At 36.2% G+C, this 72089-nt stretch overlaps 1 protein-coding gene across 3 annotated transcripts; it reads right to left on the bottom strand.

The window, feature by feature from the left end:
• Window positions 1-14506: 14506 nt before the first annotated feature.
• CCDC50 (coiled-coil domain containing 50) lies at window positions 14507-71832 on the bottom strand. Of its 3 annotated transcripts, none has more exons than XM_038583698.1 (13): window positions 71727-71832; window positions 66025-66061; window positions 59261-59323; window positions 58322-58448; window positions 52996-53086; window positions 44302-44419; window positions 39514-40041; window positions 30732-30856; window positions 30104-30148; window positions 29892-29996; window positions 28024-28103; window positions 22361-22467; window positions 14507-20848 (listed from the first exon to the last, which is right to left on the bottom strand). In XM_038583698.1, the coding sequence occupies exons 2-13, from the start codon at window positions 66047-66049 to the stop codon at window positions 20829-20831; spliced, it is 1434 nt and encodes a 477-aa protein (XP_038439626.1). In that variant the 5' UTR covers window positions 66050-66061; window positions 71727-71832; the 3' UTR covers window positions 14507-20828. The 3 variants fall into 3 exon arrangements, with proteins under 3 accessions (XP_038439626.1, XP_038439625.1, XP_038439627.1); XM_038583697.1 differs by lacking the exon at window positions 71727-71832 and adding an exon at window positions 66196-66246 and having other exon boundaries at window positions 30732-30847; XM_038583699.1 differs by lacking the exons at window positions 39514-40041; window positions 71727-71832 and adding an exon at window positions 66196-66246 and having other exon boundaries at window positions 30732-30847.
• Between the last annotated feature and the right edge of the window lie 257 nt (window positions 71833-72089).

Below are 72089 nucleotides of genomic sequence, written 5' to 3'. Positions count from 1 at the left end.
GTTTTGATTTGTGTTTCCCTGATGGCAAGTGATGCGGAGCATTTTCTCATGTGCTTGTTGGCCATGTCTACGTCTTCCTCTGTGAGATTTCTGCTTGGTCCTCAATCACTTTGCAGTTCGTGCTTCACTTGCATTCCTGTAATAATGACTAGTTCACATGTTACCAATAGGACTCTCCTTGCCTCCAGTTGAGCTGGCATAACAGTTCCAGGCTGTCTGGAACAGCAGCCTTGGGATGCTGGGGTGGGGGGTGGGGGGACTTGGCAGCTGAGCACCTGCCTTGGGCCCAGGGCGTGACCCCAGGGTCTCAGGATCGAAGCCCACATGGAGCCTGCTTCTCCCTCTGCCTGTGCCCCTGCCTCTCTCTCTGTGTCTCTCGGGAATAAATAAATAAAATCTTTAAAAAAACAAAAAACAACAACAAAAAAAAACCCAGCAGCCTTTAGCCACAGGCGACTCCTGAGCACTTCACAGCTCGCTTGAATTGACAGGCATCGTAAGCGTAGAAAACACAACATCGTTCAAGACTTTAAGGGAAGAAAGAATATAAAACATCTATGTTTACAAACTTGCCACTTTTTTTTCCTTGCAATGTTTTTTTGTCAAAGTTTGTGTTTTCTGATATTTATCACAGCTTTTTTTTTTTTTTTTTTTTTTTTTTTTTTTTTTTTTTTGGTTACCGTCTCCATGGAACACTTTTCTCATCCTTCTACTTTCAATCTTTCTGTATCCTAAGTTTCACGTATTTCTCTTTAGAAGCATAAAATGGGGATTTGCCAGTCTGACAATGACAAACTGTGCCATTTAATTGGAGCACTTACCCCCAAACTTCAGTTATACTACTGAAATACCTAAGTTTGAATTTACCTTCCAAATAGTGGTGTCCAGGTGTTCTACTTCTCTATGTTCCTTTCAGATGGATTATACTCTACTATTCCACTTCCCTCACTATTATCCTATTATCTTATTATCTTTGTAGTTTCACATTCTTTTACTACTCTTTTTTTGTGATTGTATTTATTTATGACACACGCAGAGAGAGAGAGAGGCAGAGACACAGGCAGAGGGAGAAGCAGGCTCCATGCAGGGAGCCCAACGTGGGACTCGATCCCGGGTCTCCAGGATCAGGCCCTGGGCTGAAGGTGGCGCTAAACGGCTGAGCCACCTGGAGCTGGCCTCTTTTATGTTCTTAAAATGAAGATTACAGCAAGCATACTTGACATATCAAAGTCTAATAAACGTCTTTTTACCTTTCCCAGGATATTGGAGAAACTTAACTTTGCTACTATGTGTTCTTAGCTATCTGTTCTTAGACCAGCGGCATAAAAATCACCTGGGAGGTTGTCAAACATGACACATTCCTAGCACCACCCCAGACCTTTTGATCAAAATCTACAATTTATCAAGATGATTCATATATTAAAAGTTTGAGGAGTACTGCTTTACAGCATTGCAACTCCACTTGAATTTTCACAATTATTATACCATTTTGTGTATTTTATTTATATTTCAAACCCTTCTTGTTTTGGACAATGTTCATCTATTCATTTATTATTTGCCAATAAAGATATACTTTCCATTTATTCTTGTTTTGTAATTCCTGACCTTTCATCCAAGATAATTTTCCTTTTGCCTGAAGAATACATACATATTTACCTTAAAGTGTGACTTTCAATAGTTTTAGTTTGAGGGTTTATTTTCCAATCATTAAAAAAAAAAAAAAAACTATTATGGACATTTTCAAACATATGTAAGAGTAGAGAGAACAGTATAATGAACCTGATTTATGCGTTCCCAATTATTGATGCATGGCTGATTTTTTCATACCTGTACCTCATTCACTTCCTAACCTCTGATGCCGTATCATTTCATCAGTTATGTTATCGCTAAAACATAGGACTCTTTTCATTTACGATCTGATTCCAACATCATCACACTTTAAAAATTAATGCTAAATCCTCAGTATCATCAAATATCCAGCCAGTGTTCACATCTCCCCCATCACCTTATGAACTCTGTTATCAGTCTATTTCAGTCTATTTACAATCAGTCTATTTCATTTGCATCTTATACTCATTCTCTCCAGTTTCTTCACAGATATATTCCATTTCTGAGAATTTTTGTTATTTTATAAAGTTTCTCACAATCTGATTTTGCAGATTGCTACCTTATTTGCTATTTAAAATGATCTTTAATGCCCTATACTTCCTATGGTTTGGTAGATAAATCTAGAAACCTGGTAATTTTGTTCTATTATATTATTACTTCCATTTAGAGGCATATAATATCCAATTCTCTCTCCTTTTATACCAAATGTTGGTGATCATTACTTAGATCTATTAATTCTTTGAGAGTTGCAAAATGATCATAATCTCATTCTATCACTTTTTGACTGTTAGTTAAAATGTTCTATAAAGGGAAATATATTCTCATCAATTATTCATTTATTCATCAATAAGGTATAGATCTTATTAAAAAAAAACCAGGATAAATGCCCAATTATTCACCTATTCACTAATTTTCAAAAATAATGAGTTGGCCCATAGAATCTGCCATACATAAGCAGTAAGGGTTATTTTAAGAGGATAAAGATGCTTATATAGACATGGACTTAGAGCAGCCTGGGTGGCTCAGTGGTTTAACGCAGCCTTTTACCACGGGTGTGATCCTGGAGATCTGGGATCGAGTCCTGCCTCAGGCTCCCTGCACGGTGCCTGCTTCTCCTTCTGCCTGGGTCTCTGCCTCTTTCTCTGTGTCTCCCAAGAATAAATAAATTTTATTTTAAAGATTTTATTTATTTATTCATGAGAGAGAGACAGAGAGAGAGAAAGAGAGAGGCAGAGACCCAGGCAGAGGGAGAAGCATGATCCTTGCAGGGAGCCCAATGTGGGACTCGATCTCGGGTCTCCAGGATCACACCCTGGGCTGAAGGCGGCACTAAACCACTGAGCCACCGGGGCTGCCCAATAAAATCTTTTTTTAAAAAAAGACATAGATTTAAACATATTTGATATGCTTCTATTCATTTCAGATGTAATCTTTACTGATACACAACCTCCTATCTCTGGCTAGTTGGAGACATTTGACATGATCCTAGTAGCCACTGATAGTTTCTTTGGTAACTGGTAATAAAAATATTCCAGTTTTATCTTGTAAATTTAAATTCATACCTAAAACTAGCCATATCTTTATGAAAGTCTATTTTCTTTCTGTAAGAAATATTATTTTAAGACCCAATTTGAGTATGAAGAATATTCATTGCTACTAGGGTATTCACTGTCTAGGTTTCTTGGACTTTTCAGTGAAAATGGTGAAAAATATTGTTAAAAATATGTATGTGTGTGGGCGCCTAGGTGGCTCAGTCCACTAAGCGTCTGACTCTTGATTTCAGCTTAGGTCATGATCTCAGGGCCACATCAGGCTCTGCACTGGGCATGGAGCCTGCTTAAGAGTCTCTCTCCTTTTCCCTCAGCCCCTCTCCTAAAAAATTGTACGTGTGTATGGAAAAAAAGAGAGATAAATCCATATATAGATAAAATCATTTGAAATAGTTTGCTCCCTGTGATTATGTACCAAAGGATATAGTTAGTTAAGTTCATCTTTTAAAGAAACTTATACTTTGTTTCAAAATTATTTAAAATAAGTATCTGGTTCTAACATCAGATCTACAAAATAAAGCATATACCTCTATGTCTAGCCTCTACATCTCCCCTACACATGTGTTTCTCCTCCATCCTTATAGCTGTCTTCAAAATGTTGACATTCCATTTTACTATAAAAAAAATGCATACACAGTATCATTTCCTGACACCCACCCCTTTTCCAGCTACATGGTAGAAAACTTTAATGCTTTCTCTACCTTACTTTTCTCATTTAAAAATACATCCCGAAGATCAGCCTATGGCTGATATTTCCCTCATTCCTTTCTCAGCTGTCTAGTACTCCATAATTCATTAGTCCCTAGTTATTTATGAAAATGAGATCAATTTTCCAACACTGATCTATAAATGACTGTTTTCCTTTTTAAGAAATGGCCAAGAATGACATCAGCAAAGTGACCAAGTATGTAGCTCCAAGCTCCCATTCTCCCACAGAAATAAAAAAAATAAAATAAAAAAGGCAGAAACTGTCAGAACCAAGATTGTCAGAACTCTGGAAGTTAATCAAAGGCTTATGGTAACCAAGTGAACACAGATTCAAGAAAATTTAATTTTGAAACAGTAGAAAGGCATTCAGTGTTTTATTTGACTTTGCCCCATACCCTCTAGCTGGGCAGCAGTCTTGAAGACAATAGCCTTGCAGATCCCTGGGTGGCTCAGCGGTTTAGCGCCTGCCTTCAGCCCAGGCCATGATCCTGGGATCGAGTTCCACGTCAGGCTCCATGCAGGGAGCCTGTGTCTCTGCCTGTGTCTCTGCCTCTCTCTCTCACTCTGTCTCTCTCATGAATAAATAAAATCTTGAAGAAAAGGAAGAAGAAGAAGAAGAAAGAAGAAGAAGAAGAAGGCGATGGCAACAACAGCAGCCTGCATTCCTAGTGGGGCATTCCATTCCTGGTTCCAGAACAAATAGAATTCTTTGCAAATTGTTGGGTACATCTGTTCTAACCTGACTGAGGGACTAGCTGAAGCAGTGGTGTAAGGCATTGTAAGGTGCTCATCTCTGTTTTCCCTATCTTGGAACTCACTGAGGACAGAAAACCATGGGGTATTATTTGAAAATACTGCAAAAGTGGACAATTTGCAGACAGCTGAGGCAAGACATTACAGTTGAGACATGTAACAGACAAATTAAGTCTTAGGAGGAAAAGTTGGGGTGAGTTTCTTTGTGAAACAGGAGCAATAAAAAAAATACCCATATTTATGGGGGGATTTAGAAAGCCATGCAGAAGCCCAAGGCAAAATGAATTCTCAGAAAAGACCTCAGAAGACCTTAAGCTTTGACTTCGGATGGACCTTATGTTCAGTGGAAATCCAGCTAGGTGTCAAAGGAAGGTTCAGAACAGAGCAAATCTACAAAAACTAAAAGATTTTCTTACCGCTAGTGTTCTAGAAAATCTCCATGAAACAAAAGATGAACAAAAGCTAAGAAACAGAGACTATAGAGACTACAAATGAAAGAAATACAATCTCTGCAAAAAACAACTTAGAAAAGTCATTAGACAAATTAACTACTACAATCTTCAACAATCAAAATGAAAAATAAAAACAAAAACCCTGGGGAAAAGGAAGAATTTGACTTCCAGGGTTACCATATTATAATACTCAAATGTCCAGTTTTCGCAAGACATATAGACTCACATAGAAAATATATGCTATTTACAGGAGACTCAGTGAAAATATAATGAAATGGCATGAATAGGTTGAAAGTGAAAAAATGGGGAAAAAATGAGCTGAGTGGTTATACTAATACCAGAAAAAATAGACTTTCAGTTAAAAACTGCTACAAGATGAATGGATAAAGAAGATGTGGTTTATGTATACAATGGAATATTACTCAGCCATTAGAAACGACAAATACCCACCATTTGCTTCAACATGGATGGAACTGGAGGGTATTATGCTGAGTGAAGTAAGTCAATCGGAGAAGGACAGTGTATGTTCTCATTCATTTGGGGACTATAAATAATAGTGAAAGGGAATATAAGGGAAGGGAGAAGAAATGTGTGGGAAATATCAGAAAGGGAGATAGAGCATAAAGACTCCTAACTCTGGGAAACGAACTAGGGGTGGTGGAAGGGAAGGAGGGTGGGAAGTGGGGGTGAATGGGTGACGGGCACTGAGGGGGGCACTTGACCAGATGAGCACTGGGTGTTATTCTGTATGTTGGTAAATTGAACACCAATAAAAAATAAATTTATTAAAAAAAAAAAACTGCTACAAGAGACAAAGAAGGCCATTATATACAAGGGTCAATTTCATCAAGGAAACATAACAATTATAAACCATGTTCAGTAAATAGCCTCAAAATAAATACAGCCAATATTAACAGAACGGAAGGAGAAATATATAGTTGGAGACTTCAATATACCACTTTTAATAATTAACACAACACCTAGATATAAGATCAATAAGGAAAGAGTGCACTTGGACAACACTGTAAACCAATTAGACCTAACAAATATATAGAACATTCAATCCAACAACTAAATACACATTCTTCTTAATTGCATATGGGATGGCGTCCAAGAGACACTATATGTTAGAACATAGAACAGTCTACATAGGGATGCCTGGGTGGTTCAGTGATTGAGCATCTGATTTCAGCTCAGAGCATGATCCCAGGGTCCTGGGATCAAGTCCTGCATCGGGCTCCCCACAGGGAGACTGCTTCTCCCTCAGCCTATGTCTCTGCCTCTGTGTGTCTTTCATGAATAAGCAAAATAAAAAAAAGGAAGTAAGTTTAAAACAAAAGTCTACATAAATTTTAAAAGATTGAAATCATACCAAGTCTCTTCTCTGCAAAGTAATAAAGCTGGAAATCAAGAGAAGGAAGTGAGATAATTAAAAATATGTGGAAATTAGGCAACACATCTTTAGACAACCAATGGGTCAAAACAAAAATTAGAATATACTTAGGGAGAAAAGAAAAAAAAAAACAGGAAAAAACACAACATATTAAAACTTATGGAATGCAACAAAGGCAATACTCAGAGGGAAATTTATAACTGTAAATACATATATTTAAAAGAAAGATCTTAAATCAGTAACCTAACTCTGCATCTTGTAGAGCTAGAAAAAAAAAATTTACGACATTGAAAATTATTAGAAAGAAAAAAACAGCAAAGATTATAATGAAGATAAATGAAATAGAGAATAGAAAGACAATAGAATCAACAAAACCAAAATTTGTTCTTAGAAAGGATCAACTGACAAACCTTCAGCTAGACTGGCAAAGAATTAAAAAAAAAAAAAAGAAGCAGATAACTAAAATTAGAAATGAGTGTGGGCATTACTACCAACCTTACAGAAATAAAAAAGAGTATTAGAGAATACTATGAACTACATGAAAAAATTAGGTAACCTAAATGAAAAAAAAAAATTCTCAGAAACACACAAATTAGCTAATCATGAAGAAATTGATAATCTCATCAGACCTGTAATGAATAGAGACTGATCAGTAAACAGACTCCCAAAAAGAAAAGCCCAGGACCAGATGGCTTCACTATTGGATTCTACTAAATATTAAAAGAATTAACACTAATCTTGGGGTTCCTGGGTGGCTCAGTCAGTTAAGCATCTGACTCTTGATTTTGGCTTAGGTCATGATTCCAGGGTCGTGAGATCTAGCCCCACATCAGGTTCTATGTTTAGTGGGGAGCTTGCTTGTGGTTCTCTCCCTCTGCCCCCTGGCCCTCCCCATTCACACATGCTCTTTCTCTCTAAAATAAAGAAATAAATCTTGAAAGAAAAATGAAGAATTAACACTAATCTTTCCCTACTTTCCCAAAAAAACGTAAGAGGAAGTAACAAGTTATAATTCATACAAAGCCAGCATTCCTCTGATACCAAAGCTATAAATACCACATGAAAATAAAATTACATATGAATATGCCTTATGAATACAGATGTAGAAATCAACAAATACTAGAAAATGGGATCCAACAGCATGTTAAAAGGATTATACACCATGATCAAGTGGAATTTTTCCTCGAATACAAGGATGGTTCAACTTAAGACAATCATTTAATGTAGTAAGCCACATTAATAGAATGAAGGAAACACATACACACACATACCCATACCCACATTCATCTCAAGTGACACAGGAAGGTATCTGACAAAATTCAACACCCTTTTATAATAAACACTAAAAAATGCAGGAATATAAAGGAACATCCACGACAGGATAAAAGGTATTTATAAAAATGTGACGCTTAACACATACCTAATGATAAAAGACTAAAAGCTTTTCCCCTGAGATAGAAACAAAGCAAGGATGCTCACTTTCACTGCTGTTATTCAACACTGTACTGGAAGTTCCAGACAGAGCAATTAGACATGAAAAGAAGTAAAAAGTATCTGAATCAGGGAAAAAGGAAGTAAAACCCTCTCAGTTTTCTTATGACATAATCCTAGGTATCAAAAATCCCAGAGAGTCCACAAGACAGCTGCTAGAGTTTAAAAAAGAAGTTAACAAAATTACAGGTTACAAGATCAACACATGAAAAGCAACTGATTTTCAGCAAGAATCTGAAAAGGAGGTTAAGAAATTCCATTTACAACTGAGTCTAAAATATTAAGGAATAAAACACTGACAAATAAATTTAACCAAAGAGGTTAAAGACTTACTTGTACATTGAAACCAAAAATAATATCACTGAAAGAAATTAAAGACAAACAAATGGAGAGACATTCCATGTTCATGGATTGGGAAAAAAAATATATTTTTAAGATAGTAATAGTACCCAAAAAGACCTTTAGATCCAGTGGAATTCCTATCAAAGTTACAAGTCTTTTTTAGAAAAGTCAATCTTTACATTTATTTGGAGTTGTAAGAGACTTGAATAGCCAAAACATTTCTGAAAAAAAGAACAAGTTGGAGGATCATGCCTCCTGATTTCAAAACTTACTACAAAGCTACAGTAATCAAAATAGTGTGGTACTGGGATAATATAGGCAAGCAGAAGTAGAATTGAAGGCCAAAAATAAACTCATACACCTATGGCCCACTGATTTTAAACAAAAGTGATGAGGCAATTCAATGAGGAAAGAAGAATATCTTCAACAAATAGTACAAGGACAACTGGATTTCTACATGCAAAATAATGAAGTTGAACCCCTACCTCATACATATTAGGATGGCTATAATAAAAACACTTTTTAAAAAAAAAGTATTGGTAAGGATGTGGAGAAATTAAAACTCTAGTACATTAATGACAGAAATGTAAAAGTGTTCAGCTCTTATGGAAAAGAGTTTACTGGTTCTTCCAGAAGTTAACGAAGAATTCCACATGACCCAGCAATTCCACCCCTATGTACACTGACATAAGATTCAAATATTTGCATAACAATGTTCATTGAAGAATTATTCACAATTAGCAAAAGTTGGAAACAACCCAACAAAATGTGGTATATACATATAATGGAATATTATTTGGCCACAAAAAGGAATGAACTACGATGCATGCAAAACATGAAAACAAATGCTAAGTGAAATAAGCCAGACATAAAAAGAGAACTATTATATGACCACCTACATAACAAGGGCAGGCAAATTGATAAAGATATTAAATGGATTAGAGGTTACCAGAGGTTGGGCTGGGAGCAGAGAGAAATAGGAGAGTTACTGTTTACTGAGTACAGAGTTTCTATGTGTGGTGATGGAAAAGTTTTGGACATAAATAGTGTTGCACTATACTGTTAATATAATTAATGCCATTAAATTGTGCACTTAAAAATGATTAAAATGACATATCTTTTGATATACATTTCACAATAAAAATATACATGGGCAAAACTAAGAAATGATCTTAAAGTTTCTCCTGGACAAAGAGCTAGCCAAAGACATAGACTCTTTTTGAGAGAATAAAATGGGACATGTCTCATCAAATATTAATTTTATGATTTAAAATGTGGTACTAGGGGGGCCTAGGTAGCTCAGTTGGTTAAGCCTCTGCCTTTGGCTCAGGTCATGACCCCAGGGTCTGATAATCGAGTCCCACATCCGGCTCCCTGCTCAAGGAGGAGTCTGCTTCTTCCTCTGTCCCTCCTCCACAGGCATGCATGTACTCATGGGCTCTCACGCTCTCTCACAAAAATAAAAATCTTTAAAAGTAAAAAAATATATAATAATAAAATAAAATGGTACTAGATTAGGAAATAAGAGGTATTTTTTATTTTTTTTAAGATTTTATTTATTTACTCATGAGAGACACACACAGAGAGAGAGAGAGAGAGAGAGAGAGAGAAAGAGGCAGAGACACAGGCAGAGGGAGAAGCAGGCTCCATGCAGGGAGCCCGACGTAGGACTTGATCCCGGGTCTCCAGGATCATGCCCCGGGCTGAAGGCGGTGCTAAACCACTGAGCCACCGGGGCTGCCCTAGAGATAATTTTTTGATGGAGAAATACAGAATTAGAACTCTTAAAATAGCAGAATTCCAAACCCACGAAATGACTGGGTTAATAAATGAAATGACCAACAAACTGTTAATGGTTTACACCAATAAAAAAATATGGCAGAATGAATTTAAAAATATTCAATTATATATTTTGTGCAAGAGATTTGCTTCAAATACAATGGAGTAGGCAAGTTGAAATATAAGATGTAGTGTGAATGTTTATCAAAAGGAGGCATTGTGGCTATATCAACATCAGAGAAAGTATATTTCAAAGCTAAGAAAATTACCAGTGACAGAGAAGAGATTATATAATGATAAAATGGTCATTCCACCAAGACACAGCAACCCTAAATGTTATGCATCAAACAGGACTGCAAAACACACAAAGCAAAAATTAATAGAACTGAAATGAAAAACAGACAAATTACAATTATAGTTGGGGACTTCAACACCTCTCTTTTGATAATTGATAAAACAACTAGACAGAAAATCAGTCTGGATATAGAACTCAACACCATCATCAACCAACAAGATCTAATCAACATTTATAGAACTATCCACCGAAAAACCGAATGCACATTCACGGAACATATACAACAACCAGGGACATAAGACAAACCTCAACAAATTTAACAGAATTGAAATCACGCAGCATGTCCTCTAACCACAACAGGATCACACTAGAAATTAACAACAATGATATAAGGAAAAGCTCCAAAAACATGGAAATGAGACAGAACATTTCTAAATAATGCATAGATCAAAGAACAAGTCTCCAAGAAGATTAAAAAAAATACATTTCACTAAATGAAAATGAAAATGCAACATATTAAAATTTGTGGCACAGCTAAAGCAGTGTAATTTAATTTAATAAAATAGGAAAATCTATAATTGCTATTTTTTTAAGGAATAATGTATTTAGAAATAAAATAGGAGATACTACTACAAATCCAGTAGACACCAATAAGAAGGGAATACAACAAACAATTCTATACACATGAATTTCAATATCTTGGATGAAGTAGTCCAATTCCTTGAAAAACACTAATTTAACAGGAAATACCTACTTTGAATAGCCCTATAACTAAACAAAATTGAATTTTTCATTTAAAAGCTTCCAAAAAGGTTATGACTAGGCACACAGTGTCTTTTCACTGGAGAATTTATATAAAACCTAAAAAAACAAACACACACACACACAAAAAAAAAAAACCGAAAACAACGGACTAGCAATTCTATACAATTTCATTTAGAAAATAGAAAAGACAAAAACCTGTTTTTTTTCCAGCATTGCACTAATGTGAAAGCCAATCAAAGGCAGTAAAATTATAGGTCAATATGCCTCCCAATATAATACAAAAATCCTTTAAAATATTAGTGATTGCAATTCAACAACATATAAAAAGAATTATTCAAAAATCTATGCATCTCCATATATTAGCAAAAAACTGTTGACACAAAATGAAAATATCTATAGTTGCACAAAAATAAAATACCCAGGAGTAAATCTAACAAAAAATGTACAGAGCATACATGCTGAAATGCTGATTAAAGATATCAAATATCTAAATAAAGAAGACATACTTGTAGTCTTTTTTGGGACACTTAATACATTAAGGATGTTATTTGTCCCCAAATTGATGTAGAGGTTTCATGCAATTCCTTTCAATATCTCAGAAATATCTCTTATAGATGTAAGTAGGATTATTCTAAAATGTATATGGTAGGGCAAAAGAACTAGAGTAGCTAAAACAATTTTGAAAAATAAAGTGTAAAGAATCAGGTTATCCAATTTCAAGACTTACTATCTAGCTCCAATAATCCACATTGTGTGGCACTAGCAAGGGAGAGATATAGATCAATGGAACAGAATAGAGAACTCAGAAACAGACCCACACAAAATACACTCAACTCATCTTTGACAAAGGTATAAAAGAAAATCCATGGAGGCCTCTAAAAGATAGTGCTGAAGCAATTGGATATCCAGGCAATCAGTCCATCCAATCAACTTTGACCAAACTTCACACTTTACCTAAAAACCAACTCCAAATGAGTCAAGGACTTAAATGTAAAACTTAAAAGTATAAAGCATAGAAAAAATATATATCAGAAGCAAAGCTTGAGGATGTATGGCGAGGGAAAGAGTTCTAAGGACTTGACACCAAACCATGATTCATAAAAGGCAAAATTGATATACACCACTTGATTCTCACCTCTCCATGCCAGAAAAGTCCAGTCATTTATACATATACCATTAGAGCTATGTCAGCTATAGACATACAGACCTGCAGACACATATACTCACATACACACACATGCCCCCAGTTATGTCCTAGAGCCTGAGGCCAGGTCAAGGGAATGAGGGCACAGATCAGGTATAATGACACCAGATAATTAAGTATGTCAGGTGTAATTAAGGGCATGTCATGATTAACATGACCAAGATGAAATCTGCATAATTAGGTTCAGGAATTGGTAAGAGAAGTGAGATTTGAGAGGATAAAAAGCATGATATGCTAATGGGAGGTACAAAAGTTCCTAAGAACCCAAACCCTATCTAGTAAAGAAAGTTCATGAAGCTTGGGGATAATAAAAATAGAAATAGAATTTGGTTAGAGAAACACACACAATTAATGGCAATTTTCTGGGTGTGGAGCTAGGAGCAGCAGGATAGTACAACCAAGAACACAGGGTCAGCAAAGGGTATAAACTTTCATTTTTAAGTTTGGGGGATCTAATTAATATACAGCCTGGTGCCTACGGTTAACCATAACATCGTATACTTGAAATCTGCTAAGGGTAGATCTCAAGCATTCTCACCAAACACACACAGATCCACAAAAGCTAACTGTGAGGGAGATGATGACTGTGTTAATTAGCTTCACTGTGGTAGTCATTTCACAATGTATACATATATCAAAACATCACATTGTACACATTTTTTGTCAAAAATACAAAAAAAACTTTTTTTTAAAGAACATATGATCAGGAATGAGGCCTCTCGCCAAGTGTCTAAGAAGTCTTTGTGACTTTCCTGGCTCCCAGTACTGTGGGAGGCTACTCTTTTCCTGGGCCATTTTAAAGGAACCTAGTCAGCATTGACTCCTCAGGCATTATAGAATGTTAGGCCTGACTCCTCAGTCAGGAGTCAGGTCTAACATCACCAACTCTCCTGCAATGTGCTTATTACTCTATATAAAAGAACTGAGTTAGAGAGGGTAAGTCGTGTCTCAAGGTCCTGAAGCAAGTTCAAAGCCAGGACTAGCACCCGGGTCTCCTTATTCCTGTTAATGAAGTATTCGGGACACTATTTTGCAGCCTTTGCTTTTTTAACCGTGTAGCCTAGATACATAGGAGGAGCCAATAAACAGTCTTCAAATCTCTACCCCTACCCTGTAAGTAATCCAAAGACTCCTTAAATATTACACCCAATTTCCAAGGTGTAGGAGCTGAATATTTTCTTGCTGCCTTTGTTTTACAAGGGGGCTTTCTAGTGTGCCACAGCTCTCCATACACACCACATGGCCACAGTTTAACGTCATACTCAGCCATGTTACTCAAACTCCACCCAAGAATACCAGGTACCTTCTACCACAGATTTAAGGGAGCTACTTTAATTACATATTTAAGTTTGGTAATTGGCCTGTAGATATGTCAACTTCTTTCATTGTCAACTTTCACCCAGGAAGGTTGAAATCAACATACCAACTTTTTTCAACATCTGCACATCATTGGTGTGCCTTATGCATCTGGTAGTGGTAACAGTATAGATATATTACAGATCATTTAGATTTCCTATTATATTTGCCAGAGAAGAAGCTAAGTCCTAGAGAATATGCTCCAGGGAAACTAGTAACCTCTGAAAATTGTTTAGTAGTCATGAAAAAGAAGATCTTATTTTTAAGATACCTAACATCTGGAGCACAGGTTTCTATATCATGGCTAATCTATCAAAACAAAGAAAAATGAACTTATAAAAAGTTAAATGGTAGTTGTTATTAATATCTATTTTATCAAAATCCATGGAGTATCAGGTATCCTGCAGACTTGAGTTATTGTACTCATGGAGTCTTTAATCACTTGTATTATTCTGTGAACATCCACTTACCTGTTTTTCTCCCAAATACATCAAACTAAGTCACCAACCGCCACAGACCATACAAACCCACTTCTCTAAGCAACTTTAGGTTTGGAAGTATTTATTGAGGACTTCAACATATTAGCTATCAGTATCAGATTTGGGAGTATTTGTTGACAATTTCAATATACTAGATAGCATCATCAGTGCCATACATGGTTACAGAAAGTGGATGGAACTGGAATAAGAGAAAATGCTGTTATTAAACAAATATACATTCGGGTTACTTCATAAAGGAAAAAAAAAATACTCCTTTCCTCTTCCCAGAACTTTTCAAGTCCTTGAATGCAATAAAGAAAACATGAGACCATTGACTTAACAAATGGATGACTTTATTAAGAGAGAAGGACAAGATTGGTGTTTGCCTCAAACCATCCAGGAAAACAAGCACACAAACATATACATACTTTGGTTTAAAAATTATTCATAATATTAATGTTAGACCTGATTATTTAAAGAATCAAATGAGCAAACATGTATAAAACAAACCATGAAAACACAAGCTTGCATAGATGAATTAATGTAGATGTAGAACTGGCATTTAAGGGGGAGGCTTGAGCACTGGAGAGTGCTGAGTGACGTTACCACCTCACCTCCCAAGACACACGGAAGTCACCAGCACCATGTTTCTCATTTTCCTCAATGAGGTTATGAGCAGGAACAGCTTGTGCTGTGTGAAGGTGAACGGAAATGGTTTCCGTCAGCCTAGGCCAGATGGGTGCACACATACCCACCAGTACTCAACACCAGTCACCTTTAAGGCATCCACAGAGTATCCCTCACAGTTTCATCTAATCTCTAAATAGGCATGTGGTATGAGGTGGCCTCTTCGTTTTCTGTCCTCAGACAGACAACTGTATTCCATTAAGGTTCTGTTCAGTTCCATGAAGTAGTTATTTCAAAGCTGCCTTTCCTTCTGGGGCTTGGTTACAAGTTGATGAGCACTTGGATTAATATTTCACTCATTTTTTTAAACATATCCACATTCCAGATCCCAAAGGGCTTCTTACCAAAGAATCTGAAACTGCCTGGGCACTATGCATTATCTCTCTCAGGAAAGTACTTTTCCAAATTGTAAGACAAATGATAGCACCACCTCTAATTTCCTAAGCAACTTGATTTATATGAGCATACTCTTGTATTTTATAATTCAGCACCTTTTCAAAATATAATACTGTGCCGGGATGGATTCTTTTAAAGGAAAACCCCATTATAGAGAATTCTCATTGTGGAACACCATTTTAATATGCTATCTTCCCACTGCATCTCCTCATTATTTATAATACTCCATGAAACAAATATTGGGCTGCCTTTAAGAGGCAGGTGAAAAATATAGCTACTTCTGAAAAAGGGCATTTGGCTTTCAGTTTATAGCAAGAGCTGAAGTTTATAGCCTACGGTGATTTCAGGGGCTAATTCAATCAAATAAAAAAATTCTGACATCAAAAACCCTCTTACTAAATTTAATAGCTAGAAACTATTTTAGCAGTTTATGGTCTGAAATTCAGTGCAACAAAAACATACCCTAAGTATGCAATGTGTAATGGTGTATTTTCTTAACTGTTTTTTTTTTTTTTTACTGCTATTAGTCCTTGCTCTTTTGTGAAGGACATGTCACTCAAAAACCCTGTCTTTCAATTCTCCTGTTCTTTATATGCGAACCTCAACAATGAATGATAGGGCACTAACTAAGATGCACAATTAATCCTGTCCTTATCTGAAATGCTGAAACCAGCACAGTGCTGGCTCCCTATGCTATTAACAGTAACTCAAAAAGAGAAAAGCATCCTCTAGTTTGCTGAGAATGAACAACAGCATATGAAATGCATTCAGAACATGTTTCTAGGCCGTTCACAAATATAAAGGGGAACAAGATGGTTTCCAGCACTAGATAGTTCAACAAATCAACATGATTACTTAGATGATTCTGTCAATTTATGGCATCAAACACGACCTTACAAAAACACTCTGGTGTCTCCCTTACCACAGCAGTTTTCCTGGTTAATATTTTCCTAAAACTAACAAAATAGAAACACTCTTTCCATCAAAGATCTCTCATTTCAAGTAAATGTCTCTGTTTTGTTTGGTTTTCTCCCTTTTTTCTGTCAATGGTATGCATTAAAAACACAAGAGTGTTGTTGAAATTCTCACAAAACAATAATAAGTGACTTCTCTATACAACACAACATTTGGAAGTATCTTCTACATGGTCACTATAGAATAGACAGTCAACTCTCAGTTATTCAGGAAACGATAACCTGAAAAATCTGGCTAGGAAATTCTCACTCTCCCTCTACCAGCCTTTTTTGGTCATGCCACTGCTTATTCAGAGATTGAGAGGCAACTCAATGAAATGATGTATTTATCAGTGTACAGGTCACCCACAGCTCAGCGGGAGGAAATCCAGAGTTCCTGACGGCAAGGATGTTTTGTGATCACCTGTGAATTTTATATCTCAATGGAGAGTTGACATTCACATACAGGAAGTACAGTACACTGACCTCAGTTAGAATCAAACTAATTTAAGGCAACACTGCTCCTCAAGACCTTGCAAGCAAAAAGTACAAGTCTCATCAGAAAAGTGACTCTGTCAGAAGTGAATTTTTCCTAGTTTACCATTTCCTTTTTTACTTCTCTGGAAGTAAATTTCAGGGTTTGTAACAACAATTAAATGGCAGGAGCAACAACAGCCTTGACTCTTTCCTTTAATAACTGTAAGCACCATCAGGGCTGAATGAGATTCTCTGACCAGGAGTTTGGATGACCCTGTGCCCCATTGTGCAGCATTATCAGGACAGTCTTCTAGTTTGCTCCTCCCTGACCACATTACCTGTTCCAAGCTAAAGGCTTTGAAAAATAGGATTCTATCAATAGTAAGGTAAGCAGTTATGGCTTTAAAACTCACAGGTACCACCCAGATAGGAAAAGAAAATGAGACCACTTGATCTAGTCACTTCTTTGACTATGAGCAGTAAGTAAGGGACAAAGTACCTTAAACATCTGTTTTTTCCTTTCAGCTGAAAGAACAGGTTTTGGTTATTTTGATTGTTTCTAAAAATTCGGTGTTATGAGAACATGGCACACTACATATGGTGAAATCTACCTGAACGGTTTTCCTTTCACATTAATGTTCCCTACACAAATACTCTTTTCCCAAAAGGGAAAAAATCCTTTCAGTGCAAGTTCTACTCTGTTCTCAGTCCCTGGGAAAGCTGATTACACGGGGGTCTCACTCCTTTACTTAGAGGGAAGATCTTACATCCAATCACCGTTTATCTTTCAAGAAAATCATCAATGAATAAATGAATAATCCTGATATTCCCCCAGAGTGATTTTTATACAAAGGCAATACCCATTAAAAATCAAGGCCCTAAAATGTTAACCACTGATGTGGTAAACTGAATGCACCATATTATATAGCAGGTGTTTCTAAAGAACAATTTGGCACAAGACAAAAATTAGAGAGTATCTGACAGTATTGAAGAAAAATAATTATCCATTAAAAGTTAATTATATTTATACTGAAAAGTCCTGACATCGATGGAAAGGTGTGGACAAATTCAGCAATGAATTTATTCATCATCCAGTTCGGCTGCAGACCACAGTAGAGAAGAAAAGGGGAAAAGGGGTCCGGTTCACAATTTTCTAGAGTGAGTTCAGTGGAATACAAGGTCCAAGATCATATACCTTGGAATATGTTGATCTAGATCCAAGTGGCCATTGCAAATATGAAAAGGTTTTCCTCCCAGGAAACATCTATCCAGATCTTTCTTTTTAATTTAGGTGTTTCTCTATGATCAAAGACCATAAGTCTTTTTTGCAGTTTACGTTACTCTGTTGCTGGTTGTTGTAAAGTCACTTGAGAAAAAACAATTCAAAGGTATGCAAAGTCACTTTCTAAAAAATCTCAATGTCCTGTTAAAGCATATGTAGCAACTGTCCAGTCTTCCGTAAAATAATTATGTCTAACAATGGCTTCAAACTACATTTTTTTTCCAACTCAGAACATTTAATGTGACCCTTGTCTGACCTTGCTTCTAGGCAACAAGTTACAAAAAGTTAGATTGGGGGCAGAGGCTGTACACATCCAGTAGCCTCATGATAAGGCTCCATAACATACTGTGCTCATTCAGCAATACTAGTGTTAATGGGGCCTCCAGGGAAAAGAAGTACGGAGACAGAAAGAATTTCCAAGGCCAACTTATTAGTTTACATCACAACATTAAAGCATAATACATGGTGGGCCTAAAAATTAAATTGTGTGTGTTCCAGTGGTAGAAAGAGGAATAAAGTATTTCCGCATTTATATAAAAATAACAAAGTGATAAGCAGAGAACACAGTGAAGAATGTTTGGCAGTTCCTTTAAATACAGTTGTTAGTTACTTCTATAGTCTTAAAAATAATAATTATAATATTTGAGTGAGAATAAAAGGATTTAACTAATAAGAAAAGAATTTCTCTGATACTCTTTAAAAAGTGTGTGCTTTACAAAAAAAATAAAATATCTTAAAATTCTAATTTTTAAAAAACCTAAAGAAAAAAAAAGTAACAAATGTTCAATACAGATGTTGAATTGGGTGTCACAGGGAACTATCACCGCTGGCTGCTCACTAAGACAGCTGAAGCGCTAATATCCAAGACTTAACTGTTAAGTGGCCTAACATTTTTTGAATGAAAATACCTCGATAGCATTTTACAATAATAAATATGATTGGATAAAGTACATGAGAAGCAAGACAAATGCAGAATTTTTAAAGTAAATCTGATCATTGTATGAGATAGAAAAATAAACATTCATGAAATAAAAATATGGCAAATGATGTTGCACATTTGCCTATCAAAATAAAGATACATTGTGTTTTCTTTTAAAGTCACCACACAAAAAAAGCTTTTTAAAACATGAAACAAAATCACAGGGCAGACAAAGAAAAATATAGCATTACTAGAAGTCAACAAGGCCTAAGCTTTGGATACTGATAGCACCCTCTAGAATTTGACTAAGGCTAGGACCTCCATCCCTTGTGTCCTTGCCTATTTAATTGATGATTCTGCCTCATTCATTTCATCTGTGTCATTCAAAGTCCTGTTTGTTTTCTCTTTCACCTTTTCTCAAAAATTACTCTTTTAGGGTTTGCTTCTTTCTAGATTATCATTTCCCTAAAACTTGACTCTTAGGCACCTTTTACTCAAGTTCCTGCAATCCAAAAACTTTAGGAACGAAAGCTCTTTCTCAAAATGAAAGGACCCAAAATCCACTCTGAGAAACTATTCTAAATAACTTCCTGAATATTGCCTCAATTGAAAGACTATCTGCAAAGATAAGGCTAAACAATAGTCAGTTCCCAGTGGGAAAAGAATGGATTTACAACCTTTTCTCTAATCACTTATGTATTTCTTTCCTAAACAAACACCATACTGGAATGTCAGAAATGTCAGATTCACACAATAAAAAATAATGGAAAGTCAAGCTGAAGGGAAACTTTTATATAGACAGCATGTTTGCCATTTATGTTAACTAACTAGAATGAGAAGATAAGCATTTCCACAAGGTTAAAAGCTAGACAAAGACTAGATTTCTCAAGGAGGGCTTCAAAGATCCTGTACAAAGGAATCCAATGCCATGTATCACTAATGAATACGTAGAACCAAATACCTGGATAAGGAACCATTTTATCCACTTCAACTTTATGTTGAATCAATCTGATTATTGACAGATAAAATATTTTTTGAGTGGTTGCCAACAAATACTTGCTTTACTTTTTTAAGCAAGAGGAAAACTTCTCAACCTATGTCGAGAGAGAATTGATGGCATCATTACTTACATAAACTTTTTTCTAATTCTACCTCCCTTGGCTCTCCATATAAAAGTAAAATAAGAGAAGGGATACAAAGTTTTTCACTTTTTCACTTTCAGTTGACTGCACAGACTTGAGTTAAAATTTCATAGAATTAAACTTTTGTGAATAAATACTAATAATCTGCCCAATGCCCAGGTACCTCAGAAAGACTTGCTATTAATCAGAAGAAGAGAAAGTGTCAGAGAATGACATCTGGGCCAATTCTCCCACGAAAGCTTATAAGGATATACAAAACCACATGGTTCAATTGTTCCAGGTTTTTTTTTTTAAACACTTTATAGTTGTGATTTTTTAAAAAAAAATTTCTAAGAAATACAGAAAACAGGTTCTTTCTTCAATATGCCATATACTAATGCACAAAGAAAGCTATTTCTTATAGTCTTTTATTCTGTATTGCATCCAAACATTGTTTTACTCTGATCATAATCTCCACAAAATTCTAATTGCTAAATAAAGCCTAGTCTCTAGATACCAGTACTCCATACCTAACAGAAGTGACATTTTACAGAGCTTTTAGATACTATATCCCAGGAAGTGTATGCAGCAGAGAGGAGGCCAATATTCAGAAGCTAGATTTTCTTGTACTGCCCAAGTGATCAAGAATAACCAAAACATTTTAAATGAATTAAAATTATTTATGGTCAGAAGAACTCTTGAAGATAAATCCCAGGAATACAAACACAGGAAAGAAAAAAATGAATGTGGAACGCGTTCTGTATCATCCAGTAATGTTTGCTACAGTGAGTCCGTTCTCAAGGCAGATTCCTAGGGTTTTACTGCTTATGATGGAAACCTTGGAAAGGAGGAAAAAAGAAGAAATACCATTAAAGAAAAACCTCAGAAATGCTGTTTTCTCCCGGCTCGGGCAAATCATTTATCTTTATATCTATGCATGTTTCTTTGTTCTTGATTGTAAAATACTTACACACGGAGTCAATAAGTTATTTTAGGAATATATTTCAAATGTATGTCAAAGGCAAGAAGACCTCTTCTTAAAAGTAGTGGGTGTATACAATTTGAGGGAAAAAAATGAGCTACTTCCAATTAAGTCAGTGTGGTGGAAAGTCCACCAACTGACTGAAATTGTAGTATGTAGGGTTGTTTTGATAATGTCCAACTAATTCCATCTTTTACAATAATATCTTTTATCTGATCAACAATGGACGAATGTCAGAACAGAGACGGTTGGGGTAAGCAGAGTTTTCTAAAAAAAATATAAATGCTTGGCAACCTCTCTCCCCTAAAAATTCTGATTTAATTAGTCTGGAGCAGCACCCACACATTGATATTTTGTAATGACCACTGGAAAAAAAAATTGAAGTTTGAGAAGGCAATCATTAGATTTGGAAAAAGATGATAAAATCATGACCTAAGATATCTTCAAAAGCTGTAACAAATAACAGACATCAAATAACAGGACCTAATATTTGTAAAGTCTATTGCAATCTGCTTTCATATATTTTATTTATATGATCCTGACAACACTGACACTATTATTAAAATCACTTCCATTTTTAGATGAGAAAATTAATATAAGAATTGCCTTTTCATTATTTCATTTTATGAATATCATAAAAATACAAGTGAATGTGTATGCTTGGCCACATGCAACTATTCCTTTCATTTTAAGGATCTGGTCCAAAAATTAATTAATTAATTAATTAATTAATTAAAATTAGGATTTGGTCCAATTTAGACCTCATATTCTTTCATTTTCTTTGCCCTGTTTTTCTTTTGTATGTTAATAGTTTTATGTGAAGTGTATGTGTGTTCTTTATTTTTTTATTTTCTTATTTAAATTCCAGTTATTTAACACAGTGCAATATTAATTTCAGGTGTACAGTATGTAAAGTATAGCAATTCAACACTTCTGTAAGGCACCTGGTGCTCATCACAAGTGCCCTCCTTAATCCCTATCACCTATTTAACTCATCCCTTCTGATAAGCCCCTTCCTTCTGATAATCATCACTTTGTTCTCTATAGTTAAGAGTTTGTTTTATTGCTCTTTTTTTTCATTTTGCTCCTTTGTTTTATTTATAGTCACACACTGATGAAAGCTACAAATTCTTCCTGGAGGAAAATGCACATACACAGACATCTTGCATTCAATTTAAGGTGTTTTGTTTTCTGTTTTACCTTTTTTGTTTTTTAACAAATGAAAAATACTATAATGATCTTCCAAAAGGAAGGATAACTTATTTTGCCACTCCAGTGATCTATAAGACACCATTTGATTTTTCCACCATAACATGAGGATTTAAAAAAAAAAAAAATCCTAAACTTGATCACATATATTTTTCTTACCTTTATGAGAGGATTCCGATTTTGAGAAATGACGTGTGGAATTATGCTGGTTTGTGAAATGAGTGTAATCCAAATCTTCAGCCTCTGTCATGGTAGGTGGTGGTGGCCTGAAGGGAAGTCAAACTTTAAAGAGATATTCTAAGTAGTGGTGACTACAACTCTACCTCTCATTGGAAAATATGGTAAAACCATTTTGGTAGAAATGCAAAGACACAGAACTCTCATTTTAGTTCCCGGCTTGTTGCATAACCTTGAATAAATTATTTTATCTTACTATTCCTTTGTTTTGATGCACATAATTCAATAAAAACAAACATTTTTCTGAGAAATATGTGTGAGGCACTGTGCTATGGACTAGAGAGAAACAAGATTAATGAGATGTGTAACCACTGCCATTAATGAGAAATTTCCTTTGTTTTGGTAGGTTTTATGAAGAAATAGAGGGAAAAAAGGAAAAGATCAAAGGGAAGTAATACAGAAAGTTAAGAAACGAATTAAAAAAGAGGGCAAAATTGGCAGCTAATGGGGGAGGACAGGAAAGAAGGAAAGGGGCGGAAGAGGACATGGGTCATCATATAAAATCTAGAGCAAAGTCTTTCAATCCACTAGGTGGCAAAGCAGAGCTTAGAAAAGGAAAAGACAACTACATTGGCAACTTTTCACATCAAAATAATATAAAATGTAAAAAAGCACTGGGAATTTTTGCTACTCTGAAGTTTTTATTATTTTAAAATTATGTTACATAGATTTTTGTAAACATTTGGCATTGATGAAGATGAAGAACAAAATCTCTCCTTTTTTGGTTTTTGTTTCTCAGAGGTGTACTTAAATGTTGCATTAAAGCATGGAACCAGATGCAGTAACAGAATATGTCAAATACATAACCATGTTGTGGGAGATTTTCTGTAACCATATATGCAATCTGGAAGACATAAATACATTGCAGTTCAGAAAGTTATGCTAAGTTTGGTACAAAGGGCTCTGTCATATAAGAAGACAAGTGATTTCAAATTTCTCACTCTGTCCCTAAGCAGTAGGTCTCTTGCTGGGTATTCGGTTATCTGTAACAGGTCAGCATAGAAAAAAAAAAAAAAAAAAACAAAAAACAAAAAACAACAAAAAACAAACAAACAACAAAAAACAACAGGTCAGCATAGGATGTAAACTTATTTATTGAGGACTGTGCTATGGGTTCTACTCAGATGATCTCAATGAACTTTATTTTTTTTTTTAAAGATTTTATATATTTATTCATGAGAGACATGGAGAGAGAGGTAGAGATATAGGCAGAGGGAGAAGCAGGCTCCCTGTGGGTTGATATCCCACAACCCCAGGATCACGCCCTGGGCTGAATGGCAGACGCTCAACCACTGAGCCACCCAGGGGTCCCCTCAATGAATTTTCAGGACAAGTCTGCATGGTAGCCATCATACACATATTTTAGAGTTAGATTAGGTTAGAGTTCTTTTTTTTTTAATTTTTTATTTGTTTATGATAGTCACACAGAGAGAGAGAGAGAAGCGGAGACATAGGCAGAGGGAGAAGCAGTCTCCATGTACCAGGAGCCCGACGTGGGATTCGATCCCGGGTCTCCAGGATCACACCCTGGGCCAAAGGCAGGCGCTAAACCGCTGCGCCGAGTTAGATTAGGTTAGATGAGGTAAGTGATCGGTCCAAGATCACACAGTTGTTAAATGACAGGGCTGGGACTCAGACTCAACTGTACTTCAAAATCACTGTGCTCTTCACTACCCTATGCTATGCTACATAGTTGTGTATTTTTATCAGCAGCAGTATCTGTATTTGTGTGTGTGTGTGTGTGTGTAAATATACTTTCAAATGGTATTTGGCTTATATTTTCATACTTTTGTATATATACATATAATTAATGTGAGTATAACAAATGATATGGTATTTTCATTTTTCTTGTTTTTCACTTTGAACTACTTGTTTACAAATATTAGAAATTAAATACAGTTTTTTTTTCATTATTGACTAACATTTGTAACATTTACCTTAAAAAAGTAGTATTAGAAGTTGGCAGAAGAGTTGAGACAAAATCTGACTCTAGAATTAAGAAACTCAACTTCAAAAAAATAGGTGGTTAAAGAAGTAACTTGGGTCCAAGAAAATAGGATTGGTAATCAGGACAGCAGAGACTTGTACTCACTCTTTTTTATTAAACTCTTATATTAGGTGATCAAAACCCAGAAACACAAAAGTCAAATGGGACTCTCAAAACAAAACAAAACAAAACAAAACCAAGAACACCAAAACCCAAAAAATCCAAACAAACAAACAAAAACCCAGGATTACTGCCTCACCATCAACTTGTCAAGGAAAAGATGCTGAAGTGTGAAACAACACAAGGAACTTCCACAAATCCACTAGGATCTCCACATAAGGATATACAAAATCAATCTAGAATGCCCTTAGTTCTCTTCATATGCTGTCTAGTTTGTTGTTGTTGTTTTTAAAGATTTGAGAGAGAGAGAGAGAGAGCACATCACACAAGTAGGGGAAGGGCAGAGGGGGAGGGAGGGAGAGAATCTCAGGCTCTCCACTTAGCAAGGAGACAGTGTGGCTCAATCCCAGGTCCCCTGAGATCATGACATGAGCTGAAACCAAGAGTCCAAGGCTTATGTGACTAATAAGACCGAGCCCCCCAGGTGTCCCCTGTCTGCTTAGTTATTGACTACACAGAAAACAAACCTTTGTTTATGGCTTCCAGTGTTCCTATTTCTTTCTTTCTTTTTTTTTTTTTTTTTTACTAGAACTTTTATGTACAGAATTCTCTGTTTTTAATGTTTCCTATTTCAAACTATTTGTTATGCTGGAGATAGCTATTTTAAAGTCAAAGATATTCACATCCAAAATTAGAAAAAGCTTGCTAACCCAATAGTTTGTTTCATAGTTTTAGATGTATTAGGAATACCTGTTTCCTACTGTCCTCATGAAATGATTTACATGTTTAAGTCAGCGATACAGACACATCCCTTTAAGAATTCACTTAAAAGTCATTTCTTGGGATGCCTGGGTAGCTCAGTCAGTTAAGTGTTCAACTCCTGGTTTTGCTTCAGGTTATGATCCCAGGGACCTGGGATGGAGCCCTGCATAGTGGGGAGTCTGCTTCTCCCTCTCTCTCCCCTACTCCACCCCTTGCTCATGTCCTCTCACTCTCTCAAATAAATAAATAAGTCTTTTTTTTTTTTTTAAGAGGCTCTCCTAGATATGCAGACTAGGCTGTCTCCTCATTCTTTATAATATCACGTACTTTTCATCTAAAGCATTTAACATGGTAATAGTTATTTATGCAATTGTTTAGATGATAAATTTCATGAGACTAAGAAACAGTTCTTTCTTGCTAACTGCTGTTTACTCTATGGGCAATTATTAGGACATTCAATAAATATCTGATAAGTGACTGAGTGGAGATAAATATATTTCACATTCATAAGAGTGCTGTAGGAACTAAATGAGATTTTAAAAATGCTTATTTTTTTCTAAGGGAAAAATGCAAATAAAATACCAGGAGTATTATCGCATAATACCCTACAGTTAAAAGACTTTGGAACTTATTTGAAACTTTTCCCAGTTATAAAGCATCATAGTTAATTCAGATCACCAAACTGATTCTGTATTTCTTTAGAGAGAATACAAGATTTTTGTAATGGACAAAGAAACCGATTTTTGACCGTGAATATTACAAGCTCTACACAATAACTTGTTTTCCCTCTACTATTATTAACACTATAATGCAGTAAACTTCTAGATCTGGGAAGCTCCATGATTTTCAATCCTTAAATCCGTCTCTTTCTGTACAAATAGCTAACTAAATCCACCAAAATTAAATGTGAGGGAAGAAAAAGGAAATGTGAAAGAGGAAACCAAAAGCTCTAAGCAGAATGCATAAATTCTAATATTAGTTGTATAAAATCTGTAATAATAGGCTTAACTTTTAACTATGAAATACAATTTCATAAAATTCTCAGTTTTATCACCTATATCTAGATCTGTATCTACACATATCTTTCTGCAACCGATACTTAAAGACAAATAAATATTCCCTTCAAGTCAAAACAAACAAACAAACAAACAAACAAAAACTTCAGTTCTACCAGTCAAAGATCACTTTCACTTATTTACAATAGCTATTTTTAATACAGGATCATTTGATTATTCATTCTACAAAATGCCAAATATTTTTATTATTACTTTTTTTGCCAAATATTTTTTGAAGTATTACATTTTCAGAAACTTGTTTTCAATTTTAATTCATTTTTTAAAATAGACATTCCAGATTGGTCTATCATATCTGAAGTCAAAATTGTTAGTGTTCTAAAGAACCCCAAAATTTGGAAGACTGCAGAAAACCCAAAAGATTATTTTAATTCATTTGACTAAAGAAAACATAATAAACCATACCTATTTACCTACTGAGAACAGATTAGTTACATCTTATTTTACCTGGATATTGCAGGGATGAAAATAAAGTCTACCTTTGGCATGTATTTAATTAAAAGATATAAGAAGAACCAATTTTAAGCAATTGATAAAAATATATTACTCTTGTCCTAAGAGCCTTACAAACTTGATGCAGTTTTCTGAAGGCTATTTATCTTCTGAAAGCCCATGGATTTAAAAATAGAATATGGCTTTTTTTAAGTAGGTGGGCGTGGAGCCACTACTTATGGGACTAATGTCATGACCCTGAGATCAAGACCTGAGCTGAGATCAAGAGTCAGATGTTTCACCGACTGGGCCACCCAGGCATCTCAAAAGAATGTAGATTTTTAAGGACACTAAATATATTCACTTTAAGTCAACAAGTCTAGCAGCTTAAGCATGGGCAAAGAGTGGCAACAACAGTGTATGCTTTCAATGTGATAAAATTTATCTTTAGAGTTAATACATACACTATAATTAGGAACAATATTTGAAGTTCTAATAGAATTTTCAAAATTTTATATTTAGTGTTACTTTCATCTTTCTGTATATAATATTCTTTCTATTCCAATCATGTTTTGTTTTGAAAAGCAACAGAAAGCAATAAAGGACAAAAAAAAAAAAAAAAAAAAAAAAAAAGTTTGCTTCTCCAGAGACTTAAATATTGCCAACTTGAGGTATGAGGTAGAAAGACAGCAACTGCTCCATTAACTATGACCTAAGACTGAGAGAAGTCAGAAAGAAGTACATACACCATAGCCACAGCTATTAGATCTGGTGGGATTTAGAAGTCTGCCGTGTCTCGAAATAAGTATTTGCCTAGACTTTGAAACTCATGCAGAAATGAATTTAAGCATTTGTAAATGTCATGCACACATTAGTGTACCCATGAAACTTGGTAAACCTTAAAACTGGAGATTTTACTGGGAAAATGGTTAATCCCATCCATTCTTAGCTAAGGGAAGTGAATCCAAAGACAAGAACTCGTCCTAACAAAAAACATCATTTTTTATATGCCCTAGCATCTTCCTGATTTGACTTGTTCAACCCAATTTAAGAATGGAAAAAAAGTTTGATAATAATCCTGCAAGACTTGATACCCCCTGACAACTGCCGATTTCTGGATCTCCTCTCCAAAGAACACTCTTCTCAGAATATCCATATCTTCTTACCCCAAAGTCAAGTCCCTCATTCCCCTTTTTTAGGTGTCATCTTACCGTGCTGGCCTGTCATTCTTAGAACGATGAGGGTCATTACTCTCTTTTGACTTTGAGTGTGCCGATTTAGTAGTTTTTGGCTATGGACAGAAAAAGAAAAAGAAAAAACATACAGAAAACAGCAAACAAACGGAAAGATTATTAGGTTTAGAAACTATCCAAATTATGCCAAATTCTAGTAATTTTAATTTACTTACATTCAGTTGAACAAATGAATAAAAAATATATATATATAGTCACAAAAATATGTTGGAAGTGCTCAGTACAGCCAGAGAGTGAGCTAACTACATGTGAACATGTTCCCCAGCAGGGGTGTGCCTGGCTACACATTATTAACATAATAGCTGCACAGCAGCTGACAAGAACTTCCAGAGTCTGTGGAGTGTAGGTCTATGCTCTTAAACTTATTTCTGAACATCTGACTTGAGGATGGTGATTTTCAAGCCAGGAAACTAAGGAAGGTTCAGTCAAACCCTTCCAAGAGACGAACTTACACCAATACCAGCACCCATTACAGAATCTAGAAATTAAAGAAATCCTGATACTTGCTAGAAATGTGGCTTTCCCCTTTTACTTGCCTGATTTGCAATTCTTAAAAATACTTACTTCTTTGTGGTTAACAAAGAATCTGAGTAACTCCTGGGCAATTATTTGTAGCTTAACTTATATAGCAGAATCATTTGGGAGCCTTCTACTTCTACTAAAATGAAATACATTTGTTAAAAAAAATCCTGAATTACTCAGAGGGTAAAAGAAGGAGATTCCTATAAATAATTAACATGGCAGTAATACTTTCATTTGTTTTCAGACTGACAGCTGAATAACTGAGCTATAGGAAATAGTAGAGCAATACTATTATCATCACAGTTTCTATGTCCTCTTTTTCCTCCTAATCAGTGCTGAGACAGAGACAGAACCAGAGACTCAAGGGAGGAATTTTTTTCGAGAGAGAGAATAAAAAAAAGAGAGAAGGAAAGAACAGAGCTGAATATCACTATGTCATGGACACACATTCTAGCTGCATCCTTCCAGGCCTAGTACAAAGTCCCTCTCTGAAGGTCCTGTAGCTTAGGAATTGATCCCTCCATAACTCTGCTATTCTTCTACTATACTTTCTTCAGTCAGTTTGACCTTGTGTTTGTTAGCTATCTATGTTATCCTATTTGTCCTCCTACATTATATAGTATTATGAGGAAAATAGATCTTTGTCCTTCCCTGTTAAGTCCAGAGGGGTGCACTGCACACAGTAACTAATGAGTCAAGTCTGTTAAACTGAACTTGCAACCACCACATACAACAATTACATTACTTTACAGCAGAATAAACTATTTTGTATAATATTTCTGATTAACTAGGGAAAAGACAACAGGTGAAGCTCATGCTATTAGTTCCTATACTTTGACATAAGCAATGATTATTGGCGGCATCTGTCGGTCTGCCATAGATTAAGTTGTCAGAGAAAAGAGAAATAATGGGCACATGATTATGGATGGGCAACACCGAGGACTTAGAGAAGGAAAGAAAAGGCCACTAGGGAGCTATGAAAGCTTGTGAAAATTCTCCTGTAAGGTACAGGTTACATTCTCCTGTAAGGTAAATATTAGTAAAACTAAGATTGCTCCTAACCAGAGGTACCTGCAACTTAACTGGTCTTAAAAGGAATAGAATGAGTTTTTCAATCTTAGCAGTTATTTTTTCATAGTTATTTTTCAAGAATTATGATTTTTTGTAATGAAATAACCTTTACAAATAAGATTCATATATGCAATACAGATAATTTGTATACCCTAAATACATTTGCAGAACTTACCCTAAAAGCAAAATCCCCATTACAAAAATCAAAAAAAAAAACAATAAACAAAACTTACCTTCCAATCAGAGTCATGCTTTCTTTTGTCCAAAGATGATTTCTCCCGCTCCTTGGCTTTCTTGTAAGCTTTCTTTTCTTCAGCCATGAGAAGTCTAGCGATTTCCTAAACAAAATCCAGTCAATATCATTGATTGCAGATTCATGGGAATCCCAGAAAATTACTGGGATATTTCTAAAAAGTCCTGGCTAAACAAACTAACATGGACTCACCTCATCCTGGGCTACTTGAGCTGCTCTCATATCCACCTGGGTAGCCTATGGTATAGAAAATACACAAAAGATTAATTAGAATCTATGTTGTCCATTTAAAAAATATCTGGGCACCAAGGTGGCTCAGTGGTTGAGCATCTTTTGGCTCAGGGCATGATCCCAGGGTCCTGGGCCCGCATCAGGGTCCCTACAGGGAGCCTGCTTCTCCCTCTGCCTATGTCTCTGTCTTTCTGTGTCTCTCATGAATAAATAAAATCTTTTTTTTTAACCTTCCATAAAAATAAATTGGTGTTTCAAACCAATTGTAATTAACATCCCTGAAGTTGAGCTAGTATACTTTCACCAGCCAGAGCAGGGGCTATTTTTATTAAATTCTATAGCAGATTATGAAAGAATTATCAGAATTCAATAACAGAAAGATAGGGATATGGAATTCTGTTGCTAATTCTTACTCAGTAAGTAAAACTGGACAATCTATTCCCATTGTCTTGATTTTTCCACCCATAAAAAAGGTATCAGTTTCTCAACTCATAGAGGCTCATTATGCCTATTATGTAATCTCAAGAATGATTCAATTCAAGAAAATCTAGTGACTATCACCTAAACTTTTGCATGAAAATTTGCTCACCAAAATTTCTTCTTCTTGCAGTTTTCTGGCAATTTCAGCATCATACCATTCCTGATCCCTGTGGGCCACTCGCGACGGAGCAGAGTCAGCTTCTTTCATCATTCTTGGCTTCATTCCTAGAAAAACTCAATGTAATAAGGCAACTACATTTGTTTTCTGAAAAGGTGCAAAACTTAAAGATTTTTTTCTTTAGTATCTAATACTGACAACACTGCTACCACTACTGAACTCCGTGTAGGGTACACCTGAAATAATTTTTTCTCCTAGGTATAGATGTGGCAATGCAGATTATCCACACATTTTTTAAAAAGTTACCCACCCCAAACTGCCAGGCACAAAACTCCCCTTTCACATAGTTTCTTCAACAGCAGAAAATCACGTAATGAACTGTAGGTGAGGCTTTTGCAAAACAGTAAGTGAAATAAAGGCTAAGTCACTGAAACAAACAAAACAGAGAAAAGAAAGTTACAGAGCTGGAGTTTTAAAAAAGCTAAACTTCGAGACTGGAGGAAACAAGAGTCTTCCTTCTGTTTAACTCAGCCTTGCATACTTTACCTCAGAGGGAACAGAAATCGCATCACCCGGGGGTATGTGAGTCAACCAGTGGCTCTACCATAGCTTCTGCTCTAATGGTCAACAAACCCACTTGCTTTAGATCTTTCCTATATCTTTGATCAGTTCATGCTGTTGCTAAATTTTAGGGAAGATATAACATAAAGGAAATACCAGAGAACATAATGAATGATCTTAGATTTCTATTCCTCTGAGAGAAAAGGAATACAGTGGACTGATGGGGAATTTTGGCATTTTACTTTGAAATGTTGTAAGTGGCATATATTCCCTTTCTAACTTTTAATCAAGTGGTAAGTGCTAAGGTTTACTTCAAAATTACAGGCATTTCCCTCTTTGTATCCTGTATAAATTACAATTATTCAACAATGTGAATGTATTGTATTCAGAAGTAATAAAAAATTTTTAATGCCATGAATAAGATTAACCATCTGGAATAGTGACTTCCAGCAAATGGGTTACTGAAGGGAAAAAGAAAGTTTTTACTCCTAATTGACTATATCTTTGCATCAGTGGTTGTCAACCCTAGCTAATATATTAAAATCATCTGGAGTGCTTTAAATAAACATAAAAATCTTTGACACAAATCTCAAGGATTCTAATTTAAGTAGCCTGGATGAGATCTGGCCTTTGGTAGTTTGGTTGATTGCTAACAGTTGATTCTTATAGGAAATTGGCATTGAAACTATTAGTTTATTATATCCATCAAGAGAACCATATATTAAAACAATTTTTATGAATATGCCTCACTACACTTGATTCACTTGCTTTAAACAAAAAAGAGAAAAAGGAAAGAAAAAATACAACTAAATTCTGGGCACATGAAGAAATTTAAATTGTCTGGTAAAGTCTCTCTTTGTAGAGCTTTAAACCTAGCTTTGTGGTAAATCCAAAAGCAATGGAGTCATCTGTCTTTCCTACAAATACAGACTATTAAACCTGGCTTTCTTAGCTTCAGGCCTATTAGCACCTGTTTACTCAGCATACAGAATCCACCTCAATTTCCTATCCTCTCCAGAGCTACTGAATCTTACACTGCTGGGTTGGGCTACGCTGGTTTTAACCCAGATTTCTGAGGGGTCTGGGATAGTCAGGAAACAGAGGGATATTCCCGTAAGTGCACCATATTTAAATGAAATCTAAACCTCTGAGTTATCATTAGTTTGGGCATAACTAGAAAACAACATTTCAGAAAAAATAAATGAAATCAGATAGGGAGGTAGAGTTGGACAAAGTTAGTGGAAAAGAGCTTGTGATACTATTCTACCTAAAGAAAAATGACACTTCTGTAAGCAGCTCAAAACCTCATTGAGTCTCATACGAAAGATCACACTTAGGCCTTGCTCCTTCAATTTTGCCACCACTAAAAGAAATAGAGTGGGATATACTCAGATTTCAACACACTAAACCTTGTATGCCTCCTCTTACTCTACACCACAGAATTCACTGAGAAAATATTTTTAGTTATCTTTCAAAGATACTTTGAAGACATTCAAATGAAACAGTCAAATGAACAGACTTAACTGGTTTAACAGGGTGATAAGACTGTCACCTCCAGGCAGTTTAAAAGAAAATGATACATAGGTCAATGGAACAGAATAGAGAGCCCAGAAACAAATCTCTGTATATATGTTCTATTAATCTATGACAAAGAAGCCAAGAATATACAATGGGGAAAAGACAGTTTCTTCAAAAAATGGTGTCTGGAGAACTGGACAGCTATATGCCAAAGATTGAAACTGGACTTATACTATATAAAAAAAAATTAACTCAAGTGGATTATAGACCTGAACATAAGACCTGAAACCATAAAACGCTTGGAAGAGAACATAAACTCTTAGAGATGATTCTTTTTTTTTTTATTTGACAACAAAAGTTAAGGTGACAAAAGCAAAAAATAAACAAGTGGGATTACATCAAACTAAAACGCTTCTAATAGAAAAGGAAACCATTAACAAAATGAAAAGACAAGCTATGGAATGGGAAAAAAAATATCTGCAAATTTGATATGAGGTTAATATACAAAATATATAAAGAACTCATACAACTCAAGCAAAAAACAATCTGATCTAAAATGGGTAGAGGATCTGAATAAATATTTTTCCAAAGAAGACATACATATGGCCAACATGCTCCACATCTCTAATCATCAGGGAAATCCAAATCAAAACCACAATGAAATAGCACTTCACACCTGTTGGAATGACTATTATCAAAAAGACAAGAAATAACGAGTGTTAATGAGGGTGTGGAGAAAAGGCAGTACCCTTGTGTACTGTTGAAGGCAATGTAAACTGAACAGCCACTATGCAAAAAACAATTTGGAGCTTCCTCAAAAAATTTAAAATAGGACTACCATGTGATCTGGCAATTCTGCTTTTGGGTATTTTTCTGAAATAAACAGAAACATCAACTCAAAAATATATATGCACCCCATGTTCACTTCATATTATATAGAAAAGCTAAGACATGGGAACAACCAAAGTGTCCATCAACATTCAAAGTGGCAAAGAAGAAGTCAAACTCTTCCTCTTAGCCGATGATACTCTACATAGAAAACCCAAAAGCCTCCACCCCAAGATTGCTAGAACTCATACAGCAATTTGGCAGTGTGGCAGGATACAAAATCAATGCCCAGAAGTCAGTGGCATTTCTAGACACTAACAATGAGACTGAAGAAAGAGAAATTAAGGAGTCAATCCCATTTACAATTGCACCCAAAAGCATAAGATACCTAGGAATAAACCTAACCAAAGAGGTAAAGGATCTATACCCTAAAAACTATAGAACACTTATGAAAGAAATTGAGGAAGACACAAAGAGGTGGAAAAATATTCCATGCTCATGGATTGGAAGAATTAATATTGTGAAAATGTCAATGTTACCTAGGGCAATTTACACATTTAACGCAATCCCTATCAAAATACCATGGACTTTCTTCAGAGTTGGAACAGATCATCTTAAGATTTGTGTGGAATCAGAAAAGATCCCGAATAGCCAGGGGAATTTTAAAAAAGAAAACCATAGCTGGGGGCATCACAATGCCAGATTTCAGGTTGTACTACAAAGCTGTGGTCATCAAGACAGTGTGGTACTGGCACAAAAACAGACACATAGATTAACGGAACAGAATAGAGAATCCAGAAGTGGACCCTGAACTTTATGGTCAACTAATATTCGATAAAGGAGGAAAGACTCTCCACTGGAAGAAAGACCATCTCTTCAATAAATGGTGCTGGGAAAATTGGACATCCACATGCAGAAGAATGAAACTAGACCACTCTCTTTCACCATACACAAAGATAAACTAAAAATGGATGAAAGATCTAAATGTGAGACAAGATTCCATCAAAATCCTAGAGGAGAACACAGGCAACACCCTTTTTGAACTCGGCCACAGTAACTTCTTGCAAGATATATCCACGAAGGCAAAATAAACAAAAGCAAAAATGAACTATTGGGACTTCATCAAGATAAGAAGCTTTTGCACAGCAAAGGATACAGTCAACAAAACTAAAAGACAACCTACAGAATGGGAGAAGATATTTGCAAATGACGTATCAGGTAAAGGGCTAGTTTCCGAGATCTATAGAGAACTTATTAAACTCAACACCAAAGAAACAAACAATCCAATCATGAAATGGGCAAAAGACATGAACAGAAATCTCACAGAGGAAGACATAGACATGGCCAACAAGCACATGAGAAAATGATCTGCATCATTTGCCATCAGGGAAATACAAATCAAAACCACAACGAGATCCCACCTCACACCAGTGAGAATGGGGAAAATTAACAAGGCAGGAAACCACAAATGTTGGAGAGGATGTGGAGAAAAGGGAACCCTCTTACACTGTTGGTGGGAATGTGAACTGGTGCAGCCACTCTGGAAAACTGTGTGGAGGTTCCTCAAAGAGTTAAAAATAGACCTGCCCTACGACCCAGCAATTGCACTGTTGGGGATTTACCCCAAAGATACAGATGCAATGAAACGCCGGGACACCTGCACCCCGATGTTTCTAGCAGCAATGTCCACAATAGCCAAACTGTGGAAGAAGCCTCAGTGTCCATTGAAAGATGAATGGATAAAGAAGATGTGGTTTATGTATACAATGGAATATTACTCAGCCATTAGAAATGACAAATACCCACCATTTGCTTCAACGTGGATGGAGCTGGAGGGTATTATCGGAGTGAAGTCAATCAGAGAAGGACAAACATTATATGGTCTCATTCATTTGGGGAATATAAATAATAGTGAAAGGGAATATAAGGGAAGGAAGAAGAAGTGTGTGGGAAATATCAGAATGGGAGACAGAACATGAAGACTCCTAACTCTGGGAAACGAACTAGGGGTGGTAGAAGGGGAGGAGGGCGGGGGGTGGGTGACTGGGTGATGGGCACTGAGGGGGGCACTTGACGGGATGAGCACTGGGTGTTACTCTGTATGTTGGCAAATTGAACACCAATAACAAATTTAGTATAAAAAAACATATAAATGGATAAAGAAAACGTGGTATTTATACAGTAGAATATTATTCAGTTATAAAAAAGGATATCTTGCCATTTGCAACAATAGGGAGGGACCCTGACAGCATTATGCTAAGTGAAATAAGTCAGAGAAAAACAAATACTTTATGATCTCATTTATATAGAGAATCATTAAAAAAAAAAAAAAAAAGGAAAAAAAAAGTGCTCATGGATACAGAGAACAGACTGTTAGTTGCCAGAGGCAGAGGGTAGGGAATGGGCAAAATGGGTGAAGGGGGATAAACGGAACACACTTCCACTTATAAAATAAATAAGCATGGTGACTACAGTTAATAATATTGTACTACATATCTGAAAGTTGCTAAGAGAGTAGATCTTAAAAGTTCTCATCACAAGAAAAAAAATTGTGCCTATATATGGTGATGAATATTAACCAGACTTATTGTGAACATTTTGCAATATACACAAATATCGAATCATTATGTTGTACACCTGAAACAAATATAATGTTATATGTTACCTATACCTCAATATAAATGAGTGAATGAATGAATGATTAATGAGTATTTGAGTTAATATCTCTCTAAATCCCAAATATCTAGTGGGGAAACAGTTTATTTGAACGACTGTATACCACTGGAATTTACATGTCTCACAAGCATAAAATCTCATATCCTAAAGTGTTAGATTTCTGGACTGGCAAAATTGCTCACTAAATGTAGTATGCTCTGTACCAGAGGTAAAAAGAGCTTATTTAAATAAGAGAACTTCACATACTATATTGTAAGGCTGTACATTTCATTATAGAAAACAGAGATGCTTCAAAAATTTAAAAAAGTTAGTTGAAGGAAACTAACGGAATGGCTACTCTCATCTTAATAGCCCAAACAATCCAAAAACTAGCCTTCAAAAGATCAAGTGAGGGGCGCCTGAATGGCTCAGTTGGGTAAGCTCCTGCCTTTGGCTCAGGTCATGAATCCAGGGTCCTGGTATAGAGTCTGGAGTAGGGCTCTCTTCTCAGCAGGGAATCTGCTTCTCTCTCTCCCTCAGAGCCCATCCCCTCACTCTCCCTCAGAGTCCACTTGTGGACTCTCTCTCCCTCTCAAATAGAATCTTAAAAAAAAAAAAAAAAGTGAGCCATATGTAACAGTTGCACATTCAATTATTTTTTCTTTTAGAAAGAAGGCGGGGGGGGGGGGGGTCGAGGGGGGGGGGGAGAAGGCAAGGAGAGGAGGAGACAGAATCCTAAGCAGGCTCCACACTCAGCACAGAGTCTGATGTGGGGCCGGATCTCATGATCCTGAGATCATGACCTCAGCTAGATCAAGAGTTGAACACTTAACCGACTGAGCCACCCAGGCGCCCCTCCACATTCAATTCTGAATCTAATCTTTGCTTATCTTCTTTTGTTCATATTCTCCAGTTTAAGGACACAAGAACTTCCTCCAACAAACATATGCAAACCTTATCTTTAAATTCTCACCAAATAAGCTAAAATTATTAGAAGTACTGATATTTAAGACACACCTATCCCAAGCCCCGGATGAGGTAAAATCATGACTGATAGATTCTTGGATATCACGCAAGAATATTTTTTAATATGCCAGTCTGAAGCTTGGGGAATGTCACAGCAGAAAGATACAAAAGTTTTATGGCCCTAAGAGGTTGGAAGTTAACCTGCAGGAAATAATACGCTGTTATGATTTAATAGCTTATTAGAGAAGTCACCCTCAGAGGAGATAGGGTTTTACTGTTCTTTAGAAAGTTAACCAATCTTATATTTAATTTAGCAACTGTATTTTGCATTCCTCTTTCAACGGACTATGCAAATTCCATTAGAACTAGCTCTTCATCCTGCTGGTTTTTTCATTACTAACTTAAATAAAACTTTGGCCTCTGCTGACAACTTTAAGAACTGTGCCTTTACAAAACAAGAACAGACACCAGTATTTAATAACTGCATTTTAATGTAATCTTCTATTCTAGGGGTCACAGAAGCAAATGCCTAAGGTCTCTAGGAAGGTAACATTTGTAAAGTTGAATACAGAATGATAGATTAGCAGCTATGTTGTAGCCATTTTAGTACTTGCCTAGCCACACTGTTTTTTAAACCACTGGGGGGTGAGGGGGGAGTTTGCCCACAATTCCAGTAGGAGGGTTGTGAATCAGTGTTTGATTTCCTATCAATTTTATCCTTCCTGAGCCTGTGTTGAGACTCACATATAATTAAAAGCCATATAAACCAGCCCTCAGAACACACAAAAAGTCAGAATCACAGAATCAGAAACGTACAGGCAGGTACAATTCTCCCCCATGTTAGGACTCCAACATGTCTTTCTACATTTGGATATGGACAGTATAACTTATTATAGATAGATTATATCACCACCTCCTCTACTCTTTGTTCAAAGTATATCTAATTTCCAATTGTTTGTTTACATTCATTCTACTTTCTGGCTTGACTTAGTAAACCCCCTGAGGCTCAGATTCAAGCATATATCCCTGAACATAAAGCCTGAGGTAGTAATATTTTTGGCAGATACTCAATACCAAATTTTCATTTTATTTATTACCAAGTCTTTTAATAACTTAAATGACTAACATCATAAGAAGAGATAACATGATAGAAGAAACCAACTGTATCAATCTGAATCTGCAACCCAAAAAACAGTTTCCAGACCCAGAAGTAGAGTTTTGCTGGGCAGTAAAAAGGATGGAAATAAGAACAGATACCTCCGTGGTACTGCTCAATAACTCCTGCATCTCTTTAAAACTTCAGGAAAGTAAAATAGAACCAGGGAGGGGAGTATGGTCCCCTAATTATGACTTACAGTGGTAGAGCCACAAGGAAAACAGCACCACAGCAGTTTCCAGATAAAAATGAGAAACAGTACTGTGTCACTGAAGAACATCAGTTAAGCCTCAGAGACCAGAAATTTGAGGCTCAAATCTAACATTCACTTCATTTCAAACAAACGCTAAGAACATACCCAATACTGTCATTTCAGAACATCAATTGCAGCCTTAAAGCCGAACATGGTTAGACCTTAGAAAGGAACTTAAGGCAACAGTCTTCCAACTTCAAGCACAGGTCTAAAACAAGTCCAAATCACCAGGAAAAACTACAGAAATGATCATATATGTGAGATCCAGAAAGTTGCCTCATTTGGAAACAGCCTAGTTGATTCTTACAAAAAAAAAAAAAAAAAAAGCCTAAGGCCCACAATTAGAAATCTGCTGCTATAAGAGAATGCCTGTCCAATCTCTCACTTTACGGATGAGATCAAGAGAAGCTGGTACTTCCAGCCTGGGTGGTTCTCTAGTCAGGCAAATACTATGATGACAGTATCAACATATCTGACTTACAACCAGAAACTCAAGAGCTTTGATTTGGTATCGGAATTTCTGGTATATGGTCTCAGCAAATGAAGAACTGTATCTGGGATGGGCACCTCACTGCACTCTGGGGCTGGAAAACTCTGCAAAGAACTGGTATATTTTCTTAGAAGGCAGTAGGAGAAAGGTACAAATATTTTTTCTTTTTCTTACACGCTTGATACTAAGTAGATACCTTTTATAATGTTTGGCTCCAGGATTTATTTTAAAGCCACCAGTACAGACTAGAGAGAAAGAATAGGTTGCTTAAGATGCTTATCAAATATATTTGCTTGTATGCATATATGTGATACGAGGACTTTTCAAGGCGACTGTCCTTCATTACCTGTGTCATGGAGTTGGAGCTGTTCCTCACTCCCTGGGAAGGGAGGGGTCCTGGGCCTGTGCTTCCTTTCTCTGTGCTCCCCTTGCCCATTGTCCCTCCCATATACAGCTTCCTTGCAATGAAGCCCTGCTTTCTGTGAAGACTTGGGTGAAAGCCGGTCTTGGTGTCTGGATTGTTTTTCCCAATTCCAAGTTCGATGGCTACTGTGAGCCTCCCCGTCATCAAATCCAGTACTCAGAAACACCTCACCACTGATCTTGGGGAGCGGAGGTCTCCGACGTCTCTCATGGTCAGACCGTTTCCTTTCACGCTGCTCAATGTCAATTTGGGGATTGGCCCTCAATGTGCCCAAGCTACGGGATGACAGAAATTTCCCTGATGAACAATGATCTTCTAGTTCTTCCAAGTTCTCCACTGGATGTTTGAGTTTCTTGTTCCTTTGCTTCACAATGTTTCCATCACTTTGGAGTCTACATGACCTTGAGACTCCAGAACCCAATTCCCTTGCCCTCCTTGACTGTGGCTGGTCTGAGTGGAAGTGGAGGGATGTGAAAAATAGAAACGCAGGTTAACTTAATGAGAGTATGAACTCACTATGCAGGAAAGACAGGGCCCAAGCTTAATGTATTTTAAAATGGAGAAGACTACTTTTTCAACTTAACAAAATGAAAAAAAGGGGACAGGCATTTATTGGAATGGTTTGTGCATACATGAAGGATTCTGGGTACACAATCAAAATGTAAAAGACTAAAATTATGTGAAATAAATCTGAAAGGAACTTGATTATGATTAGGAGAGTTAATATAGTACTTTAATATTTGCCAATAACAAAAATCACAGCCATCAAATGTTAAATTCTACTTATAAAACCAATTTAGAGCTACTGTGGGGAGTTCAGGGAGTCATAAAACAGAAAACAACTAAGTTTGGTAATAACTAAGCTTTCTAGAAGAGGCTTTCAAATATTCTTATTGGAAATGACAATAAATCTCTATCAGGATGTGCTAGTATCTGTTTAGTTCAGGTAAACGGCCCAGATTTCCCTACTTTCTCCCAGCCATGCACAGTTCAATGTGGAAGAGAACTGGAGTAGAGAATTTTGAGTAAATGACCCTGTTCTCTGTAGATAAATTCTGATCCCAAACTTCCTTAACTTTGGTAGAGGAAAAAATTAAAATAGGATGCCATAACAGAATATAGAAAAAGGAGTCACTTCCATCCCTACATTCATTTCAAAAAATTTTGATATTATATTCTTTGTATAAAAATACAGATGTGCTAAATATACAAGTCCTAAATGTACACAAATTTCAAAAACAGCACAGAAGGGTGCTTTGGTCAGGTCCCACTGAAGCAAAATATATGATGAAAATGAAGGAAGGATATTACTATGCACTTTGCAAGGCACGTTTATTTTAGCACTTTCTAAGACTCTCAGTATATTCTGTAATAAAAAAAGACATCCTAAATCCATAGAAAACTGCTAAATTAGCTATGTTCCCTGTTGAAATTACACACTTGCTAAATTGCATTTGAACCAGCTACCCCAATTTGATGGGATGTAGAGAACATATGGACTATACATTTTCTTAATTTTTCGGGCTTTTGTTTCTTTTTTTTTTTAATTTGTTGTTAATCTAATAAAGGAAAGAAGGAAAGGGAGATATGTACTAAATGTATCATTGATGCCATAAAGCATCTCAAAAACTTCAAATTGTTTCCACTTGAGCTTTCCAGGAGGAAAGGAAATTTGCTTCAAAGGTGACATCTAAATTAAAATCTGTCATCTCGGAAGTTTACAAAATTATCTGCAGAATTTTTTGTTAAATTTATTTTTTACATAAAAGAAAGAGAAACAGAATAATAATTATTATTAAATAATAACTTATTTTAAGTGTATCTTGACGATTGAGAAAGAAGCAATTGACTACTGCTATGAATTATTAATACAATATTGACTTGCTACTTAAATGATGACCACATCCAGGGAACAATGGTTTAGTGTTAATACCAGTGTTCCCACAGAGAGCTGCATGAATGAAGTCTGCCTTCTAGCCCCCAAAAAACAAGCAGAGCTTTGTTTCTGACATGGATATGTGAAGCTATGATTGTTCTGTTGTTTTTAATCCCTTCTAAAAAGTTAACTGATATTAGTACTTCTATTTTAGGTAATTATGCTCAAGAATTAGAATAGAGCTGTCACTATATTTGTATTAGAGTTGACAGGAAAAAAAAAAAAAAACATTTGTCTAGTTCACTTGTGATTATCTTTAAACCTGGGAAAGGAAAGAGACTGGGGAGGGGGAATCTGTCTTAATCTTTTGAAACTCTGAACTCTGTCCAGTTAAGGACTGAGACTTCTATGTTTCTTGAGGCCAAGTTATTTGGCAAATATAATTAACTTCCTTATAGCCAATACCTACATTTATATACACACATACATATTTATGTACACATTTTATTTGTATGTTTCCATGTCTTTCTTTCAAAATAAGATGATTTTTGTTTAGATATGTAAGATATTGTTATACACACATAATATTGATATATGTATAAACAATAGTACTTGAAGTCCTCGCCAAAATAACATTATTTATGGTGATCTTCTCAACATCCAGATGCAGGATGTATTTTTAAAATATATATTTTACAAATGAGAAAAAGGCTTAGCATGATTATAGTAGATAGCTTCAACACTGCAATTGTTCTAATGAAGGGATGCAACTTGAACCAAGGTCTTATGATTCCAAAGACCATGACTTAAAAAAAATTACTTAATATGCCTATGATACAGGTATGGCTTTGAAAGAAAAACATGGATTCACGAATGAGTAAGACATACCATTTCAACTAATATAAATCTGACAGATGTTTTAGATAATTTCAGATTTGCAGAAAATCAATAAATGATCATTTTTAAGATTAAAGCTTAAGTAAAATAAAAGCTAAAAAGAAGACCACTTCTGTAATGACCTACTGTAATTATTACATAATTAAGGCAAAAATCATAGTATACATATAGAGGGAAATACAATTAAAGAATATCCTTATGTGTTGGGAAAAGACTACTGCAAAGGACACAAGGATTACTTTGTGGGTAAGAGCTGAATTATAATGTGGTTTTTGTGGAACACAACTTTGTCTAACTCAAAGGTAAATGAATGAGGATCACACATGTTCAGCAATCTATAAACTCTGAACAACAACACCTGAAGAGGAATTTTAATATTTACATGAATATGGCTCAGGAGATCATGACATCACGTTTTTGTTTTTGTTTTTACTTTAAGGTATCCTTGAAAAACTACTAAATTCTTAACATAGTCTCCTGTCCTAGAGGGATGACAGCACTCTGGTTAAAACCACCAGATTTCAGTCCCGACTGAAATTAGTCTAAGGTTTTAATAGAGGAAGGCCAAAATTAATACTTTAGTATACTTAATTACTTGCCATCCTAATGTTTTTATAGACTTAATAGTTTTAAATCGTTACTTTTATTTGCAGTGAAAACTATTCCAGAGCAGAAATAAATATAAAAACAAATGGAAAACACCAGAGCACATTTCTAAGCTTTTAATTAAAACTGGAGAATAAACTCTTGACCTTCTGGTCTCTAGCACAGAAATATATGGCAATATTTTTTTTCTTTTTAAATGATGTAATACACAATTTCATTAGAAAAATCAGCATGTAGAAAGTGACTATCAAAAAAGAGCTGAGCATTTTACATATGGAAGAAGAGCACATCAAACCATAGGGAATCAACCCGCTTACTATGCAATAGAAAGGAGCTCCACTGAGAACAATAAATTTAGAGCGTGACTGGGCAAGATTGTACTCAACTGTAGTAATCCTAGCATCTATGTATGCATACCTTGCATTCTGCTCATCAAAGACAAATACCTATTTACCTTTTACTATGAAATTATACAGGAATAATTGATAATTAGCTCACAAGGGCCTTTGGGATCATTGACCTTGATATTATTACTTTCTAGGAACTGCTTTAGGTGTTACTTGTTACCCTAAGCTTGGTCTCCAAGCTGAACTACAATAAATACTGACATTAGAATTATAGGGAATATCTCTCCTTTGACAGATCTTTTAAAAAGGCAGAACAATATTTGCAAATACTCATTTCCCAACACACTTTTAAGATAAAGAATCACCAGTACCACAATTGCCACCACAATACCATTGCTGTCACCACACTGCAAAAGCAAGCACTAGAGTAGAGAAATTCAGAAGGGACTTCTCCCTCAGGAATTTTTCTATATGGCAATCAAATAGCAAGAAAGTATCAAGAGTAAATAATGAATGCAGAATCTTAGAATTTAATTTTGTCGTCAACACACATAGTTATTGGCCTATTTTTGAAATACAAGAGGCATGGGAAAAAGTTTTATTACCCAACTGATGTATGGTGTACCATCTTCATCATTCATGGCACTTTGCTGCTTCGGACATTCTGTCCAGACTCCTTGAGAAAGATCAAGCCCAGAGACACACCCCCACTTTTTACAGCCCAGTTTATGTGTTTAGAATGTAGTACAGCATTCCAAGTGGTTATAGCACAACAGAATGCGTGTCAAATCTTACAAAACCACAATTGTTTTAATAGCCATAAAAATGGCTCTGATTATTCAACTAAGGAACTGATGAATTCAATAGATTCAGAGAGAATTTGGCCACAAATCCTTATGGGCCCTGAGGTCACTTTACAAATTTAAAGGGGTGTCTTATGGTTGAGTCTAAAGACAGAGTAAGTCATAATGTAGCCATTGTTACCTCCATTTTCATAATAGCAACTATCTCCATAAGCACTGGATCCAGAAGACTCTGGAAAGTGTTTCTTTCGCTTTTTCTCTTCCTGTAACTCCTTTTCTTGCAAAAGGCGAGCTATGTCCTGCAAAAACAGACAGAACACTAATCAATATTACCAGAGAATGAAAACTTTTATAATGAAACAGATTCCATCCAGTAGCCCTCTAAGTCAGTGGTCTGACATTCCATTGCCAAGCTTTTGTGGGTTCTGTCCATAGCTTTCCAGACTTCCTGGCATTGAACTCATGCCATTCAAACACCATAGATAACTGCTCAACAGGAGCAGTGTATGATCCAGATGAACAAGAAAGGTTTAAAAAAAAATCAAAATTTATGTCTAACTCAATCTGGAGTCATACAAATCTAGTATTCCTAAAGCTGGTTACACAACAGATTTTTAAAAAATACTTATTTGTGGGCCCTTTTTCCAGATTATGATTCAGTAAGTCTGCATGGAGAAGAGAGCAATAATCTATGAAACTTTATAAATCATATGTATAATTTAATTTTAAAGCTTTATAATTCTTCAGCTGATTCTGATTTAGCTTTTCATTAGAATACCACTGTCTTCACTGAGAAAGAAAAAACAGTATTCTGTCTCCCCTTTGCTTCATTTTCAGGCAAGTTTTTAGCAGTTACTGAGTTCTGATCCTGCCTCCCAAGAGATTACCATCATTGTAAGAAAACAAAGGTATAAGAAATAACTACAATACAATTAAATCACAAATCCCTTAATAAGAGGGTAAAAATGTCAATGTGCGTATAAAAGAGGCAAATCTCATTTCTGCTGAAGTTAATTATGGCAAGTCTTTGCATTTGCATTAGGTTTTGAATAAAGAACTGGATTCCAATAGGCAAAGTAAGGAGGGAGAACAACCTCAGAAAAAATATGAATGTTTTAACTGGGTGACAACCAACAGTCCATTAGAACACAGGAGATATGGTGTTAAAGAGAAAGATGAGGCTGGAAAAACACTCTGACACTGGAACACAGGCAGTCCTTAACACACAATCTCAAGAAGTCTGGAGTCTACAGTTTAAGGGATGAAGGGTTATTAAAGGTTTTGAGCTAGCCAGTGACAGTGTTCTGAAACTGAAGCTCATTTCTATGAAAGCCCCACAAAACAGCACATAAACTTTGTTCCATGTACATTCTTTTGGAAAGAAGGTCCCTAGCTTCACCAGATTCTTAACTATCACACAAATATGCAATAGCATTCACTGGTGAAAAATGATAATAATCATAGGTAGTTTAAGGTGCTTACTTTCTATTTACACTAAGTACTTATATAAGACAAGAAGTGTTTAAATGTTGATATAAATTTTGAAGCAAGAATTCATTACTACTCTCCCTTTTGCAATTTTCCAAATAAGTCAAAATGAAGACGATATGAAGACTAGAAGGCAAACTTCAAAAAAATTCATCTGGATGAATCAATTTCTTTCATGTCAGTGCAGAAACATGAAGGATGCTGCAGCTAGGTAAATCAACAATGATCATCCACACACTTAGCTTTCAATGATCATCAAAATGGCCTTACAAATCTGCCTTTTTATTAAATGAATGCCTAAATTCAAGCTTATGAATATACTAATAACATACTATCTCTAACTGATTTCTATGCTGGAAGTGTCTCATAAAATTTTGTGAAAGGTGTACATACCTTTCTGCTACTTAACTACCCAATGTTCACTCTCTATATATGTATATACACACACATACACATACATACCTATAGATATATATATACATATCTGTATCTACATATTCTATACATACATATATCTATACAGACACATTACTAGTCAATCTTAAAGTCCAATGTCTTAATTTCCTAATGCATCATTTTAATAAATCTGTTACTACATATAACCCCTGTACCAGGTTCATTGTATTTGATATCTTATAAAGTAATATACCAATCAGTTCAAGAGAGACAAGTAGAACAGATAACTGTTCTCCCAAAGCTATTATTATTATAATAAAGTTTCCCAAATCTCTATACTTCTTAGTGCAGGATAGGAAGAAAATGCAAAACTTTCCTGAGCTATCATGTTTACTGAGTACCTAACGCGACAAACGGTTTGCTTTAGAGGAAACAAGAAATTTCCCTTGCTGTAACTGAGTAAAAATAAACAGGAAAATTACCAGGTCCAACTACCAGCATAAATGATTTAACGAAACTATGCTTTAGAGACCTTACAATTGCTTTCCTGCTACTGAACTTCATCCTGATGAATATACAGTAATAAGCTGTGTTCTCAGTGTGAAGAACAAGGAGGAAAGAAACAAGGATGATGCCACTTGTTTACCGTGCATTAGCCAGTCAAAGAAAGTGCTTTTCATCAAAGAGAGAAACAGTTATGCTCCTTAGCACCCAAACCTGTTGCTCTTTTAAGCTCTCAGCTCCTTTTTGAGTAAGCTTCCACTTGGTGAGAGGAAAGGCTGCTGGCTTGAGGAGGGAAAGGATAGACTTCACAGACCAGTGATTGACTTAGAGCTGTGGCTTAGTCCAAGGGCGGGCCCCTCCCTACTTTTCAACATCACTGTGCACTGCCTGCAGGGAGGTGATTTCAGTAGAAAAAACTTCCCCTGAAACAAACTGAAGATTTCAGTTAGTCACAATGCTGCTGCATGCAGCTTAGTCATAAACAAGCTCCTTGGTCCTTAGCTTTCTTCCTGTAAAGGTTAGTCTAGAACAGCATTTCCAAAGCTCTATTCCTGAGAATGCTGGTCTCTAAAGGTTCTCCAAGAAACACAAAGCATTCAATGGAAAGCCTGCATTACATCTAACTCTTTGAAATGCACAATAGATTATTTTAAAACTTTGATAAAAGAAACCTGTCATCTTCCTATAACCTAAAAATATTCAAATTTGTTTTGAGTAAAAAGCTTTTTACATAAAAGGTATAAACCTAATGGAATTACTGTTTCATAAAACATAACTTGAGAAAACAAACCTAAAAGAACTCATAAGCTCTTCTGAAGTCATTTTAAATTATTTTTTTAATTAATCATACTAATCAGGTAGGCTTACTTTGGGCTCATGTGAAAAAAACAAAACAAAACAAAAAACTGTAATTAGAAGACTTTCTAGTAAATACATTTATTGGAATGAAAACTCACTATGGTATCCAAATCTTGAAAATTTTAAACTATGAACATAAGACAGAACACAGTTAAGGATCTCTAGATGATAAAACAAGTCATTTTAATGAAAACATAGTCTTACTAATTGCCTTCAATGGACCAAACATTCTCCTACAGACCTGTAGAGAAAACAGGATATGTGGTCAATATCCTCAAGGTTCTTACCTATTAAGTTTTAGAAGCAAAATGATTAGTATAATTTAAGATATGCAAAAGTGAGTGCTCTAAGAAAGGCATTATCACAAACAAGGCATAGTGGAGCCCAGAAGAGCCTAACACATCATTCCCAAGTAGATGACAAATTACTAAACTATTGAGGCACCTGGGTGGCTCAGTGGGATGATTGTCCAACTCTTGACTTCAGCTGGTCATGATCTCAGGCTTATAGGATTGATCCCTGCATACCAGGCCATATGCTCAGGGGGAGTCTGCTTGGGATTCACTGTCTCTTCCCTCTGCCTCCCCACCCTCACCCCCTGCTGATACTCTGTGTCTGTCTTTCTCTCAAATAAATAAATCTTTAAAAAAAATTACTAAACTATTATGTTGGGTTCCTTAGGCTTTTTTTTTTTTTTTTTTTGGTTTATATGATTTTATATCAGGGTTACTTCTCCCCTGAAAGTTTCTACTTCTATTCCTCAATGGTAGTAGGTTTCAAAATTAGGAAATCTTTGGCATAAAAACAGTCAAGGAAATCTAAAAATGTGATTATTAAATAACTATCAGAAAGAGAAAAGAAGAAACCCATTCCATTAGATTGCTACACTTCTTTATCAACTAGCAAGTAACATCTAATTCAGTAGGGAACTCAGAACAGGTATACTCTCCAGTGGGGTTTAAGACTGGAAAACAACGTAACAATTCTATGGATGTAAAAACATCACTATGACCAAGATAAGAAGAGAGAAGAATCTTCTCAGTCAACAACCTTCTACTCACTCCCCCTTTCTGGCCATATATGCATAATCTTATTTTTAAAGTACCAAAACATAAGGCATTTTTTTTTAGTAGCTAAAATGTACTGCTATTTGAAGTATGCTCTAATTATTACCAACTTACATAAATATTATTTTAGAATATGAAATTCTAATCACTTGAAGAATGTTATGAAAAAATACCATGGTTCACACTAGATTAATTTTTAATGTAAACTCGTTACTAAGTTTATCCCTGAACAGTTCATATTATAAATGGCTTCAAACTGTTGGACTAGTGCCACAGACTTTTCATAATATGGTCATGCTAATGTTTCCTTAAGCAAAAAAAAAAAAAAAAAAAAACTTTTGCCCTAAAATAGTTGCACATTTCACATATATTTGGACGTAGGTTCAAAAGAAACATATATGTATAAAGAAACATATATGTATATCTATAGATATTTAAACACACACACATATGCTTAGGAGTTTTATTTAAAAATTACTTAAATCGACTAAACACATTCCTTAGCTTTATGAAACAACAATGACAAATGCTTATGCTGTGACCAAAGAGAATGATCCCGGTGGAATTAGTCCACTTTTCTTAGTTACAAACACATACAGTCCAGTATTCCCAAAGGCTACAAAACCCTGCTTCCACAGAGGCCTAGAGAGAAATGGAACTACTATAGTCACACGATGTAAAAATGTTTTTTGTTTTTTGTTTTGTTTTTGTTTTTGTTTTTAAAGGAGAAAAGCTGAAAAGAAGGAAGAGAGGGAGGGAGTATGGGAGAAAAAAAAGAAAGAAGAAAGAGAAGGGGGAAAGTAAGGGAGAAGCAGGAAGGGGGAAGCTGCAATGCTGGTAAGAATACTAAAGATCTTTCTTTTTCTTTCTTTCCTTCTTTTCTTCCTTTCTTTTTTTTTTCTTCCTTTCTTTTTTAAAAAAACTTTTCTACATCTGCCTCTCTGCATGGAAATGCTAGTTGCCTTACATCTGTGCTGTGTTAAAAAGCACAATAAAATTATACCATAACAAAGCTAGAAATGCTAATTCACCCACACAGAATTGTATAACTTCTCATGTACAATGCTATGCAGGAAAAATACTCTGTCCCAAGAGAAAAGAGGCCTTGGATTCTACATCTGGTTGTTTGAAGGGTAATAAACTACTAAAGAGAGTTGACCCCAAAAATCTCTGAAAATGAGATCTGGGTGAAAATCCAGAGAGGAATTTTCCACAGCCCTGCTGTTCAGTAAGAACTTACTAGCTAAGCAGACTCCACAAGGAAACAGAAGAGCATAAATGGAGAAAAATTTTAAAAAGAATTAGGGTAGTTCATGAGTAACAGGCAACATTTTTTTCAAGAGCTGGCTGGAAAAACCCCACTATTATCTCATCTCAGTCTCAGTCTCCTCTGCAGGACTAAAATAAATAAATATGCATTATTATACATCCTTCAATGATAAGCTTTACTATTACAAATCTTGTTCATTTAATATAGTAACATACCAGTGGGCTGAGAGTCCTATCTTTTGTTAAGAGAACAACTCAGCATGGTAGGCATCTTCTAATCTAAGGCATCAGCTAGAAAGTCAGAGTCTGAACATAGTTTTTAAGGTTAGTCTCACTAAATCTCCCCTACTGAATTTCTCCTTTAATTCTCTGCACTGCACTGGGGAATGGGGCCATTTCACCAGGTCAAACAGCAGTGGAGGGCAAGTCAGCTGGGAGGCCTATCAAGGCAAGGAAATGCATGAAGACTACTCAGATCACACTAGACTGGAATATACTTAAGCCTGTTTATTTTTTCCCTTTCTAATTTAGCATACATCTCTATGTAAGAGAAATAAGAGCTGTTATAAAGGGCATAAGGATGTGGAAAAAATTGGCAAGAAAGTAAAAAAGAAAGAAATTATTAACTTAATATGTCTCAGAGGCCTTACATACATGATCTCACTCAGCCCTCCAGGGTTTGTACAATTATCACGCTATCTCCAATTTGGAACCTGGGTTCTACAAGGTTAAGTGAGATTCGAAAGTCATAGCCAAAAGTTAAAAAGCTAAGATTCAAACCCAAGGCAGTCTGACTCCAAAGGTTACATGTTGTCTATTGAATCACAGTCATGTGTGTCCGAAGTGGTCAGTCAGAGGACCTGAACTATTGAGACATTTCTCTGGAATCTTATTATAGCTGGGGAACAGACACTGACTTCTTCAAGTTTTAATTTCTTCATCTGAAAAAGAATTAATCACTAAACTGCTTACTTTTATATAGTATTACCATGAGACTATTTAGTATGATCGCTGTTTAGATTCTACATGCCTAAATAAAGTGTTTTGGTTTTTCATTCTCCCCTGTTTTTCCCGAATGGGAGAAAAAAAAAAATCACAGGACACCAGTAGCATTTATAAGAAGCCAAGTTCATTACTCTGTTATTTTTAAAATAAAAGCTTTCCTGTTTAGAAAATATAATCACTCCTTTCAGTTCCAGTTTCATCCCTAAAAGCAAAGTATTAACTACAGAGAGGCAACACATCCTGTAGTAAGAAAGAGTTCCTGTGTTGATAACAGGAAGGATAAAAGGGAATTCTTAATTCTTACTTGCAGTTCTGATTATTACAAAATCAAGGTTTCTTAAAAACAAAAAACAAACAACAACAACAAAAAAAAACAGCTAAATACACAAATACCAGGTGTCTCATGCTCACCTGGCATAGTACTAGGAGTCTTATAGGAACAAGGATGGCTCTGTGGGAGCAGCAGTATATGCAGGCTAGTTTACGGATGGCCCTCATCCCACCTATTTAACAGGATGATCACATGTGCTGGTACTCAGGATAGGCCCAGTTTATGTAATTATTAATAGTGCCCCTTTTAACCCAGAAAAATATTTGAGTATACATACAATAAATCTATGGCAATCCTATTAAAATTATAAATCATCTTCTTCTTTAATATAACCTTAACCTGTGACCAAGAACAGCACAATTGGTTTCAAAGAAGGTAGATGCAGAATCAATACACAATGAAAAGGAATTGTTTGTAAGATATGCTAAAAGTCCAACACAAAGGCAAATTCAAGTTAGTTAACTGCAAATTCAAGTCTTCTTACCAACAAACCACTATTGATACTTTTAGTCATTTTCAGCTTTAAAAACAATACAATTTTAAAATATCCACAGAATCCAAAAGATTAGTTCTTTGAGGCAGAACTCATAGAAGAGTGAAGCCAGAAGCAACGAAGAGTGAGAGCAACAGCAGCTTGTGACCTCCCACAATGACATGTACTGACTCCCGTTCAGCCTACGCTCAGGTCTGTGCTTTCCCTCTCAAGATCACAGGAATACAGCCTGTACTGGGTCAAAGAGTGTCTCCTAAAAATTCATTTCTACCACGAACCCCAGAAAAGGACTTTATTCAAAAATAAGGTCTTCACAGATGTCATTAGTTAAGATCATGCTAGACTACGGTGGGTCCCAGAACCAATCAGTGGTTTCCTTATAAGAAAACAAGAGGACACAAAGATACAGCAAAGAAGGCCATGTGACAATAGAGGCAGAGGCTGTAGGGACGCAGTGACATGCCAAGGAATGCCAGACTGTCAGGAGCCACTAGAAGCTTGGAAGGGGCAAAGCATCATCTTTTCCAGAGGCAGCAAAGCCCCACAAAAACTTTGGTTCAGATTTCTGGCCTCCAGAACTGAGAGAATACATTCCCACTGTCTTTTTTTTTTTTTTTCAGTAGCAATAGCAATTTTTTTTTGAATTTTTATTTTATTTTTTTAATAATAAATTTATTTTTTATTGGTGTTCAATTTGCCAACATACAGAATAACACCCAGTGCTCATCCCGTCAAGTGCCCCCCTCAGTGCCCACCACCCAGTCACCCCCATCCCCCACCCTCCTCCCCTTCCACCACTCCTAGTTCATTTCCCAGAGTTAGGGAGTCTCTCATGTTCTGTCTCCCTTTCTGACATTTTCTACCCATTTCTTCTCCCTTCCCCTCTATTCCCTTTCATTATTATTTATATTCCCCAAATGAATGAGACCATATAATGTTTGTCCTCCAATTGACTTATTTCACTCAGCATAATACCCTCCAGTTCCATCCACCTCGAAGCAAATGGCGGGTATTTGTCGTTTCTAATGGCTGAGGAATATTCCATTGTATACATAGACCACAGCTTCTTTATCCATTCATCTTTCGATGGACACCGAGGCTCCTTCCACAGTTTGGCTATTGTGGACATTGCTGCTAGAAACATCAGGGTGCAGGTGTCCCAGCGTTTCATTGCAACTGTATCTTTGGCATTCCCACTGTCTTAAGCCAACAAGTTTAGGGTCATTTGTTAAAGCAGTCCTAGGAGACTAATTCACATGTTACATTCAATTATCGTTATCTTTTAAGATTTCACTTATTAGGTTATCAAGGGGCAATAAACAGTGGTCTATGGAAGGCAACACTCAGACTACGCACCCCAAAGACAAGAGCTCACCTGCCCACCTGGCAACCCTACCCTGAGCCTATGAATACTGAAAGCAGTCCCTCCTCTGCTAGGGTAGAGGGGCATTATCTAAGTTGTACCTCATCCTTCTTCTCCTGAATGCGTCGTCTTTCTGCTTCAATAGCCAGCTTCTCCTGGATTTCCTGAGCAATTTCACAGTCTTGTTGTTCACTAAAAGAAAGAAAGAAAGAAAGAAAGAAAGAAAGAAAGAAAGAAAGAAAGAAAGAAAGAAAGAAAGAAAGAAAGAAAGACAGACACTATGAATAAAGAAAATAAGAAATGATTTTTCCTAAAAATAACACAATTTACTGAATACTCACTATAAGCCCCTGTACGTTTTTCTATCATTTAATCCTCACAATAGTGATGTAAAGAGTTTGATACTGTTACATCTTACAGAAAAAAAAAAAAAAAAAAAAAAAAAAAAGCTGGGGCTGAGTAGTCAAACCACTTCCCTAAGATCACAGAGAAAATAAGCGCCAGAACCAGATTCTGATCCCCAGACACTACAATGGAAAGTCCCATGCTTTTTCTGCACTCCTGAATCACCTCACCATACTGGGGCCACTCTACAGAGAGGCATGTTTTCTCAAGATTCTGCAGAGGAAACATACACTCTGAGATTAATGTCCACAAATACCCAAATAAAGATAGGGAGTACACAGAAAAAATTGGGGGAGAGCTCACTAAATATCACCGGAATCACTTCGAGGTGGTATGACTTTAAAATGATTGGATGTATTTTTCAGTTTCACTAATACTTAAAATACTCCCCAGCTTCAATTCACAATAGACACCTCCTGGCTGATGCCAGTTTTCTTCATACTCAAGCCCCTAAGAAAACCAAATGTTGTAATACTGTAGCTAGCATAGTTTGTTTGGGCATTCATGCATTCAACAAAGATTTAAATAGCACCTGCTGTGGTCCAGGCACTATGCTCCTCACTGAGGAAGCAAACATGAGTAAATCTTCACTCTGCACTCAGAAGCTCACAATACTTTTTTGGTGAAAAAAACAAGAGAATGATTTTGGTGGGAGAAACAGATCCTTTAAAACAGAACCTCTAAAACAGCAGTTCAAACAAAAAATAGGGTTTGGATCTCTCAGAGATGGTTACAAGTCCATATGTCTTCTGGATTCAGGTTTCAAGAAAAGTCATTGGGAAGCCTAAATCTCCAGAATGTGATAGTTCTGGAGAGCCAATTTTTACACAAAACTGTTAACTAGGAATGAAGACCACAGACAGGTTTAGAGCTTACTATTTAAAAAGATGCTGGAATAAAATCATAATTGTGATTTATAGATGCAGTTTGTTTCCTAAACAAATAAATCCTCTCATTCTCCCCCTGCCAAGTGAACTTTAAATACTCAGTAGGGGCATGTGGGTGGCACGTCAGTTAAGCACTGACTCCTGATCTCAGCTCAGGTCTTGATCTCAAGATCCCAAGTTCAAGCCCTGCATTGGGCTCCATGCTGGGTGTGGAATCCACTTAAAAAAAATACTCAGTGAATCTCAGTCTTGGTTATATGTTCCATATTTAACAAACAGCATTTTGTAATTTAAAAGTGTTGTAGAGAGCAATAATCCTAACTTCAATTGAGGAATTAAAATCCATATATTCTATTCTGACAAAACTGAGAGGAAAGAATTATTTTAATTTGTATGGAAATGGGTCACTTTTAACATGCTTGGAAATAGGTAGGTGTTGGTGGAAGATGTGACACACACACAGGTGTGTACACATGTGTTATGCACACACAAGACAGAAAAGAAGGAAAAGAAAGTAAGACAGCACAGGGAAGGGATGGCAAGATTCCGTTAGAATCAGTAGGAAAACCACTGGAGAAGGTGGCTGCAGATGTGATGTCTGGTTCTGCCACTGACAGCCAGTGAGCTGCATCCTCTTGTGTCAATTTAACAGCTATAAAAGTATTTGCACTTAACGACTTCATTTAATAGGTCTAACATTTTAGGACTCTTATCCACTCAAGCCAAAGTACTGAAAAGAAAAAAATAACTACTCAGAATAGGTTTTATTATATAACCTCTTTTCATTTACTCACTTCTAATAATTAAGAATCATACACAAAATCATGGTCTTAGTTTTCAAGTATGCCTCTATTTGCATCTCCCAAATTCATGTAGAATCTACACAGGACTTAGCAATTGTTAATTAAATGCAGATGATAACAGATGGGAAGAAAGCAGAAGTTCGGTAGAGAAGGCAAATCCAAATGAAATGTTAAAGATCACAACTGACATAGATGTATCTCCTCGTATAGAAAATAGCCAAACCATGGAAAGAGCCTAGATGTCCATCAACAGATGAATGAATAAAGCAGATGTGGTATATATTTATAATGGAATATTACTCAGTCATCAGAAAGAATGAAATCTTGCCATTTGCAACAACTTGGATGGAACTAGAAGATTTTATACTAAGCCAAAGAAGTCAGGGAAAGACAAATACCATATGATTTCACTCACATGCAGAATTTAAGGAACAAAATAGATGAACGTAGGATAAGGAAGGAAAAATAAAACCATAAAAACAGGGAGGGAAACAAACTGTAAGAGATTCTTAACTACAGAGAACAAAATGTGGGTTACAGGGTGGGGGAGGTGGGTGGGAGGGAGCATGGGGGATGGTTGGTGGGCATTAAGGAGTACACTTGATGGAATGGGCACTAGGTATTACATGCAACTAAATGATTCACTAAATTCTACCCCTAAAACTAATAATAATACATTGTATTTTAACTAAAATGAACTTCCATAAAAATGTTTTTAAAAAATAACAAACAAAAAAAAAAGAAAGAAAGAATTGAGGTTTAAGCTAAGCTTAATTACTTCAAATCATATTGCCATGAAGGACCAGATTTAATTCATTCAGCCAATTATACAGAATCCAGAGGAAGCAAAATCAAGTGATAAAGAAGTAGTCAACAACTGGCAAATCTGATGCTGGACAGGGGCCCCAGGATGCAGATTGAGTGGGAGGTTCCAGTTCATTAATATTTACAGCATTTCACCCATCCAGTGATGTGCAACTGTCAAAATTACCAGAGTGTGAAAATCATGAAACTTCCTTATTTCAGTTAGGACTATCTGCCAAACCCTGAAGTCCCAGGCAGAAATATAATACCTGGCTCTCTTCTAATTTAAGACCTATAATCCATCACTCCCTGAATCTTCATTTATATTTAGTGTTTTATTTTTATCTCAAGAATCTCTGAATAATCTCATTATGCTATCATTACCCTAATTCAGGATCTTAAACCTCTACACCAGCCTGAGAACTGCCTTTCATAGCAAAGCACTGTGGATCATATGAAGAATAGTTGAGAACTCTAGAATATTTTTCTAGCTCTGGCTCTGATCTTCACCTGGTTGTGACCCCGAACCTCTCTACACATCTCAAATCTCTTCTGAAAGATTTATTTATTTATTTGAGAGAGAGAGAGAGAGAGAGAGAGCAGGGAGGAGGTACACAGGGAGAAAGAGTCCCAAGCAGACTCTGCCCTAAACACGGAGCCCAGTGCAGGGCTTAATCTCATGACCCTGAGATCATGACCTAAGCTGAAAACAAGAGGTGGTCGCTCAACCAACTGAGCCACCCAGATATCCCTCAAATCTCTCTCTTTAAACTCCATTTCTATTACCCTCAAATCAAACCTTGTCGTCTCTTCATTTGACCATTGCTCAATAGCGGCCTTCACAATCCTCCACCTACCCAGTCCACAAACTAGGCCCCAAAATGAAAACCCCAACAGGTTCTCTGTTGTTTCTAATATAAAATCTGCAAAATCTAAATTCCTAAAAACATAATTTATGTAACGTTTCGGTCCAGGTTTTGACTACTTTTCCAGCCTCATCCCCTACCCATGCCCTTAATCACACCCTGTAGTCCAGCAAGACTGAACATCGTGTAGGTACCATGAGATTCCAAGCTCTTTTACCTCTTACCTTCCCTATTACCTCCTCTGGCGAGAATGGTTTTCCCCAGCTAGGACTACACATTTCTAATTAACCATCAAGGTTCAGATTAACTGTATCTTTGTTGGGATGGTTTTCCCAGTCTCCTCTCTTCATAGGAATGAACTGTATTCTTCAATTTCCTGTGGCTTGTGAGATTATCTGGAGATTTATAATGCTCAGAGCTTTATTCTGAGGCTCTTAAGGGCAATGGCTATATTTTACTCCTATCTCTGGTCTCTAGTGCCTTTCATGGTGACAGGTATAGCAAAAGTCAGTGACAGCGTTTTTTCCAAAATAAGGAAGATGAACAAAATGATAACTAAAGTTCTCTCTATGAATAATAAAACAGAAGGATAAACCCTTCCTCAAAGACAGCACAAATAATAGGTTTTCCTGTTTCTCTGAACAAGAATGACATTAAATTGAGGGGTGCCTTCACTTCTTCCTTTGCCCTTTCCTCCTTAAAACAATACCTTGTGGTAAAATCCATCATTGAGATTTAAGGATGGGGGCCACTCTCAATTAAGAAATGCACCCTGTGAGCTTTTAAAGCATTGGAAAAGAACAAGTCATTGTGCTGGAAGAGACCTTACATGTGATCTTTCCATTTACCTAACTATTAAAGGAGGAGACTAAGAAAGAACTTTTGTCACATGCTGGAGTTATAAAGATAACTGAGGGTGTAATTTAAAGCATTCCAGGGCAGCCCGAGTGGCTCAGTGGTTTAGCACAACCTTCAGCCCACGGTGTGATCCTGGAGACCCAGGATCGAGTCCTGGAGACCCGAGATCAAGTCCCACATCAGGCTCCCTGCATGGAGCCTGCTTCTCCCTCTGCCTGTGTCTCTGCCCCTCTCTCTCTCTCTCTCTCTCTCTCTCTGTGTGTCTCTCATGAATAAATAAATAAAATCTTAAAAAAAAAAAAAAGCATTCCAGAAGATTCTATCTCTCCCTGAAAAGCAAGAGGTTCAAGGAAAATAATAGCAGCAAACACCCCCAGGAAAGAACTGTAGGAAAGAGTACCCCTAGAAAAGAGTAAAGAAATCCAAAACAACTCAGAAAGTTCTTTGATATCCACTATTTCCCTGGATTCCTCCCAAACCACCTACAAGGCAAAGGGACAGAGATTATTTTCCACATGCTACAGGGAAGAAATATAGACTCAGAGAGATGGACCAAATGGCTCACAGTCCTAAAGTTAAAAGTGCTGAGTTCATATTAGAATCCACATGTCCCAAAACCTAGAAAGTGTTCCAACAACAGAGAAAAATTTTCAAATCAAAGAAAACTATAGGATAGCCACTACAGGATTTATAATTGAATAGTGAAAGGCAGGAGAGGGACAGACACGGAGTCTCTTCCCTGCCCTGCTGCTCCACAGAGAAAATCAGTCCCAGCGTGAGTCCCTCCCACCCCCAAATCCTCACAGGTCTTTGTAGCGCTTCTGGAGCTGAGCCTGAGCTTTCAGGTCTTCCTCCTGAAGCTGCTTAGCCACCTGGAGATCATGTTGGACCAAACGGTTCCGTTGAATGTTCGATGCCAAATGATGCTCAACTGGACAGAAATATTGAAGACAGGAATAACAATGTTTCAGTTTTTGGCTTATTAATAGTATGCCTCAGAATAACTTAAGAAGAGCTTTTCCCTTAAAAAGAGCCTCACACCTATGACTTCATTTTATGCTCTCAATAATGCTATATAACAGGCAACTTCTTTGTATCTTTCCATTAAGTAAAATGAGGATCAGAAAGGTTAAGTAATTTGCTCCTGGTCACATGGCAAAATAGTGGTAGTGCCAGGACTTCCACACAAATGCTCTAAGGCCACGGCTCCTCTGCTCCACCAGTTGTCACTCTATTTATAAATTACATTTTTCAATACTTAATGTTTATATTGACATGTGAATTAATGATTCTTAAATTACATATTCACAAATATGTACTTTTATGTAACAAATACAACTTTAGCTGGATTTAGCTTCCATGATTACATATATAAATACTATGAAGACTCCACAATCCAGATACTGCCAATGCCTTGGAAAGATGTTCAAGCCCCTCTTCTAGGGGAAGGGATAGATGCCAGATAGTGTCTCCTTCCTATAACACTAAGGCAAGAGAAAAAGTTCAAGTCCCCCTTCTCCTTCCATACACCCAACAGTCTCCTAATCCCTGGCAGCTGTCATACTTCAAAATACCCAGAATTTCATCCCCCACCCAGGTGACATTTGCCTAGATAAATCCCCCAGGATAGATGGACAGTGTAGGCCTGGTGACTCTGTTCCTGGCTGTCTCACCCTAAGAAACCTGCCTCAAGCTACCACTAAAAAAGAAAACAGAAGAAACATAATGAGGGCCATTACTCACTCTCTTGTTCCTGTAGGCTGTGGGCCAGGGTGTGGTCCTCTAAAACAGCAAAATCTCGGCACACTGCAAAGGATGAGGGAAGAGAAGAAGACAAGAAGGCTCATTGGTAATATTTTATAGTTTTTTAAAAAAGAATTGTGTTTACTTCAAAAATCAATTCTAATATTATAAGATAACATGCAATGTAAAATAGTGACTAGTTAGTATAAAGTCTTCAATCATAAAAATCCACATAGTACGTGCTTAGTGCCAAGCACAGGGTGTCACAAAATAATGGTTAGCTCTTATTCCTGGCCTACCTATACTAACCACAGAATCAGAACTCAGAGGTCCAGAAATTCTAGTCCGCTAAGAGAGAGCAAGTGCTACTGCCATAATACAAGAGACAAGAACATTCTGCATACTGCAGATGAGAGAAAGTGGAGTCCTCGCATATCAGAGGAGTTAAGAGAAATCTATCTAGCCTTTTCCTCAGTTATCTGGGTGGAGGGGATCCTCTCTCAGAGACTGACAGCTATCTTGGTATCTCTAAAGAAAAACATACATTTATTAGTCCCTCAGGTAGGGGCAGATCTCTTTGTCAAGGATAATCACATTCTTTAATGGGTCCACACCCTCAGACATGAGTTAGAACTGGCTCCTTACATGTCCCTAAATGTAGAGCTTCCTAAAATGAATCTGTACACCAAAAGAAAATGGGAACCTTAGAGGATCCAGGAATCCGTCCCTAATGTTGCCTCAATTTGGAGATCGGGGCAGGAGCATTTAGTGGCCTTTTTAGAAGCAAATGGGAAAAGATGGTCTCCAAGGTCTGTTCTACCCTAAACAGCAATTTAAACTCCTGTTTCTTAAAACAAACATATACATAAAATAATACTTATGAAGGATTCTTATTATGACATGTGCTTTTTTACTTGTTTGAAGGACATGTAGTTTAGACGGTAACTTCTTGCTCTATTCCCAACATGTAACTCACATTAAAAAGGAAAAGTCCTCAAAGCCATAAACTAGTACTAGGGATTTATCTAGGATTCCAGAAACTATACCATAGCATTAGCAGAGGTTATAGATTTCTTTCCGCAGCTTTGGATTTGCCTATGAGGACGTTTACCTAAAATGGAATTTAAAAAAACCACACACACATTTTTGCTATTTTTAGCACTTACATATGCTAACATATACACTCATGTAGCCCTGTCCCTGAGAAATAATGCCATAAAAAAAGTAGGTAGATCTTGGACAATAGGTTGCTCCAAAATGGTTTTACAAATCATTTCTGCCTAAGAACCGCTTAAACTATATATGACCTGCTTACCCTTGTTCAAATGCAACTGTGAAACTAGTAATTCCAGTAAAAAGTCCTGTGCTTTGACATCAGATATATTCTCAGCAAGTTGTAACAACTGTGTCCCTGATCCTAGTTACCCTGTATTTCAGAGAATGAAAGTGCTTTCAAAATGACCTGGTGAACCCTTTCAATTAACAGGTGAGGAAAGTGAGGGCTGTAAGGAACAAAGGCTATTATTAAGGCCAAATGGAGTCTGTTGGTGACAAGGCTAGAAGTCAGTGTCCCAGCCAGTAAGGGCTCTTTCCTTCCCTGAAACCATGACAGCCCTCCTGGACTTCAGGCAAACCATGAGGTTGGAACAGACTGAAAGGAGATATTCGATATTGATCAACATGCATTCCCTAAAATGCTTAGCTAATTAATATTAATTGATTAAATGGCTAAAACATGTATGAATTTAGTTCACAGAAAACAAATATTCAGAATGAATTAGCCAAAATGAATATAATCAAATCTTGTTCAAAAGAATGCTATCTTAATATGTTGCCTTATTATTTGAAGTGCTTTTATTTTACTGCAAAAGCTTATGTGTGTATACTAAAGTCAGTATTAAACTTAATTAAGATTAGATTAATTGTTGAGATGATTATTTTTCAAATCATGGATGACAACCTGTTATTAGGTCAAATCAATTTACTAAGACTAGAACAAGTATTTAAAAATTAATAGATTAAAAAAAATGAATAGAAAAAAGTATAGCATACACAGTGGAGGAAATTATGGTATGGAGAAACTTTTTCAGTTTTACACACACACACACACACACACACCTACACACATAAGTATATATGGTATGTAGTAGCTCACAATGTAAAACATACTTCATCCTGTATATTATACTCACAAAAAAAGCCACTTCACTTTATGTTATCAGAGCAAAAAATTATGCCAAACAATATATTTTATATATATTTTAATGTCATGCTGAATAAAATAAAAAATTATAAAATCGTTGCAATTTTCCATGTGCATACCCATGTGAAGAACTTCAATAATTTTTTTTTTGCTTTAGTCAGTGCAACATTAAAAATATTATGTTTATGGACTTAAACACTTGTAATAAAAATATGTTTTTAATACACAGCACTGACACAAACTGAATTAGAATCGTGCTCATCTGTAGAGAGAAGCAAAGGGCAGGAGTGTCTTTGCTATATCAGGTGTTCTCTTGTTTTAGGAACAAAATAGAGAAGACTACTGCAAATAAGGCAAATATTAACATCTATTAAATCTATTAGGTTCTTACATTTTGTATTTCTTCTGCTTTTTGTAATTTTTATATTGCATTTTAAATTCTACAATTAAATACAAACATTTTTAAAATCCACATCTTTAATTCCATCAGTAGCATATATTGCTAAATCATAAACATGAAGACACATTTGACATAACAGGTACATGGAGTTTATGAATCGCTAGTTACCATAACAATGACTCTTCTCAATGATTTCTTACTATTTAAACAAGAACAAAGTACATTCAATTATCATGATTTGATCCTAAATCTTACAGCATATAGGGGTGAGGGCTTGAGCTAGCAGAGAATCTAGAAGCTCTTCAAGGACTAGAAGGAAGTGCACACACTCATACATGGAATTATACTGTCAATACGCTGATTTAGCACTTCAGAGCTTAATAAGAACTTTCAAATAGATAATCTCACTTATACCAAGTATTATGTGTTTAATCCAGTTTCTTCTGCATCCACTCTAGTTCCCTTCAAGATATATCTTTGCATCGTGACTCTACTACTAGCTGGAAAAAAATCACACATTCAGCCACCTTTTAAATCAGTATCCAGGCTGGGAATTACAGAAATACTTCACAGCCAGGCCAAGTTCAGAGCCTAGATAGTTGTTCCTTCCCTAATCTACTCTACTTTGAAGTAAACAGTATAAACACTACTGAGGATAAACAGCATAAACTCATCTCACCATCTTTCCCTGCAAGCACATTTAAGATGTATCATTGGACCTTGAGTTCTTACCTTCCCACGTCTCAAACTTTCTCCCTCCTATGTTCACTTTCACTCATCCGAATTTCAGGCTGATGTTGATATTAAGGCAACACCAACACTCTCCTTCATTCTCATTCAAACTTCAATGGTCCTGTAATCTCCAACCTCAAACATTTTCCCCACAATTAGGGCATGGTAGCTAAGTCTCTTTTGAAAACTAATAACCATGCAACTCTGCCTCATTGCTTTTGAAGAACATCAACAGAAAGAAACACACTTTATCATTCAGCTCAAATACACAGCTGCCTCCCCAACCAGTTGCAAACTCTTCAGGAGAAGGACCCTATTGGACTAATCTCTGCACCTTCCACACAGTTAGCACTGGGCGTAGCATATAGTAAGACTCCAAGAGATATTAATGGAAAAAATGAAGAAACACTGATCAACAAAGTCAAAACACAGTAAAAATTCCATTGACAAGAGAAGAAAACAATTTTATGAACAGAATTGAGCTCTTTTGTTATGACAGCAACACAGAGGCTTACAAAATTTTCAAATATTTAAATAAAAACTAGAAATCTTCCTCATTCCCATTAAATGAAATATAGTTTTAGTGATTCTTTTTAATCCAGATATATACATATAGGGATATAGTGAATTAGTTTGCATTGAGCCAAACAAATTTCAGAAATAAGAAGTGGGATTTATATATACATATAACACACACACACACACACACTCCCCCATCCATTTTCCTTGAAGAAAAAGATGTTTTTAATTCATTTATGGATCTCCCTAAATAAATAAATGACATAGAATATATCTAGAAAGCACAGTCATTCAACAAACATTTGTTGAGCTCTTTTTTAGGATAAATAAGTCATCTCCAAGCCATCAAGAAGATAGAGATGACAGAAAGGTAAGTAAACATAAACACAATATAATTTAATAAATGTTAGAAAGACCTACAGAATATTCTTTGAGGGCATAAATAATGGAGGAGTTATGCTTGGTATGAAGTGGAGGTAAGTATAAGAAATGGGAGTGACTCAGACAAAGGTATCCAGAAACCTTAAAATAGCTAACATACAAAACAAATTTCAAAGGAAGGTTAAAATTCTTAAGGGCAGAAGGGGTAGGCATTCTCAGTGAAGGAGATCAATTAACTCTTACAAACCAGAAGAGTAAAGACAGCATTCCACTTCTGTCCTTCTTTTACCCACATCCCAAAACTTTCTGGAAATAACAATTCCAATGAGTCAATCTTTACAAGCTTCCACTCACATACAAATGCCTGGATTAATAATACACTCACTAGAAACTTTTTCTTTCAACTGCATCTGTATGCCTTTTATATTCTGGTATAGCTTGTAAATTATTCTATTTTTGTGTAAATGCTATTAGCAGCAGATGGGATACCTACTCATCACATTGAGAGCAGGGATAGTACTTGCTTTCCTTTGTTCCATACACATGAAAACAGCCTCTATGAATGAGGATGATATTCCAGACATATATTTTGTCTTAAAAAATTTGGTAATGACACTCGGGCACAGTTGACACTAACATAAAAACTGTTGATGACAGTGCACTTTCATATTTATTTCTCCTAGCCACTTGAAGGTAAAGGCTTTATCAATACTCTCGTTTTATTTATGAGAAAACTATGACTCAGAGAAATAAAGTGACTTGACCAAGATAGCCCAAAAATAAACAAATGAATCAGAACCAAATCAAGCTCTTCTGGCCCCAAAAGTTTCTGTTCAAAGTCTATATTTCATTACATCAGAAAAGAGTGATATCATTAAATAGTAAATAAGATAAATATGCATTTATTGATAAAATTGTGAATACAAGAGAATTTAGGTAAGGGTGATACATATACTTAGAATGTGGATTCCAGGTCTCAAAATAGAGCAATAAAAATGTGACATCACTTATTTTGTCTCACTCTCTCCCCAGAATAAGTCTCTATAGCAATCAGGCTGTGTTTACCTCTGAAAAACAACAGCAATAAAAAGATCTTTTCATCTACAGTGTTTCATGGGCAATCTACAAGAAGATCCCTCAGCTGTGAGTATAGTGGGAAATTCTGAGGAAAATCTCCCTTTGGGATCTAACCACCTCCCCCCTTCTCCTCTACTTTCCATCCAACATCAATGAGTATCCCCCTTTGCAAAGAGCGTATTAATGAATTTCATACTAATGTGTCCAAGTGATACATATGTAAACCCCTATGCTTTTGTTTGTTGCCCTACAAAAGGAAAAGCTCTAATAAAATTGCCTGAGTAAAAGAGAAATGGGATGCAGGAGAAAGTGTAAACAGTTATCCTAATGACAAGTTTTCAACGTTTTCATAATCAACAAAGTATATATATATACACATATATACCAATATCACCAATATCACCACCAATACCAATCCAAAATGAACCTTCATCCCCATCCCCGTAGCTCAGCTATGGACTGTGGACACTCTCTTAACCATCTGCCCCAATAATGAGTCCCAAAATAGCAGATAGCTTTGAGTCACTGGCCACTCTGACAACTGAAACTTCCCTTTCAGGCAGAAGGTTGAAACAATGAGAATAAGATCTCAGTGATGTTTGAGCAGTTAATTTACTAGAGGATAAGGGATAACTGAAGCCCTTGATCCTTCTCTGACTTTTAGTGTCCTAGATGTCCATCCTGTGGAAATTAACAACATCCAAGTACGGTATGACAGAAGTTGGAGAGTAGCACCTAATTTTGGCTGATGAAAAACTGGTCAATGACATAGGTATTCCATCCTCATTTACTTTGTTCCTAGTCAAAGTAGCCAATGATTAGGCCTAGCTTTCTGATCAAGTCTCCAAATCTCCTGTTCTATCCCATATACTATGGTTATTTCATCTGTCTAGAAGATAGATGATCCTTCTGAGAAGAGACCCATAATATAATTAAATCAGATCCACTTTTCTAAAATATTTATCCTTAATGTAATTGCCCCCCTTACTAAATTAATTGCAAAGGGCACACATATTTCTATAATTCCTTTATGAAAGACAGAGACTTTCATCCACGTTTTGTACAAATGACTGAGTCAAGTACTATTAACCAATGTTTCAACTATTTGGGGATTTTTATGGTTACTGGTTTTGGTTTACATTTTAGTTCATTGGTGTGGGTACAGAACACAGAGAATGGGAAGAAAACTTAGTCACCATACTACGGATTGGGTGTGGAGGGCAGAACTCTGTTCTATCTGCCTGAGGCACCTCTCCACTGTCTAAAAAATTCATAATCAACTTTCAAAAGCCTCACTCAAATGTCATTTCTCTATTATCCAATCTTCTTGAATAAAGCCAAAACCATCACAATTGACTGTCACATAACCAACAGATATGCCTATACATTTTTCCCCCAGTGACTTCATAGGATATAGTAAATATAATACTATAGCACTAATCTTATTATTACCTTTACCCATCTGTTTCCCCAGCATACATTCAAGATCCTGTAAGGCAGGAAAAATATTATGGATTATTTTATCTCCAACATTTATCACAGTTCTTGAGATAATGATTTTCAAATAAATAATTGTGGAAATGAGGGCTCCTAGGAAAATGATGACCAATATAAATGAGGTACCATGATATACTGCATTTTTTGCAGGTATGAGCCCATCCTCACCTTCCAGCTAACCTGAAAAAAAAAAAAAAACTGAGGAGCTCCATGTCTGTCCACATTACCTAAAATGACAGTAAAGGGGGGCGCACACCTGGATGACTGAGTCGGTTAAACATCTAACTCTTGATTTCAGCTCAGGTCATAACCTCAGGGTTATGAGGTAGAGCCCGTGTAGGGCTCCCCGCTCAGCACGGAGTCTACTTCTCTCCCTCTCCCTCTGCCCCTTCTCTTGCTCACTTTCTTTCTAAGATAAATAAATCTTAAAAATAAAATATAAAATAAAATGAGAGTAAAGAGTTTCTGGTTCCATCACCCAAATTTCAGATACATTATACATATTATAATGGATAAAAGTTGATAGAATCCTAGAATATCTAGAAAGGTAGTACATTCAGTCAGATGGTCAACTGTTGGTCCCTTTAGACCACAGTTCAAAACGTCATTCAATACATGAAGAAATGATGGCTCTGAGAGCTGGAATAATAATGCCAAGGATCACACAAATAAGTGTCTAAGATTAGACCCCCAGACTACAAAAAGTGTGTGTATACATCAGGATATGTGTTAAGCTAAATAACCCAACAGGATACATAAGATGTGCATGGCATTTTGAAGCAGAGAATGTAACGTGTGCTAAGATACTGACAGGAATTTTCAGAATCTTGGAGTGGTGTCCTGACTCATCTGAGAAAACCTTCTCAGTCTTCAGAAATCTTCTATAGTAGCAGACTGCCAAAGAGTCTTAAAATCAGAAAATGTTAGTAAATTAAGGTAAATGAAAAAAGGGTCAATATCGGAAGAAATAAATAAATTGATTAATTAATTAGTTTGTTTGTTTTTTAAAATATGGGGGGAAGAATCTTGAAGGATCTTTGTAATAGGAAAATATCTTCCAGGTGAATCAATCCTGCCACAAACATTACTGAGAGATAAAAAGCTACCCTTTTCAAAAAAGGTGCTACAAGGAGCAGAATTCTGCAAAGTTCTACCAAATATCTGGTCTGCTAAAGTTATCACTTTGGTGAGAGCACCAAACTGTTTTAGAGTATCAAGAATTCTAACCTCAAGAAAATATAGCTAAGAATAATGAAGGGATCTAGGCCAGGTTCTCTAGTTTCTTCAAATATTTCTAAGCTTCAATCTCTGGTCATAAAAATGTGCTTATTCATCACTTTCTTAAAATTATGGAAACTGATTATCAGAAAAGGTTTTAGTAGTTGTCAAGTCCAATCTTACCCTGTCCAAGTAACCATCCTCTTAAATATTTCATCCCCAGGAAGCCCATTTCCTTTCAACGCAGCACCCCCTGTAAATAAATATAAGTAAGGGGGATCCCTGGGTGGCTCAGTGGTTGAGCGCCTGCCTTCGGCCCAGGGCATGATTCTGGAGTCCCAGGATCAAGTCCCACGTCGGGCTCCCTGCATGGAGCCTGCTTCTCCCTCTGCCTGTGTCTCTACCTCTGTGTGTGTGTGTGTGTGTGTGTGTGTGTGTGTGTCTCATGAATAAATAAATAAAATCTTTAAAAATAATAATAGGAAGAGAAGAAAGAAAGAAAGAAAGAAAGAAAGAAAGAAAGAAAGAAAGAAAAGTAAGATGGTCTTCAGAAGGACAAAACCTGTCAATTCATAGACATTATCCACTGATCCTACTTCCAGCCTTGGGTAGATTGGCGGTGGTGGTTGGGGGAGGGGGTTGCATAAAAAATGGCACTCTGAAATCTGTTCAATACACCCTATAGATGATTATCCATGTGGCTTATCATACAAGCTAGGCACAAGTAAAGGTATTCTCCATTATATGAGCTGACCTTTAAAAAAAAAAAAGATTTTAATTATTTACTTGAGAGACACAAAGAGAGAAAGAGAGCATGCACTAGTGGGATGAGGGGTAGAGGTAGAAGCAGACTCCCGCTGAGCAGGGAGCTTGATGCAGGACTCAATCCTGGAACTCCAGGATCATGACCTGAGCCAAAGGCAGACACTTAACTGACTGAGCCACCCAGATGCCCCATATGGGCTGATCTTGTGACCCTTTCTGACTATAGGTGACACACCTGACTTTGCAACTTCATAAAATATTAGGAAGGATAAACCTCAAAATTCAAATACTGACTATATACTGTAGAATTACAATGTCACTTATTTTCCTTTTTAAGTATTTCTATATTTTCCAATTTCTCTACTCTGAAGAGTAGTCAATGTTTATAATCCTTTTAATAATATTTTATAATAAGATACATGTTTTTAATCTAATTTTCACATCTAAATAATGAAACAAATATTTGCTAGGAAAAAATGAGTTGCATTTGCAATGTTTTATTGATTCAGTTTATAGTTTCCTTAAGGTTACAAAATGAAAGGGTGTTGTTGTTGCTGTTGTTGTTGTTAAGGAAAAAAGTATATTACCAAATACAAAGTCTACATAAGTCCTCAAATTTGTATCTGATTTTCCTGAGAACCAAAGCAAGCTGGGAAATGTGAAAGTTGCCCAGTTTCCATTATCTAAAAAAAGAAAGAGGGATCCCTGGGTGGCGCAGCGGTTTGGCGCCTGCCTTTGGCCCAGGGCGCGATCCTGGAGACCCAGGATCGAATCCCACATCGGGTTCCCGGTGCATGGAGCCTGCTTCTCCCTCTGCCTGTGTCTCTGCCTCCCTCTCTCTCTCTCTCTCTCTGAGACTATCATAAATAAATAAAAATTAAAAAAAAATAAATAAAAATAAAAAAAGAAAGAATACCAGTTCTACACTGAATAGAAATATTTTACTAGCAGTAAACATGAAACTAAGCTGTTATAATGCTAGAACTTAAATAGAAAGCACTTAATGGACATCATCAATAGTTAAAGTATGTGTTTTAAATGTGTACCTACACATACACACACCACACACATCTTCAACAAAAGCCCAAGACTAAGTAAAAAGACATTAAAATGTCTTAAAGCAAAACAACTGATTTAACCCCAACATTTCACTCTGATGCAATTTATTAAAATCAGTCCCTGAGTTATTTTTTTTTCTAATCCCCCAAATTCAAAGTTAAATGAAAACCCCAGTAACCCAAACCACTTGTTTGGCAAGTAGATATGTTATAGTTGACCACAGACACATTAGATTGCAGGCAAGTGGGTTTTGAAAAATGCTGAGATAATGTACGTCCTCAAATCAGAAGTACTACTTTAATATCATAAACCATCCACATCATTATCAGAGACCACAGAAGAACTGGGTAACTTATTGGAAAAGTGAAAATGGCTGAGTCAGAAATTTCCATCTGACAGAGCAAAAGATTGAGAGTGAGAGGAACAGTGAAAAAGTGGCAGGAGGGAAGATAGTAGGGTGGAAACAGAGCAATGTTTACCCATCCCGGTAGAACTGTCAGGTAAAACATTCCATAAAGAAATATCTGACTCAGAATGCCTGTGTGGCTCAGTGGTTGAGCTTCTACCTTTGGCTCAGGGCATGATCCCAGAGTCCCAGGATCCAGTCTTGCATTGGGCTCCGTATAAGGAGAAAGAAGGAGGAGCCTGCTTCTCCCTCTGCCTATGTCTCTGCCTCTCTCTGTGTGTCTCAAGAATAAATAAATAAAACCTTTAAAAAAAGAAAGAAAGAAAGAAAAATATGACTCAAGTTATCGTAAAGTATAAAAAATACCCACAAACACAACCTCACAAGCTTCCTGTGTTTGCAGGCATCAACTTTATGGATCAGTACTCTGAAGCCAACCTTTTCTGTGTTGACAGTAACCAAAATACTACTCAAGAAAAGTTACAACTCAGATCTTATCTATTTTCAGAAAATGCAGATCTAGATGCTAAATCTTCCTCTCTTCTCAAGAAGCATCCCATAATCTCAAAATGAGGCTCAACCTGCAGGTCACTTAGTCTACACTCCCAAAAATTGGTGCTTAGGTTCTGTCCTTGCATTCCCACCAAGTGATCGCGAGTGAAGCTCCCTTCAAACTCTGTATGATGTACCTTTATATCATCCAATGTTGGAATAGATGTTAGAAAAGATTTCCTTAAACTAGACCAAATCTGTATGGTCTATCCATCACTATTCTATCCATTCAGGTCACAAGTTTTCCCCCATACTATATACGGGAACCACTACTCATATATAGATATTTCTTCAAATTAACTAAAATTAAATTTTAAAAATTCAGTTCCTCAGTCTCACGAGCCACATTTTCAGTGCTAAATAACTATATGGGGCTGATGACTACCATTTTGGACAGTGTGAAATACAGAACATTTCCATCATCACAGAAGCTCTATTGGACAGCACTGCTCTAAACAATAATCGCAGTGAGATAGATAGGTTACCGCTAACTTAAACTAGACCACTCAGTAGCATTTAAAGCCATTTTAATCATCTGTGTCTGTGTGTATGCAAACACACACATGTGCATATGCACTTATATTTTAACCAACAGATGTAGCTCACTTTACCAGTATAGGCAACCAAAGGTTTTGAATATATTACTGGTCTTGTGTTAGCCACTGATTTATCTTCAAAATTCTTGTATTTCTCCTGTTTCTTTTTCTTCAGCTATAAAGTGGTGGTAGTTTTGCTAACTTCAGCAGTGTGAAAAAAGAAAAAGTTATTCCACATTTATCAAGCAAGTACTGTGCAGATATAGTCACTGAAACAAAGTGAGTAAATACCCACTTAGAAAGGAAATCGAACTGATTTCAATACAGTTAAAGGAATTCAATTCTGGGAAATACATCTGCTACTGAATAAACCCACCAGATGGCTAACACTTACTGACCAAACACTTACTGAAGAATTCTGCATTCTGATTAACAAATCTACATCTGTGAATTTCAGTTGATCCCGAAAATCAAACTGGTCAAAAGTAGAGAAGATTCTCCTCAGTTTACTGTCTTTGGTGCACTCCTTAAAGAACAATTACATTTTACATGGGTGCTCCATTTCAGAACAATTCAGAAATATGTGAATTTACACAGCAGGTAAATAAGTAATTACTTTTAATATCATAAAAATTATTTAAAATAAATCATTCCTTCTTTTAAATGATTCGGTTTATTTTTAAATGGATTTAAAATTTCCTAACTGAATATAAAAAGATAAATATCAAAATTACACTCAGAGGGGTACCTTGGGGGCTTAGCCAGTTAAGCTTTGCATTCTTGGTTTTGGCTCAGATCATGATCTCATCAGGATCAAGGATCTAGCAGCCAGCACATTGGGTTCTGTGCTCAGCACAGAGTCTGCTTGCTGTCCCTGCCCCTCTGCTCCTCTCACCTCCCAAATAAAATCTTTAAAAATAGTTACACTTAGAAAACAATGAAACTCTTTACACAGTGTTTTCTGCAATACCTTACATAGAGCACTTGTGTTCAGTGAATACTCACTGCTGTAAGGATACAGTATAGTGTAACCAAGTATTCTTATCCTGATTACAGTCCTGGGTCTAACACTCCCTAAATGAATAATCTTGAACAAATTAATATAGCTTACATTTACTCACCCAAAATAGGAGTGATAACAACCACTATAAGGACTTGAGCACTGCAGGAAATCTGTACACTTCTTTTTAAAAGGTATTCACAAATTATTCTGATGGAGATAACTTTCTATGTAGAAAACAAAAGATCCTTGATTACCACAAGCAGTCCTCAAAATACCCCAAATACTTAAATGTCCTTAGATAAGCAGTAGCAGACAGAACAATTTTCCACAAAGAATATCCAGACTGTAAGAATTTATTGCTTTTATATTGCATGTATCCCTAAAGAAACTCCGATCTTCTGTTGTTCCACTATTTGAATGGCACTTTTCCTGGCACTTAAACAAGCCCTCAAAAGGTTTGGCAGCCCTCAAATGGTTTTGG

The sequence above is a fragment of the Canis lupus genome, chromosome 34 (genome assembly GCF_011100685.1).
Source record: "Canis lupus familiaris isolate Mischka breed German Shepherd chromosome 34, alternate assembly UU_Cfam_GSD_1.0, whole genome shotgun sequence".
Lineage (NCBI taxonomy): Eukaryota > Metazoa > Chordata > Mammalia > Carnivora > Canidae > Canis > Canis lupus.
Note: the sequence above shows the minus strand (reverse complement) of the source record. Positions and strands in the feature narration are given on the sequence as shown.

Bases quoted from the DNA above. Each gene is read 5' to 3' on its own strand.
- CCDC50 (XM_038583697.1), bottom strand. From the start codon at position 66,231: ATGGGCTCATACCTGCAAAAAATGCAGTATATCATG. The intron at 59,324-66,024 runs GTAATAATAAGA...CATCCTTTGCAG, and splicing joins GGGGAAACAGATGGGTAAAG to TGTGCCGAGATTTTGCTGTT. The intron at 40,042-44,301 runs GTAACAATGGCT...ACTTCCACTCAG, and splicing joins TTGCTATTATGAAAATGGAG to ACCAGCCACAGTCAAGGAGG.